Source organism: Aethalodelphis obliquidens, unplaced genomic scaffold (assembly GCF_003676395.1).
Source record: "Aethalodelphis obliquidens isolate GAN/ISIS:26980383/991018 unplaced genomic scaffold, ASM367639v1 scaffold88, whole genome shotgun sequence".
Lineage (NCBI taxonomy): Eukaryota > Metazoa > Chordata > Mammalia > Artiodactyla > Delphinidae > Aethalodelphis > Aethalodelphis obliquidens.
Window position 1 is genome coordinate 3,077,137 of NW_020838032.1, and position 72,089 is coordinate 3,149,225.

Consider the following 72,089-nt stretch of genomic DNA (forward strand, 5'->3'; position numbering starts at 1 on the left):
CCTTTGCCCAGCACACTGACAATCAAAGAACACCTTAGAAGTTCTGAATGCCAAGACATTATATCAAATAATTTTCATAGGGGACTGTTTTTAAAAGTGACACTTCAAGAGTACACTTCAAGGTGGGTCATGGTGTGCCCTGTACAATCAGAGAACATTTTTAACTCAAGTATATAAGGTAACATATCTCATCCCCCAATTTATCCCTACTGATCTGTACATAAAATGCAAGGGCAAGCACAGAGATTATAAAGCTGAACATTGGCTCAGTGAGTGAATGGTATGTTCTTGTTCTCAAATATTTCACTGCTATAATAAGTAAGGCAGCACAGTGGAGCTAGCTGGATGGGGTTCGTGCCAGGTTAGAAATCAGATGCCTTCGATTGTCCATGCACACCAGTGTTTCTGACACCCAAAATGTGGCCGAGGAGGGGTCCCCTTGTTCAGGCCAGCTTATGACATTCTAATGCAATCTAGAGCCTGCCTTTATCCCCATCCTCCAGAACCTGGGAACCGTGCAGGCACCACATTGAACTCATCTCGCAGAATGGTGCAGAGGGGGCTATAAAATCTTCAAGCACAAGAAAGTCGTCTTTCTTGAACTTCGAGTTCTGAATGTGCACTGCAAGCTCTGCTAACAAGGGGGACTAAGCCAGCCCAACACTTCAGGGATCTTTCCAGAAAGTTTCAGCCTTCCCCATAGTCCCTGGGGGAATCTTTTCTGCTACTTCTCATCTCCTGAGCAATTTAAGAACAACATACTCATTTGATTTGTAAGGTGAGGGCCTGGTGAAACTGTGAATGAAGTGTCTTGAGGGGAAGAAGATAATGTTTTCCAAGTGCCTTGACTAATATGTTCAGACTTGGTTCAGACGGGTCTGTGTAATTTGTTTGCTCCCATCATGGAGTCACAAAGGCGTCTCTGTCTTGCCGGGAGCACAGAGGGAGGAGAGGGACAGGAGGAGAGCCCATGTGAAGAGCACACCATGCTGTTTTCTCAGGACAGATGCTGTCTACTGGGAGAGAAGAAGCCATTGTGTTGGGTCTGTCTGCTGTGTGGATGGCACATGCGTGTACCCGCAGCCCAGGCCAGGGCACACAGATGCAATCCCAGTGTACTGTTGGGTTTTGCTTTTTCTGGCGGGGGGGGGGCGAAAAGAATGTTAATATTTTGTGACCACTGAGACAGATGTCCTACCTTTACTCAGTTCACCCTAAAGGGTTAAAAAAATCCCTTCATTCCTTCTTTGTTCTCTGACCTATTTAAGACTTAGAACAGTAGAACCATCTACCTCCCTAGGGCAGGGAGAAGCTGCTTTCTTCTCAGACTTCAGATTTTAGCCTAAATGTCACTTTCTGAAAGACTCCTTCTCTGATCCCCAAGAAGTTAAGCCCCTTCCCTGACCCCCATGTGAATTTCAGTTGCAGCTTTTCCTGTGTCACAGATAAGGGGAGCCTAGTGTCAGGCTGGCGAACACAGATCCTGGAGGTGAGTTGCCTGGGCTGAAATTCCAGCTCTCCCATGGTCTGTGAAACTTTGAGAAATTTACTGCATTGTTTTATGCTTTAATTTTTTCATACATAGAATGAGGGTATTAACTGCTTCTCCCTCATGGGGAAATTACAATGATTATATAGGTTAAACAGACATAAAGAGCTTAGTGCCTCACACAGGGAGGCCCTATATATATGTTCATATTACTATTCATATATTTGCTTACTTATTTATGGTTTCTCTTCCCCCCAAACTAAGCTTCCATTAGGGCACAGGTTATATATACATATAATTTTGTTTTCATGTTGAATGAAAGGGAAGACAGGATATCAATCTTCTATTATAGAAAGATACAGTATTAAATTAGAATCCCTGCCTCACACCATTTACAAAGATCAAGGATTAAAGACCTCCATGAGAAAAGTATAACAATCGTTATAAAATTTTGGAGACTATCATTATGACCTTGGGGTTAAGGAAGGGTTCCTTAAACAATAAAAAAGTACTTATCATAAAAGAAATGATAAATGCATTAAAATTCTGTGTAATAAAAATCATCAGAAGCATAATGAAAAAAATTGCATTCTTAGAAAAATATTTGCAACCACATAGCTGATAGAGAATAAGTATTTGATGTATAAAGGAAACCTAAATGGTTAACAAACAGAAGAAGTTTAGCATCATTAGTTATTAGAGAAATACAAATTAATATCCCAATAAATAACATTTCACATCCATCAATTGGCAAGACTTAAAATCTCTGACAATACCAAATGTTGGAAGTATATGGAGAAGTGGGGTTCCTATGCCCTATTAATGGGAACATAAAATTTTACAAGTATTTTGGAAAATGATTGGGAAATGATGAGCACTGAGATAATCAGAGTGGCTTCCCTCTGGAGAGGGTGAGAGGAGATGGGACTGGCAAAAGTCGTACACTGTAAACTTCAAATATATTTGAAATATACGTTTAAATATTTAAAAATAAATATGACATAATATTAAGATTTACTAAACTGAGCCATTGGGGATGGCAATTCATTGTATTATTTTCAATTCTCATTTCTGTATGTGAAATACCTTTGTTATTTAAACAGCTAAAATAACTAAATATGAAGGCCTCAGAGATCATCTGGTGCAGTGGTCTCCAAACTCTGGTGCACATTCAGGCACTGCAGGGCTGATAGATCACAGATCATGGGGACACACCCCAGAGTCTCCGATGCAGCAGATGTGGGGCGGGGACTTGGAATCTGCATTCCTAACAAGCTCCCAGTAAGTGCTGATGCTGCTTGTCCACTTTGAGAACCACTGATCTAGCCCAGCTCTTTCATTCTGGAGATAAGGACCACATGACCAGAAAAGAGGAGTCATTTCATTTTTTTCCCTCCAAAAAATACTTGTAGGGTGCCTGCTGTGTGCCAGGCACAGCTCCAGTACTGGTGATCGAGATCTTAGCAAGATAGACACGCCCTCTGCTGTCCTAGAGATTTTGCTCAGTTGGGGGGAAGGGAGGAGGGTGTGAACAAAAACTAAACAAGATAATTTCAGACAGTGGCAAGTTCTAAGAAGAAAACCAAACAGGGTAATGTCAAAGGGAGAGTTGAAAGGGCAGGGGCATTATTAAATTGGCTCAAGGTCTCTTTGAGGAGGTGACATTTAAGCTGAGATGGAAGGATGAGAAAGAAGATCTGGGGAAGTGAGCTCCAGGCAGAGGAGAGAGAAAGTTCAAAGCTTGGGGCAAGAAAGAAATAATGAAACCCCAGGGACTAGAAAACATATGAAAAGAAGTTTAACATCTTTGGTTATTAGAGAAATAACTAATGGCTGATTAGTAACTAACAAACTAACAACTATTAAAGAATAGTCACTCTTTTTAGATCATAGCAACCAAAAGGCAGACAGTGGGATGTGAAGTCAGAGAGGTAGGTGGGGACCAAGGAAAGGAGTACGAATTTCCTCCTTCATGGAGGCCCTGGGTGTTCTGACATCCAGGATTATAGGTTTGCCTCTCAATCCCTGGTGCCAGGTTCCTCCCACCAGCCCACACTGCATGGTACAAAACACAAATTAAACGCAGCCCAAACGAAACACAGCAACCCCATCTCCAACCTCAATGTTAGTGCATTGTCCTCCTTGTGATCTGATCAAGTAAATCCAATACATTTTTAAGGACAACCCCTTCCACGTCTAAAACATTTAAAGGAGAGTGTGACAACAATGGTCAGAGATATTAAACTGCAAATAAAATGTATGTTTCTCTTGTGTAAAGGTGTCTTTTTTCTCCTGAGAGCTAAGGTAACAGATTGCATCTATTACTAGTGAAAAATAATAGATTTATAATGACTCAGTCTTCTACAGACCATCAAAATGTCAAATGTGAATTTTATTGAAAAATTTTTACTTACCTTCTTAATTCATTTAGTCATGTGTGTATCAATCCTCTACTTTCCTTAACATTTGCATCTCTTTAACTGGCAAATATGTGTCACACTCAGTTCCTCCTTTTTGACTGGGATATGGTCCATACCACAGTCTTAGACAATGAAATATTTTTAAATAGTTATCAATGTCATCTTTCATGAACAAATTTCACTTTGGTTTCTCAGTATTTTTATTTTGCAGCTGATATTTTTGGCCCAAGGAAGATACTCAAAAAGTGCTTAATGTCTATATCAATGGTTGAATCTGTTTCAGAGTTTATATTATTATTAAATGTTCTTATTAAAAATTAATTTATTCAGTTGATACATGTTTACTGTTCATCTACTACATCTCAAAGCTCTTGGGATACAGCAAAAACAAACAAATAAAACCATTGTTATCATGGAGCCCACTTTGTAACTGAGGTAATATAATAAATAAATCAATCTATCATATCAGGTGATGGTGAGTGTGAAGGGAGACTAAAACAGCGTAAGTAGACAGAAAAAGAAGGAGGTGCATGGGGCTATTTTCAATAGAACAGAGAGGAAAGTTCTTGAATAATTTGACATTTGAGCAAGGCTCTGAATAAAGTTAGATGGACAGATATCTGGGAGAAGCAAGGACAAATGTCCTGAGGTGAGAACGCAAGTGGCTGGAGGTGAGTGGATGAGGGGGGAGCCACAGGGGACTAGATAGAGAAGTGGTAAGGGGGCCAGATCAGATAGGGTTGCATAGTCTATGGTGAAAACTTTGGATTTTATTCTGAGACAGATAGAGCTCCTGGTAGATTTTGGTTAAAGCAATAATAGGTCCAACTTAGATCTTTAAAAAAAAAAATCATTCTATATATTTATAAAATTTATTTTTTAATTGAAGTATAGTTGATGTGCAATATTATATGTTACAGGTGTGCAGTATAGTGCTTCACAATTTTTAAAGGTTATACTTGATTTATAGTTATTATAAAATATTGGCTATATTCCTTGTGTTGTACAATATATCCTTGTAGCTTATTTCATACATAATAGTTTATACCTCTTAATACCCTACCCCTATATTGTCCCTACCCCCTCTGTCTCCCCACTGGTAACCACTAGCTTGTTCTCTATATCTGTGAGTCTGCTTCTTTTTTGATTATATTTACTAGTTTATTGTATTTTTTAGATTCTACATGTGAGTGATAACATACAGTATTTGTCCTTCCCTGTCTGACTTATTTCAGTTAGCATAGTACCCTCCAAGTCCATTTATGTTGCTGCAAATAGCAAAATTTCCTTCTTTTTTATGGCTGAGTACTATTCCATTGTATATTTATATTTGTAGCACATCTTCTTTATCCAAGTGGTTGGAGGTGTGTGAATGAGGGGAGAGCCACAGGGGACCAGACAGAGAAGTAGTAGGTGGGCCAGATCAGGTAGGGTTGTGTAATCTATGGTGAAAATTTTGGATTTTATTCTGAGACAGATAAAGCTCCTGGTAGATTTTGGTTAAAGCAATAATAGGTCCAACTTAGATTTGTTTTTGTTTTTAAAAAGCATTCTATATATCCATCTATTGATGGATACGTAAGTTGCTTCCATATCTTGGCAATTGTAATTAATGCTGCTATGAACATTGGGGTGCATGTATCTTTTCAAATTAGTGTTTTTGTTTTTGGGTCTATCCCAGGAGTGGAATTGATGCAGCCACTGTGGAAAATGGAAACTTCTCAAAAAAATAAAAATAGAACTACCATATGGTCCAACTTAGATCTTAAAAGCACTCTCATTGTTGTGTTAAAACAGACACACACATTGAAAGGGAAGCAAAAGGATAGAATCAGGGAGAACATTAGAAGGTTGTTGCAGTAATCTTGGCAAAAAGTGACGGAAGCAGAAGCAGAAGAAGGGGGCTGAGAGGTGGCCATATTCTGGATACATTCTAAAAACAGAGCCATGAGCATTTGATAATATATTGGAGGAAGGATCTGAGAGAAAGGAGTCAAGGAAAGAAGATGTCAAGGATTTGGGCTTCAACAACTGGCAAGATGGAGTTTTCATTTACCTAGATGAGGAACGTGGGGAAAAAGCAAGTTTGGCTGGGTAATCAAGAGCTGGATATATATCCAAGAAGGTAGGAAGATAAGTCTGGAGTTCAGGAGAAAGACTCAGGCTACAGACAGACATTTGGGAGCCATCAGGGTATAAATGGTATTTACTAGAAGAGATTATATGGGGGTGTGTATAGATAAGAGAGGCAATTTGAGGACTGGACTCTGGAGCACTCCAAAATTCAGAGATTAGGGGAATGAGAAGAATTCATTAAAGATATAAGAAGAAGGAGGCAGTGATGTAAGAAGAAAACTAGACATAAATGGTGCTCTGGAAGCCAAGTGAAAAAAAATCCTTCAAGAAAAAGAGCATGATCAACTGGCATAAATTCTGTAGACAGAACAAGAAAGAAGACTAAGAAATAACATTGGATTGGATTGACAGGAATTTTAATGGAGTGGGTAGAGACAAAAACCTGATAGGAAGATGTTCAAGAGAGAATCAGAAGAGATACTATGGGGACAATGAATTTAGAAAATTCTTTGGAGAATTTTTGCTGCAACAGGGTAGAGAAATGTGGCTAGTAGTGAGTGGGGAAGGTGATGTCAAGGGAGGATTACACCTGCTCACTGGAATAATCAAAGTGATCAAAACAGAAATGGACTCTTGAGAGAGAAGGGCACAGTTGCAGGAGTGAAGCCCTTGATGACTTTGGAGAGGATGGAATCCAGTGTCTGAGGGAGGAGTGACCTATGGAAGGTATAGGGACCTCACTCATAGGAACAGGAGGGGGGTGAGGTATACGGGTCCAGATGCAGGCAGTTTGGTAGATTTGGAGGTGGGAACTTTTAGGGTTTCTCTTATTACTGATTCTATTTTTTCTTGAAGTAAGAAGGTCTTTACTTGAGAGAAAGGAATGAGGAATACATTTTAGTGTTTAAGGATAGAAAGGGAATTATGAAATAGTAGACTTGAAGATTGATAGTGAGAATTGATCAGGGAAATGTGTAGCATTTCTGGCCCATTGAGGTTTGGTTAAGAATTTAGATCAAGACCAGACAGTAAGCACAAAGTGTTTGGATTTAATCAGGTTGTGGCTAACGGAAGGGGAGATGGGGAAATGGAGTGATGGATAGTGCAAGGGACTGCTTATAGTTATAGAGTATGGGATCCAAGTCAGGTCTGGAGGCAGAAGAGGACCTGAGGAGGTGAGAAGCAGTGAAAAGATAGGGGAGAGGAGCTTAGAGGTCCCAGGGGTCAAAGGGTTATTGAGCTTGGGCACTAGAGATAATGATCTGAAAAGATAGGAGCTGGTGGTCATAAGGTAGAGTATTTGAAATTGAGACGGTAGAGGGGGCTGCTTACTGGTGATGATAAAGTCTAGAGTGGAATGGATCATTTGAGGTGGGTGGATAAGGTGAGGGTGAAGGGCAAGCTCACAGGTGGTGGGGAGGAGGAGGGAGAATTAAGAAATGAAATTATTGAAAATGTGGATATTAAAATCCTCAAGAATCATATTAGAAGTAGCAGTGAAGAGAATGACAGTAAAACAAGGAAAAACTAAACTCTTCAAGAAACGAGGGAGAGTTATTAGGGGGTCTGAGGATGTAGCATAGTCTTATGGCCTGAAGTTCAAAGGAGCTGAGATGGTGGTGGGGAATGAGTATGGAAGGAGGATAAATGGCCCAGGAAAGACAACAAGGAACAAGGAAGACACTGATCTCACCCCCTCCCCCGCTCCCAGAGGCAAGTGGAGGATGGAGGGGCAGGGAATTTAAAAATAAGTAAGTAAATAAATGTCACTCCTCAAGAAGGTCGTGAGGGAAGCAGTATCTTCAGAGGAGAGCCAGGTGTCTGTTATGTACAGTCGATTCCCATTTTTCATGGTAGTGATGTTCTATAAAGTTGTTGTGAACATTGAATTAGCAAGTACCATTGCTCCTAGGAAAAATATAAGCTCCTGGCCACAAGATTTTCATCAACTGCTCAATACACAACTGTGTTTTCTGTGTATTTCTGTTTAAAGACACCTTATTTAATATATATTGTTGATTCATTCACATTAAAGTCGTGGCCAACAACTCTAACTCATGCCTGAGCAAAGCTTATCTAATGCACATATTTTCTCTATAAGACATGTCACAGCCTCCTTGCTCTTAGGAGCACCAGACAGCACTTCAGTACTATGCTGGGGCCATTTTAAACAGTAGACTCACTAACACAGACCATAAAAATGTGAAAGAAAGTGGCACTAAATAGATCATGTTTATAGTATGAGAGCTGAAACACAAAGGCAGGGTGTTGCCTTGTTTGATTTTACCTGGAAATGTGTCAGGTGAATCAAACTTTTCGCCACTATGCACGTGTTCACAAATAACTGTGAAAACATTGTGTATATTGATTTGGGGGTTACCAATAAATTTTAGCATGTAGGCAAATTCGCAAATATGTTATCTGTGAATAATGAGGATGGACCATAGGTGAAAGGAGGTTCAGAGAAGAGTTTGAGTCATAGAAGATTTTGCTGATGGCCTTGAATTTCAGCAGACCCAGTAGAGGTGCTTGTAGGCTGTCAAAGGGATATGAGATATGGTCAGGTTAGGGGACATACAGAACTTCGTGTGGATGAGAAGACTGGTTGTGAGTGATGACTTGAGATCCTTGGGCTTTTTGACACACCTGAGACAAATAGAATTGCAGAAGGCAATGGTCTTTGGGAGTGGGATTATTTTGATGAGACTTTTGCTGTTGACATAACAAATCTTGCCCCCTTTCCATCTTTGTTTAACACAGTGCCACTTCTTCCTTTTTCCCTTCTTCTGCATCCTTTCTTCTTCCTCATCCTTCCTTCTCCTTGGTTTAACAACAGCCTTCTCAGAATTTCTAGAGGGATCAAAAAGAGAAGGATGGTACCCAGAGATTAAGAACTTCAGGGAGTGATGACCCACTCTGTGGGTTATGCCCATGTGCCCTTGGGCTGCCACAAGGCTCCTAAGGGAGTCTGTGGTCTGCTACTACTGGTACAGCTGGAGCCACAAGAATAGCATATACCTTCCTCCCACCTTCTCATCACCCATGAGCCTCCCATTGGTAGAACATGAATTGGAACCCTGGTGGCAAAGGGATCTTAAAAATGTAGTTTCTGGCCCTGGAATACAGAGCGAACAGAGAAAGACAGGAGTGGTGATGAATACCAACAGATAATACTTGGTGTACTCTCGACTTCTCTGTTTCTCTCATATACTCCATAACCACACACATTAGGGAAACCCTGAAAGTATTACTTCAAAGTATGAGTAGAATAAGATCATTTCTTACTACTTCCTCTTACTAGTGTTCTGTTCTGAACCTGCATTTTCCTGCATGTGGATTATTGTAATAGCTTCCTAACTCCTCTTATCCCATTTCCATTTGCCCCCTACAGTCTATCCGTAATGCAATGGCCAGAGCGAAACTTTTAAACATAAATTAGATCACATCCTTTCTCTTCTGGAAGAAATCCCATTTTATTTAGAATAAAAGCCAAAGATCTTACCAGCACTATCTGAACCACCCTTGGCTCTGACCCCACTGTCCCTGTCATTTCCTGTGGTCTGGCCATACTGGCTTCCTTGCCGTTCCTCGAACTCTCTAGTCCACTCCCACCTCAGGGCCTCGCATTGGCCATTCTCCACTTGAAACTATATTTCCTGGGGTATTCACACAGGAAGCTCCCTCCATCCTCAGGTCTTTGCTTCACCTTCTCAGGGAAGCTTACTCTGACTACCCTATTTAATATTGTAACTCATTCTTACCACCTCTTAGCCTAGCAGGACCTTTGGTCCTTTCCCAAAAGTTCGTAAGACATTTGATCTACACCAAAATATCCTGGACATTTGGTTCTTTTCAAAATGCCCACAAGACATTTCGTCCATGCCAAAAGGTTCCTGATATTTGGTCTTGTCCAAAACAGTTTGGCATGGACCAAATATGCTCATGGACATTTTGGATAGGACCAAATATCAAGGACCTTTTGGCATGGACCAAATGTCTCATGGATGTCTTGGACAGGACCAAATTCCTGCTAACCCCTCTTAGTACTTATGATCTCTCTTCCCTTGTTCCACTTTTGCTTTTTTTTTTTTTTCTACAACACTTAAATCTTTTAACATACTCTGTAATTTACTAATGTATTATATTTATTGTGTATTGCTAATCTACCCCCACTAGCCTATAACATCCGTGGGGGCAGAGATTTTTATTTATTTTGTACACTGATCTATCTCAAGCATCTAAACTAGTGACTGCCACATAGTGAGTGCTCAATGAATATTTGTTGAATGAATACATGAATAGTTGCTAGAATGGGACAATAATCCCTTCTGGAGATATGGAAATCAAATGGCCTATACATTTCAGAAATCTTTGTTCCTATTCTAGTGTTGTACAAATGAAACTTAAAACCTTCTAGTAGGGACCTCTGCGAGGAGCAGTATTGACTGGGATTGGCATGTGGGAAATACCTGAGTTGACAGAAATGTTTTCTATCTTGATATGGGTGATATTTGGAAGAAAATTCTTTCAGTTGTACACTTAAGATCTGTGTATTTTAATGTATTTAATACTTCAATAAAAGAAAACAAAATCCATGTGAAATTGAGGAATGCTAGGAAGACTTACCTATGAAGAATTCTCACTTTGATACTATGGGAGACAGACACTGGAGACTTTCTAAACCCCTGCGTGGAGGAAGATTAAAAAATTCTTGATCACAGCATATCTTCTTTTTACTGGCTTTGGCATTTAAGATCTGATTGTATTTTTTTCTTTTTCTCCCAATCCCAAGTAAAACTAATGATCTTTCAAGTCGTTGAGTAAGCCCTTATATTTTGTTTTGGAGTGGTTGACTTTGGCTCAATGAGATATGTGCATGTCTGCGTGTATATGTGTATGTGTACAGGAGCATCTATACTTACTCATGTAGTATGGAGAGCAAGCCAGTTGTTTTATGTTATTGTCATTTCCCTGGCTTTAAAATAAATGAGTTTATTTAGATTTCTAGAAGTGAAACTGCTTCTGTGACATCTTTTGGCTGTTTGGGGTCCTTTGGGATTTGAGCTTTTTACAAAATTTCCCCTGTATGTGAAAACTGCAGGGAAGAGGAGAGCATGAACAGTTTAAAAGCAGGAAACACAGCTAAAAGCTAGATTTTAAACTCATTTCCATCTATTTATGGAAGACCTTTAAGTCCATCAGCCTTATTTGGGAAATTTCCTAGACTGAAAAAAATTTCTGCTTTTTCCATTTTCTTTTAACTCATTCAATGTAAAAGTAAAATAAAATCTACCGCCAACACATTCTTTTCATTGATCAACGCTGTAGCCCAAATCTCCAGAAAAGCTTTTCATTCTTGATCAGTTTTCTCATCAGTAGAATCAGATGCAGTAAGAGCTGGGAAAGCAACCTCAGAGTGACAAATGATCAAGCAGTGACTTGGTAATTCTTCTTAAACCCTGTTTAGCGCCTAGTTGTTAAGGCAGAGAAGAGAGGCTAGAGGCAGGAATCAATTTTTCAGTTGAATATAGTATGTGCTTGGAATACTCTTTAATTATAAATAGTATAATTTAATTGTAACTATAGTGATGTAAGTTAGATTTCCCTTTCTGGAGGAAAAATCATGTGCTGTTTTCTTCGTCTGCTTTTGAGAATACTGTGTTAGTCAAATAGGGAGCAATGTGTGTGGGAAAACTTGGATGTGCCTCTCACCCACCATTCTGCCTTAATCTCCTCTGAGCTTGACTGCATGCCTCTTTGGTCCATTTAGGAATAAAAATAAACTCTACTTCTCTCTTGATAATTCATGATAGTCTTCCCGGAGTCTTGATTAGAGAGGGAGCAGCAAGATGACGAATTATTTCCTTCATGTGGTAACTGAAGGGAAACAAAGTCCACACCATCACCCGCCTTCCTGGGTCTGTTCTCAGCCCATGTATCTATGGGCTGAGCACAGGGAACTGGCTCTGAAAGAGAGGCTGATGCCTGTTTTCCATGGTCTCGCCCCTCAAGAAAAGAGGGAGGAAAAAAAGGAAAACCAGAATCTTATTATCCAAAGGCTATTCTTTCTTCACTCAGTCTGCTTCATTTTGACGCACTTCACTTACCCTCACTAATTTTTGCTTGTTGAGCTCACTTATTTAAAATAAAAATACCTTCACAGAAATGGTTCAGTGCCATAGAGGTAGTGAAAGGGCCTGCACTTCTCCCAGATGCTTCCAGAAAATTTTTGCCTGGAAGGCGGTAAACATTCACAGCCTTCCTGGGGTCCAGGGGCCAGTTGATCCTGGGTAGTGAATTACTGCCCAGGTTCCATGGAAGGAACAGTCATGTGGGCAGAGATGCTTAGACTGCTGACATTTTAAAGGCTTTTGTGAAAGGAAAATGATTTGCAAGTGTTTGGCAAACAAAAGCTCTGTGTAGCTCTGTGCCACTTTCAAAGTCAACTTTAAACTCCTAAAACTTCTATGTTTATGAGAACACAAAACTTTTATGCAGCCTGATGCTTACAAAGAGCTCCACGGCACTCTGTGTTCAAAGGTTGAGCCTAAAGACTGAGAATCGGGGTTTTATATTCTGTAGCCATGAACCTTGGCTGGAGCCCAGAGAACTGGGGATAAATCCAGAGGAAAGCAGACAGAGTCTCTTAAAGATGAATTTACTTGGTTTCACTCTTTCGGTTGCCTTTGGGCTGGTGCCTGTGCACACACTTTTGCAGTGGCGGCGGGGGGGCGGGGAGGGGATCAGTGAGTGGATGGCTCCGGCATGTGCTCCCCTGGAACAAGCAGACTGACGGAACAGGTGGCCCTTTTAAGTAGGTTCAGGCCCAAAGTGAATGGGCCTGATCAATTATTCAACATAAAATGATGGAAATAAACTAAACAGAAAGATCGCTCAGGTCTCCGTGCCTGTGGGAATCCTGGTAGTGATTGCAAGACTTTAACCAGAGCACCCCGCCGTCCTCGGCAGCCAGAGTCCTGGGTTAGAGCTGAAGAATCTGCTAGAAACTCACACCAATACATCACAGGTAAGTTAGATAATTGGGAAATTTAAAAAAAAAAAACTGATTTCATAGACTGATAATGTAAATTAAAAATATTTAGAAAACCAGTTCTTTCATTTTAGAAAGGAGGGCACTGGGTCAGTTACTAAAGCTTTCCTATCTTCTGGGGACAGAGCTGAGAACAGCACTCAGGTCCCCCGGACTCTTGTTGGAGGACTCTGCCCCCATCAATCATTTGATCCAAACATCACACACAGACCTGCAAAGAGACTTCCTAATACCCAGAAACTAGCATCCCTGATGAAAAGAAATATGTCCTTGTCCACTTTCCCTTCACCTTGACCTTCAGGCTGTCTTTGTAACCTCTTTCCTCCTTCAAATATTTCTTTAAAATTGGGAGGTTGTAGGGGGTAGAGAGGCAAAGAGAAAAGAACATTTTAGAGCTGGAAGGGAGGGTCTAGAACATCGCATTTGTTTCCTGGCCTCCTTTATCGATGAGCAAAAAAGAGGAATGCTTCTAGAAGGAGCTTTCAAATGTAGTTTCTGATTCAGTTAAGATCTGGGGTGGGGCCTGAGAGTCTGCATTTCTACCAAGCTCCTGGGTGATTCTGATCCACAAGAGCACACTTTTGAGTCTTAAGGGAGTGGACCAAGTGGCCAGCTTCAGGTTGCATAACTAGTTAGTGGTTACTCCAGTGACTGTGGTGAATCTCAAGTGATTTCAGATGGTTCAGACCCATGCAACTTTAAGCATGCTTCTTAAACTCTGAGTTATATTTTTCTCATCTATAAAAATTACAGTTTCATGGGATTTGTGACTCTTGTGTCTAGCCAGTGAGGATAACAGAGTCTTCATAGAGGCCTATATTCACAGTATATGGGAAAAATATAGAATTGGAAGCCCAGAGGCCCTGGGTGACCCAGCTTTGTGACCAAAGGAAACACTTCAGGCACTTCAGGCCTGAGTTGCCTTCCCTGAAATGAGAGGGAGATGGCCTGGGTCATCTTTAAGATTGCTTCTTTTTTAAGACAGCTTTTTTCTGGGCACACATGAAAATACAGTAAGAGTAACACTTGCCACGTGCCAGGCCCTAGTTTAAAAGCTTTGCATATAGTAACTCATTTCGTCTTTACTACAACCCTGTGTTATCATCCCTACTTGACAGATGAAGAAGCTGAGTTCTGGAGAGGTTCAAGGTCATGCAATTATAAGTGGAAGAACCAGGTAACATGGCTTCAGTCCGTGCTGTCAATGACCCAGTGAATAGCGATGGTTCAACTATAAGGAGGTTCTAGTTATAGATCTCCTTCATGTGTGTTATTTGAACCAAGTAGCCATATTGCGACTTGCCATAATCACCATCATTACCCCCATCTTACAGGTGAGAAAACCAAGATTCACATAAGTAGCAAATGGAGAAGCCAGGATTTAAATGGAGTCTATCAGAGTCTATCCTTTGCAAAAGATGTGCAAAGCAGTGCCTCAAACCTGCAGCTCTAACTATGAACACCAAACTCTTTGAGACGTGGGAAAGCTTGGTCTCCTCAGCTGATGAGCCTGGCAGAGATGGAGTCCACCAAGTATTTCTAACAGTTGGAGGCTTGTATGAAAAATTAAACATAAATTGATTGTCTAAATGGATTTATTGTCCACTAAACTTGCTATAGGCACTTGTTAAATGTATTAATATAGATGCAGCTACTTTTGGGTTTCCTATACAGGCAATACCATTTATAAATAATAAAATGTTTGGATTTTTATTTCCAGAAAAAGAGATCCCTTCTAGTTCTAACATTCCACCACTTGGAACATAATGTTCCTAGTTTAAATAAGTATAGTGATGTGGAGTTGCGGTGTCTTTGTTTCTGCCGTATATCAATGGTCCATTTAATGCCAAGTTCTTGAACAGAAACAGAGCCCCATAATTATGCATATTTCTATGGGAAAATTTGTCCAGCTTCCTTGTTTCACTCAAGGACATATTCTTCCAAGACATAAGGGGTGAGGGGGAAAGTGATGGAATCTGTAGGCTTTTAACATTCCCATGGCTGGGAGTATTCTGAAGTTATACTTTTTTGTTCTATCACCAAAGTTGAGTATCCTAATTTGGGGACATAACCCCATGAGATCACCACTGGTCCCTTAACTGCCCATTATCCCAGTGATGATATGCAGACACTGCACAGTGACTGCTACGTTGGGGCTGCAGCACGTGGGCTTGTCACGGTGAGGACTCTCACAATTAACTTGTTTTTTCAAAAAAGGAAAAAAAGGGCTTCCCTGGTGGCGCAGTGGTTGAGAGTCCGCCTGCTGATGTAGGGGACACGGGTTCGTGCCCCGGTCTGGGAAGATCCCACATGCCACGGAGCGGCTGGACCCGTGAGCCATGGCCGCTGAGCCTGCGTGTGCAGAGACTGTGCTCCGCAACGGGAGAGGCCACAACAGTGAGAGGCCCGCGTACCGCCAAAAAAAAAAAAAAAAAAATTTGGACATCGACAGTTACCTGCTTGGTAGAGAATTATGTAACCATCCAAGAATGGTCGGATGTCCCTTTCAGAAAAATGCCCCCTGAGACCTTTCTTAATGACATTTTACATGTGCATGACCGATAGCATCTTTACAAACGATGTATTTCAGCTCATCTCATTTTGTCCTCACAGGAACTGGGAGAAGCAGGTGTCCCCTCCCTTCTGTAGAGGAGGAATTAAGGCTCCCAGCAACCAGGAGTCACTTGCAGTGTGACCCCATCAGGACTGCAGTTCAGGCCCCTGGTTTCCTGTCCAGGCCTTTCTTCACTCGACCAAGGCCATGACTCTAACATCCTACAAATGTCCTGTGAAAACGTCCACATGAAATATATGCTCTTTTCTAAGTCTGTTTACTTCTGACCCTGTGGAAAGGTTTGAGAGACATTAGTAACTTATTTTTGTATTTTCTCAAGTCCCTGTGAAGGAATGACTGTATCTGTAGTGCTTCTTTTCTGGGCCCTGGAAGGAATCCAAAGCTGTCTCTGTGTTTTCCATTTGGCACATTTTCAAGAATCTCTTGCTGTTTCCTGGAGGTGGTCCTGCAGAACTCTATAGAGCGCCCCCTGACAGGTTGACCGAGGCAGGAATGCAGGCATCACGAAGCCTCGAAATAGAAAAGACTGGTGGGACGTGCAGGTGCACCCTGCTCTGTGCAACTCACTCTAAAGACAGGGGAAGGGCCCCTGAGAGAGGGACCACTTTTCAACAGCAGATAACTACCTGTTGCTTTGTCATGGAACTTTTATTTGTTTATTTGTTTTGAAACTTTTTTTTAAAAAAATGAAGTATAGTTGACTTAATTGTGTTACTTTCAGGTGTACAGCACAGTGATTCATATATATATACATATATATATATATACACACACACATATATATATATATATTCCTTTTGTCATGGAACTTTTAAATAGTGAATGAATCTAGTGAAATTTTTAAAATACAATTCGACTTATGGAGAGGAATTCACCTTGACTTTCTTGAAATAGTCATAGGTCACAGGTTTGAAAAGCAACACTAAGAAGAAACAGGGAGACTTTCAAAAGAAGGTTGATGGTGAGTAAGCCTCTGTATGACAGAGTCTGAGCTGCCCCACATGCCCAAAAGCTCACAGTACTTCAAAGATCCAGCCAGAAAAGACCAAGGAGAGGATAGGAGTCCCAGCTTCGCTGAAGCTTCAGAAACATCTACATTTACAAAGGGGTTTGCAGTAGAGGCTGCTGCCCATGTTCTTTCTGAAACAGGCCCAGAAAGTGAAACTTTAAAAGGCAATTAATGGGTGAGTTTTAAATATACTGAGGATAGAGGACTCCCCTGGTGGCGCAGTGGTTGAGAGTCCGCCTGCCGATGCAGGGGACGCGGGTTCATGCCCCGGTCCGGGAGGATCCCACGTGCCGCGGAGCGGCTGGGCCCGTGAGCCATGGCAACCACTGTTACCTTAATTTTAAAAAGCAACTGCAGTCCTCATAATCCTCTCAAGTTTAAGTCAATCAAAGTGAAAAAGAAAAGGCCTTGCCTGGGCATTTCTACTTAGAAGAGCCTAAGTTTGAATCAATGCTTATGTATGAAGCTTGTTCCTAATAATTTGAGCACATGCTTGGTCCTTCCCTTGTTTTCCCTCTTTCCTTTGCTTCAGATGTTGACAACCTTTTTTGAAAGGCATTGGAAGACCTTGTTGTTGAAGGATTCCTGTGGGCAATCCCAGAACTTTGGAGCTGGAAGGGAATCTAGCAACCACTCAATGCCTTTCACAAATGAGGAAAACCAAGAGCCGGGACTTTGAACCCATGTGTGCACTGCACAGGTGCTGGGCAGACAGAGCTCAGTCTCCCAGGTGCTGGGGTCCTCTTAGCCGCCCCTCCCCTTTCTTCTGCCCTCAGGAAGAACATGGTCTTCAGAATCCCTCTATATAAAAGTGAGCCCCTATGGAGAGCACTTAGCCAGTTCCAAATTCAGAAGTCTAGGTAACAAGGCAGTTCCCTTCCATGTGTCTTTTCCATGAAGCACAATGGTACCTGCATTACTTTCCTGTCACTGTCCTAACAAATTACCACAAACTGGGTGGCTTAAGACAACAGTTTATTCTCTCACAATTGGAAAGGCCAGAAGTCCAAAATCAAGGTGTCAGTAGAGTTGCACTCCCTCCAAAGGCTCTGAAAAGGAATATTTTCTTGCTTCTTCCACTTCTGATGGTTCCAGGAGTTCGCTGGCTTGTGGTTGCATAAATCCAGTCTGCCTCCATGGTCACATGGCCTTCTCCTTGATGACTCTGCCTTCTCCTTTTCTTTCCCTTACAGGAACGTCTGTCATTGGATTTAAGGCCAACTCATCTCACCCAAGATGATTTTCTCATCTCAAGATCTTTAACTGAATTACATCAGCAAAGATCCTTTTTCCAAATATGGTCACATTCACAGGTTCCTGGGTTAAGACATGGGAATATCTTTTTGGGGGCCACCATTCAACCTGCTATAGTATTCATGTAAATAGACTCTCAGAAATAGCCCTAAATCCCCAGCGTAAGTACTATAAATTCTATATTTGTGTTTCCCAGGGTAAGTTTCTTACACCTAGTTTTGAAGAGTTATTTTCTAAAATGAGTTTCATGGTGAGATGATTTTGATAATTTCGTATAGCAAAGTTAAGCGGTAGCAGCTTTTTTTTGGTTTTGCTTGTTTGTTTCTTTACAATTGGAATTTCTCAGAACCTTTAAGAAGCTGATGGACATTATGGCTTTTCAGAACTGGGATAATGATGCATGGTATTTCCCAGGTGAGTATGTTTTGTCTGGGTTTTCCAGAAAACAAGGATTAAGACAAGGCTTAAGTGCAAGCTTTCCACTGGGGATTATTTTCCAGGGAGGCAGAGTGAAGGGCAGGGCACAACACAGACAGATGGAGAGCAGTGCCAGGTGGGTCCTAGATCTGGCCACCTCTGAGGCTGTTAGTGGCCTGACCTCATGAGACAGCTCAAATTGCTGGAGGAAATGTATCTGGGGTCTTTCTACTAGGGAAGAGAGGGGGCAGCAGTAATCCACTGGCTTCCACCACCATTAGTCAAAGTGCCCCTTCACCACCCACGCAGGCTCTGCACGTCTAAGTGCCTAGCAGGTCCTCACCACATCCCCTGTTTTTGTGTAATTGCAGCATCGGCACCTGCAGGAAGTGGGTCAGAGCCTGCACAGAAGCGATCACACCATAGTCACTGGCTTGTGATCAGCTGAGGCTGAGAGAATCTGAAGCCGTGCTTGAGAGGTGTCTGTTATGTTCCTGGACCCGTTAGTGGGAAGACATCCCAGGAAACAAGTGCTTCATGGAAGGCTCTTTGAGAAACCAATTTCAGTGTTAAATTGCTCTGATACGTTATTTCATTAACGAACTTGCTTTAATGCTACTTATGCTTCCTGGTATCACCACACACTCCCTCAGTTCTGTATTTGGGGATCACTGTCAATCATCTAGTCTGACAAAATACATTACCATGCCTTTTAAAATTTTAAGTCAGGAGAGAGTTCATTCTTGAAAGAACTGTTTATACATACTGGAAAGCACATTCCTGGAGCTGATTTAATTTTAACTTTATTTGTATTCATATCTGCTGACAGTAAGCTGTGAAAACTGGAAGATTTCTTAGGGTATGGACTACTTCCATTTTTGCTCATTCAGCCAATGTGGTAAATATCATCTTACCAAAAGAGAAGGGAAAAAGAATACACAGCAGTTTCTTATCTAGCTCAATGGGAGGGAAAAAGAGAAAAGAAGCAGCAAAAGCAAGATCATTGCCTGGTGCAAATTTTGGGACAGTTACATTACACAAAAGGATTGGAAAATGGAAATGTGTTCCTTTGAAATGACTGTAATCTGCTGAATGTTGAGGCTGAGAGGAAAGTAATGAAGGAGAACAAGGCAGGCGAGAGTATTAATTTTCTCTGATGATGGAGGCTATATAGTCACCTTTACAGGAAAAGATCCAGACATTGTGGAGGAGCTGATTTTCAAGAGACCCACTCTGCTTGCTGGAGTCCATTTTATGGATGGTTGGTTGGCATGAAGGAGCTGTGAATCACAGGGAGCCTGTGTCCTCTCCACAACAGCACCCAGGAAGCACAGGATCCAAACAGAGCCAGTAAAGTGAGAGTTAACAGGAAACCCTGAGATGGCAACATCAGTTCAATCTGGTTTTGGTGTTGCCATCAATGAAACAAGCTGGAATCATGAGCGTAGAGAAGGGAGGAGGCGTAATGGGCTGGTGGAGGGTGGGACAAAATTGTGTTGGCCCAAGTGTGGAAAAAACCCTGTTCTTTTTAAGACTCCTGAAATGGTCTTTTGGAAGCAGCATGGTAAACGGAAAAGAACCTAGACTTTTCAGCCAGTTGACTTAAAAATGAATTTCTGGATCATTTGCTTGTGAGCTGTGTAGCCTTGGGATAGTCATTGAGCTTTTATGCCTCAGTTTTCTAATCTGTAAAATGGAGAGAATAATACTATGTCATTTAGTGGCAAATAATAGAACACCCTACTCAATGTAGTTTAAACAATACAAGCGTACTTCCAGGCAAGAAGGTTCTGGGCACTCCTCCAAACATATAGCACAATAATGGATAAGGAAAAGGTATAGTTGAGGCTCAAAAGCCACATAAATATATCTAAAGACCACAAGTGGAAAAATAGTACAAGGTGCTTCAGGCCCAGAAGAAGGCAGTATTTGCTGGGAGTTTGGCCTGGGCAGCATTACTACATGGGGAAAAAAAAGAAAAGAAAGAAAAGGAAAGGAAGTATAGGCCAGATCAATTGGATCAATGCTTGACACTAGGACCTGGGTGGGACTCAAGGCTACCAATCTATAAGACTAGAGGAAAAAGAAACGGTAAAAGTTTAGCCTCTTGACCAGGATATGAGTCAATCCATCCTCACTTGGTAACTAAACCCATGATATGGAAACAGGGCATGGAACTAGGGCCTCAGAGGGTTAGGGAGAGAAAGTATAGAAGTCATAAAATTGTATGACTCTAACAATATAGCCTCAAAATACAAAAAGCAAAAACTGATATAAGGAAAATTTGACTAATCCCCCAAAACCCACTGGGATATTTTAATGTATATAAAATATGATGATTGGTTGAACAGACTTCAAGTTGACAGGAATATAGAAAGTATGGATAGGACAATAAAAAGAATATATGTTATTTTCAATTACACATAGGGTATTTATAAAAATTTACTATGTATAGGCCGCAAAGGAATTGTCTGCAAATTTCAAACAGCAATATCATATGAATAATGGTGTTCCAATTCAATACAATTAAAGTAGAAATTAACGAAAAAAAGAGAATAAAAACAGACACATATATATTGGGAAACTTAGAAATGTACTGCCAAATAATTCATGGGTATATTAGCTTCTTATGACTGCTGTAACCAATTACCACAAACCCGGGGGCATAACCCAATAGAAATATATTTTCTCACAGTTCTGGAGACCGGAATCTTGAAATTAGTATCACTGGGCTGAAATCAAAGTATTGTTAGGGCTGTGTTCCCTCTGGAAGCTCCAGGGGAGAACTTGTTCCTTGAATCTTCCAGTTTCCGGTGGCTCTGGACGTTCCAAGGCTTTTGGTTACATCATTCTACTTTGTGGTCACATTGCCTCCTCCTCTTCTGACCTTGGGGAATCTCTCTCTGCCTCTATCTTGTAAGGATACATGTGATGGTATTTAGGGGCCACCTGGATGTCCAGGATAATGTCTCCATCTCAAGATCCTTAACTTAGTCACATCTGCATTCTTTTTTTTGATCATATATCATTCACAGGTTCCAGGGATTATGATATGAATGTCTTTTGGGGGCCATCACTTAGTCTACCACATGGGTGAAAGAGAAAAATTACAGTGAGAATTGTGAATGACAATACAAGTCATGTAGATCAAGACTTGTGGAATACAGCAAAAATCATACCTAGAGGCAAATTTATAGCCTTAAATGTGATTTTTTTTTTAAAGAACATTTAAAATAAACAACTTTATTTAACTCAACAAGTTGAATCAGGAATCAAAATACTTCCCTTCAAAAGCAACAGGCCCAGACAAGATTTTGGAAATTTCAAGAAGCAAACATTCCCCATCTTATACAGATCTTTTCAGAGTCTAGACCTAAAAAGGTAGGCCACCCACATAGTTTTATCAGGCTAATAGAACTTTGATATGGAAACTAGACAGAACAGTACAAGGAAAAATAATTATAGGCCAATCTCACTTATAATCATGAATGCAAAAATCCCAGATAAAATACAGCAAATTGAATTTAATAGTTATTAAAAATATACAATGACAATGTTAGGTTAATCCCAGGAATTATAAGGCTGGTCAATACTAGAAAATCTCTTAATGCAATACATACCATTAACAGATTAAAGGAGGAAAATTATATAATTATCTCAGTAGATGCCTCAAAAGCATAAAGTATAAATTCTTCCTCATTCATGATTAAAAAATTAAAAGCATTTAGCAAAGAAAGACTGGAAAGAAGCCTCTGTAACCTGATGATTGGTGCCCATCAAACACCAACAGCAAACATCATCTATATTAATGGGATTTTAGAAGTTTCCCACCTCAGACTGAGGAGAAACTTGCCTGCCCTCACTGTTACTTCTTTGGCATGTCCAGGTTTGGGTGGCTTATGCTAGTTTGTCATTTGCCCTTAGAGTGTTTAGATATGCAAGTGCAGGTGGTAAAAGTATCAAAGCATGGCCTATAGTAGGCTTCTCTTCCTCCATTGTCATAGAGTCCCAGCCAGGCATTCGGTAGCCCAGTTAACTCATATTTCTTCACATTGTGCGATACGCTGTATGTTCATGTGACTAAGTTCTCTGCAGTGAAACACTAGGAAGGGATGTGTAGTACATATGGGTCTGCATCTTAAGACATGGGTGTGCCCCTTCCAAACTCTCTGCCCCTTCCCAATGGCTGGAACTTGGAAGTGGCAGTGACCTAGCTTCAGCCTTACAGGTGATGACAGGTAATGATGGAGTAATAGGAAGGAAGGAGCTATGTTCCCTGATAGACCTTGTGGAACAGAACTGACCCTCCCACGTGGAATGCTTACATTGGGGCTAAGTGATAAAGAAATGACAGTATATATTCTTGAAACCGCTGAAGCTTTGTGTCTTTTTGTTACAGCAGCTTGGCCTTACAACCAACAACCAACAATATGGGAATAATATTAAACACCACATCTGGATGGCAGTTAAGGACTTTGGGTCACATGGTGCTATAGACCTTCAACAGCATCTTTAACATTTGGTTTCTTTAAAAAATGCAGAAGAGGGCTTCCCTGGTGGCGCACTGGTTGAGAGTCCGCCTGCCGATGTAGGGGACACGGGTTCGTGCCCCGGTCTGGGAAGATCCCACGTGCCGCGGAGCGGCTGGGCCCGTGAGCCATGGCCGCTGAGCCTGCGCGTCGGGAGCCTGTGCTGTGCAACGGGAGAGGCCACAGCAGTGAGAGGCCCCGTACCGCAAAAAAAAAAAAAAAAATTCAGAAGAAAATACGTCAGTTTTAAGATGCTGGATTGTAGATCTTCTGACATTTGTTATATAATTTTCTATCCTTTTCTGAAGGTTTGATATACGCAATAATAAAATTGAAAGAAGAAAGCGATCAAGGGAATTTATTGCCTACAAGTATCTCCTGACTTTAAGATAATCTCAGTTCCATCACTCAGTAATGTAACCAGGAATTGCTTTATCTTCAACTTTGGTCTGCCTTCCTCTGGATTTTGGCTTCTTCTAAAATGCCCCTCCTGGACCCAAAATAACTACTAGCATCTTCTCGAATTCATGCTGCCTCATTCATTACAAACAGAAAAGACCATCTTTACCCCCAAGTAGATAAGACATCAAACTTTCATCAAACATTTGTTAAGATTTTATTCTTTGCCAAGTACTAGTGACACAGAAATGACTCAGACATAGTTGCTTAAGTGGAAAAGTTCAAAATCATAATCTGGACATCCAAAAATATTTATGCTTCTTTCTGCATAAAGATTGCCTTTTAAAATGCTCATACTCTTCAATTTGTGACATGCTCAGCAACTGACATAGACTTGGTCCCCATTCTACCTTACCTAGGCTCTTATGTCCATGAACATGAGATGTTTACACTTTCTTTAGTCATTCTCTCTGCTTTGAAAATCATTTCATTTCTTCTCCACTAGGCCAAGTTCTACTGTGTCTTCAAAGCCCTCCAGTACATCTTTCTAGGGAGCATCAAGAAATAAGATCCATAAGCAAGTAAGTTTCTGGGGTGACTTCTCCCCAGCTACAATGTCATTGCTTAAGAGTTAGACTTGGTGGATATTACCTTCAAGCAAGTTCATTGTTCCCTCCTTTGTGTTCCTATAGCACTCTCTTTATATCATCAGTATGCTACTTAGATGCATGTACACAACTAACTATAACACGGCATGATTTCTCTTACACTGGGCTTATCCTTTCTTGAGGATAAGGACTCTTGAATATTCACCTTTAAGTTTTGGTCTTCTGGATCCTAACAGACACTTGTGGGAGAGAGTGCTGATTGCCTACTCAATATTAGTTCTCTTTTTCTTCCTCAATAATAGACTTGTGTTGAATATGTCATTAGGCTTAGTTAAAAAAAAATGTGTCCCATTCTTCCTTCCACGTAAAAGTGGTCAATGTACAAGTAGATATTTTTAGATAGGACTTCCAGGACAAATTTTTTTTTTTTTTTTTTTTTGCGGTACGCGGGCCTCTCACCGTTGTGGCCTCTCCCGCCGCAGAGCACAGGCTCCGGACGCGCAGGCTCAGCGGCCATGGCTCACGCGCCCAGCCGCTTCGCGGCATGTGGGATCTTCCCGGACCAGGGCACGAACCCGAGTCCCCTGTATCGGCAGGTGGACTCTCAACCACTGCGCCACCAGGGAAGCCCCAGGAAAAATTTTTAAAAGGGGCTCACTCACCTGGGAGGCAAGCACCCTTCTCCCCTTTCCCCTTTCGTCTTTCCGTTCAGAATTTGAATGCGATGGTTGAAGCACCAGCAGCCATCTTGTGATCATGAGTCAACCTTGAAGACATAAGCCATGTATTAAGGGTAGTGAGCAGAAATATAAAAAGTGCAGAAAGATAGAATAACCATGTAACCACAATTGTATTGCTGGATCATCTACCCCTGGACTTTCTTATGTGAAAGAAAAACACATCTCCATCATTTTTAAGCCACTGTCACTTTAGGTTTATATTACTAGTAGCTGAACGTTATCCTAACTGTTATAATGCTTGATAAATGTTTACAATTAAAGTAATGAAGCATAATTTTCAGAAACTTATTCAACACAGGCAGCCTACACCAAAGGTAGCAAATCACTGGGTTGCAGGCTGAATCCAGAAACAAGTCAGGTTTATTTTTTTTAAGTTGCATTAATGGCCAACATCAGAAAGCTGAGCAATTTCATATAAACATTTGGATTTCTTCTTATTTAAAATTTAGAAGGTTTCGCAACATGGGGTCCACATTCCTGCCTGGCATGAATCGCTGAATGATGGCTGGCCCTTGGAATGTGGCCAAGGGTCTTTATTTCAGCTGCATCTCAGCCCACCTAGCTCTTCTCACCTAAGGGAGCTGCCTAGCCCCTATAGGCAATTAAATGGGTGACTCCAGATCTTAGCTAATGTCAAGTCCCAAGTTGGATTTTCAGCCTCTGATCGAAAGCATACTGTATCATTAGGTATCTACCTTACTTTCCTAAACACAGCCTATGTGAAGCCTGGCAGTGGGCACTCCTCCAGGTGAAGGGCCAGTATTATATTTGGTAAAATGCTTTTTATTGCTCACTTTGGTTAGTTCAGTGCAATGCTAGTTGTGAACCAGAATCCCCCAGGAAAAAAATTTTTTTGAAATGCAGCTCCCAAGCCCCACCAGAGAATTTCTGAACCAAAATTCCCTGGGATGGGCCTAAGAATCTAAGAGATCAACGGACTTGTGGACTAGGGTGTGGCAACAATGGGTCCACCTGGTGCTCAGTTGACCTCCTCAGTGTATCACAACCACCGGCACCAAAGCCTCATGACTGAGAGACAGGGCCATTGGGGCCATTCTTGAATGATCTATCATTCATCTCTCCCTATCTGTCTCTCTATCTATCTATCTACCTACATCTATCTATCTACCTATCTATCAAGTTCTTTCTTATAGAAGAAAAATAAAGAGGAAGAGGAGAAGTGGAAAATAAAAGGGAAAGAGGAAGGTGAAAATAGAAGGAGAAAGGAGAAGAAGCAATCAGCAGAAGGTAATCAACCAGATGAGAAGGAGACACTAAACCAGGTCACAGAAGAGCTGTCAGAGGCCCCTTTGTTAGTTATGGCAAGAGGAAGAAAAAAGCACAGGGACCACAAGCAGCCATCCCCAAACAGCTGAAGCCCTCTGAAGTTGGCAGAGGCACCTCGCAAGGTCCTTTCCACAGGTGTTTGTTGAGTGACTAATGTAGGTGATGGGATAGATCAGTGAACAACCTGAGCCACTCTGTTCATGTCTTGCTTAGCTCCCCAGAGACAGACTGACGATAATCTCACCAGCAAGTAGACTTGTGATGCTCAATGGGGTTAAACTTACTCTCTAAGAAACTGAGATCAGATCGATGTTAACTATATAGAATCTAAGAAAAATGATCCCTTCATTGCACTGCAGTCTAAACTGCCTGATGATGCTTCGGAGGGTAGAGAGTTCTTTGTGCTTAAATGTCAGCTTTTAGGCAAAACCAGGTATGTTGTAGACAGATGAAAGTATTGGATGCAGGATTGGGCTAGATGATTTTGTCAAGACTGCCAACCAAAACTGCCAAGACTGCCAAAACTCGGTCATCTCTTATTTTCAGCCTCCCCTTTTGCAATATCCTATTTCTTCACAGAACTCTCCAGAATCAATGAGAGTTGACTCCATGGTGTAAGAGACTGGGTGGTAAGTAAAAGATTTTCCAAATAGTCTTGCAATGGAGTAACCAAAGTGAACTATTAGGTAAGTGATCACCTCTCTCCATGCATTACTCATCATTGTCTAGGTCTTTGGATTAAAAACCATATTTTAAGAGATGTGTATTTAAGACATAGAGGCACTGGAAGAAAGGGTATGGAGTGTGTGAATACTCAATACAATAACTATTTGAACGCCCAGATGCTTAAAGCAAGATGATAGTTACATCTGAGCCATCGAGCACATTGCTACAGTGATCACAAGAGAAACAGAGAGTCAGAGAGGGTAGAAGCTCCATTTAAGGTCAAAAGTGGCAAAGAGAGCATATTTTAGGATGAAAAACAAATATCCAGTCTTCTGTGCATCTTTGCACGACTTACTATTTCAGCAACAGTGGGAAACTTTTAAACCACTTATGTGGGGATCTTCAGTCAGTAATGAACTTTATGTTCACAAGGGAAATCTCTTTTCCCAACCTAATGTTTTATGGCCTAAGTCATGATAACTCACTTTTCCCCTAGCAATGTTAGTTTCAAAAGTGTATGGGATTCTGTGTTTCCCTAAAATGTGGGACCTCCACAAAATCCAGGCTTTTCCATTTCTCCTTAACAATCTGACGTGAAAACTAAATGCATAAGAAGTTTGACCTTGTACAAGGGCAATCTCTTTTGAGTTACGGATGAGGAAAAAAACAAATCTGAAACACAAGGAAGGATGCAAGGAAACGCAAGGAAAAAATTTTCCTCTGAACATTTTCATTTTTCAAAGTGCTGAAATCCCCAAACTGTTTAATGATTTATCAGCAAGCTTTCTCCCCAACAAAAATTTCTCTTCTAGCTTGAAACTAAATATGAAGAATTAAAGGAGATCACCCTCTCTCCGTTTCTCTCTTAGAGTGTGTGTGTGTGTGTGTGTGTGTGTGTGTGTGTGTGTGTGTGTGTGTACTTGAGATGATGCAAGAATTCTGCCATCAAAGACAGGTCAATGACACTCCTCTTAAGACTAAGTGCCATTACTTTGGAGACTAGTCTTGCCATTCTAGTAAGACATGCACCCGAGTTCAGCACTTCACCTGAACAAAGGATGATCCATCTGCCTTGGGCTCAGTCCAAACTCTCCAACAGTGACAAAGGCCCGCTTGAGTCCTTGCGTCTTCATGGTTGTATTGAATTTCTCCACACAAGAGACAGGTAGTACAAATCACAGAAGAAAGGATCCCTATGTGAGCTCAGAATTTTTCTTTATTTCACAGTTAATGGGAAGCCAAAGCCCCAGGACACATAGTTCAATGTAGCCAGAGAGAATTTTTTTTCCTGTTCCTTCAGGGAGCAAGACAATGCCTGTAATTTCAATAAATCACTCATTTTCTCGTTTCAAAGGGGAAACTGACTTTAATGTTTTATGTATTTCAGGTCTCCCAGCAAAAGCTGGACCTGGGAAAAAAGGAACCTATTTTGGGAGGCTCCCATGAACTCTATGGGGTCACAAACCCGCTTTAGGAAATGATTGTTCCCTGGATAGTAGCCAAAGGCATGGCTCCTAAAGTGTCCAACAGCTTTCAAGGGTGGGAACCCGAGAGAGGATGATCTGAGAGAACTGAATGACATGCATTTGGGGAAACTGAGTCACGTGGGGGTCAGAGCATGTGATGTAGCAGCCAGGGGAACAGAATGCATTTCTGGGACAGAATTTGAACGTTAGGTGCTTGATTTCTACAGGCAAGATCTCTACTCAGTTTCACATAATAAGAAAGGAGCAGTGTGTTAAGTACTTTGTTGGTATGTATTCTTTACTTACCTAAGGCACTGTAGTTTAGATTTCAATTCATAAAATTAAAAAGAAATGTTTATGCGATGTCAAAATCTTTCAGAGGATTTCTTCTATTATGGAAGCTGGTTTCCTAGGATGAAAAAATGCCAACTCTGAGGAGCTCTGGGAACTTTTGCAGTGTGTGCCTCAGGCCCTGACAGTGCAGAGTGGGGCATGACACAGAGAGAAAGGCGTGTGCATGTCCTTTATAAGGAGTAAAGGTGACCTTCAGGAGTTCTGACATCTTGTTTTAATCACTGCCTAACTGTCACTCTCTTTCTTCTTTCTTCCCTTGTGCTTGTACCCAATTTTCATTTCACTTAAAATAAAAATTAGAAATATGATGACCAGTATGATCAATAGTCCTAAGGAATTAAAGTTCCCTGGGAACAGCCATCAACTGTTGACTACCTGCAGTTGGTATATAAATACCCCAGCTCCCCTGTCCCTCAGGTGGTGGTTCTACATGGGCTCCTAGAGTTTTCCCAGCAGGATTAAGATCCAGAGACACCCAGCGGAAGCTGATTTAACAGCATACTCTCTGTGCTTCCCTTCCTTGTGTCAGTCCCCTGCTCCCTTCCTAGTGTATCTTGTTTTCACCTCCCAAACAAACTGCACTTGAATTTTTATCTCAGCATCATCTTCTGGAGGGACCCAGAGTAAAACACATATATTCTGGGCACTGAAATGTCAACACATACCATCAGGTAATGGCCGTTCCACCTAGGGTTCCCCTGTCCAACAATGCCTGATGCAGTTCTGCATCATCTTCACAAGGACCTGAGTTACGTGGATTGCCTGAGTACAAGCTGATGCAGAGTTTGCAATGATAGCTATCACCATTTTACTAGAGTTTATCTTCAGCATAAACATGTAAACAAGAAAATGATTCTGTGGGGCAAGGAGATCAAAATGAGAGCTTCTTTTCATGAGAGGGCCAGGGAGCTAAGAGAACCAGCTTTGCACCTGTCTGGCGCATGTGTGGATTCTTCTTCCTCTCCCTTGTCCTGGTCAGCCCTGCTCTTCTGAGTATCTCTCATGTTCTCACCCTGCTCTGGGTTTTCATTGCCTGTTTCAGGATCTGCAACAGTCCTCATCACTCCCCATGGCCGTTCTTGGTGTTACCAGCTGCAGTGGCCCACAGCCCACTGGATGGGCAACACACTAATATATTTAATACTATTCATTGATGCTATTTATGAAGACCGTGGAGCCATGTTTTTCAAGGATTATTTTTAATCCTCACAGTACCTTGTGAAGTTGTGACTTGCATGCTCTCCCACTCCCCCCTCCTTCCAGGGCCATCTCTGGGAAGGTGGGTTTCTTGCAGAGGACAAAGGAGAGTCACTGAACCATTGCTCAAAAACATTTGAGGCACATGATGAAGGAGCCAGGAGGACATCTACCCCTTAGAGGCAGAGACTAACTTACCAATTGCCAATGTCATTCAGACCACCCTCACAGGAAGTGCAACAGAGAAGGTAACCAGGGGTATGACCAGAGACAAAAAGCAATTGTATCTTTTCAGAAAAGGTTGTGGTTATTTCAGGGATGACAATCAACCAGTGATCACTGACGATAACGATAATTACCAATTTCTAAATATCCACTTTGTGCCAAGAACTACACCAGATATTCTGATGTTGTCTCTAACCCATGCCTCCCCAACACCAACCCTAAAAGAAGGATATTTCCTCCCTCCCTCCCACCTCTATCTCTTCCAGTTTCTCTCTCTTTCTCCCTCTCCTTTCTTTCTTTCTTCTTTCCTCCTGTCCTCCTTCCTTTCTTTCTGTTCCTTTCTTCTTTCTTTGTTTCTTTCACAGCTGAGACTACCAAGACTCTAGGAGGCTGGGTTATTCGATCAAGGTCACAGCTTCACCATAACAGAGCTGTGACTTGAGCCCAGGTGTGTCTGATTCCAAAACCCATATCCTCCCATGTATTCCTTGGAAGATATAAAGCTTCTAAAAATAGGCACAGATGTCTGGAAAATGCTTTTAAGAAGATGGACATCCAAGCATAGGCCTTTCTAAGATAGAAAGTTAGAGAAATTCTTAAATTCTTAAATTCTTAATATGTTTCAGGGGAGGAAAACACATAAACAAAACAAAGCAGAATACCCAGAAGGAAAACCCACTGGAAGGTATTTCAAAACCACAGTGCCCATTACACTTATTTTTTCCACAATCTTCCCTCTTCCTCTTGAATTTAAGGAGCACGTCTGTGTTTTTCACCACTCTCCCCGGCACAATGCCTAGCTTCAAGCAGGCACTCAATGAATGTTTGTTGAAAGAATGAAAATCAGTGTGAAATACCAGTATGGTCTCGGGTCTTGAAGAAAGTGTACGATTAGGAGAAAAAGGTAAATGAACAGGGCAGAGCTTCCTGCCTTCAATGAGAAAGGACTGAGCACCAACGATGCACCAGACATTGCTGCTTGGGTTCAGTCAGACACAGTGAAGAATCAGGAATGTTTTCTGCCCTGAGTTGCTCAAACATTGGTGGGATAGGCAATGTAATGGGTCACAGTTGTTTTGTTTTGTTTTTTTTAACTTGCCCAAATCCTGACATAGAGATAAGATGTTATAATGTTGTAATAAAAATAATGAGATGGGTACTTTCAGGTACTGGATTTTGTGAGCGAGAGTAGAAATTCTATCAGTTACCTGGGAAATTCAGAGAGGACATCTCCTCCCTAGTCACACTGAAGGTGAGGAAAGCCATGGATGGTGTTGTCTTCAGCATCCACATGTCAGGAACTCACGTGGCATGTAGTTTTCTTCACCTGTAAAGTTCTACCTAATAGCTGGGCTTGCATCAATTTGCAAGGTAGCTATAAAGTTATCGAAGTGCTGTGCACATTCAGAAACATTGCAAAAGGCAATATACAATTTTTTCAGTATTGGGTAATGAGTGGTGATAATTCTCATTGGAAATTTTTGATTTTTTCAGAGACTTAAAGTTGAAATTAGTGAAATCAAGTAGTTTTGCTTTGATGCTCTGCTCACTCTATACAAAAATGGACATTCTGTTGGGGAAGAAATAAGTGGCATAACTAGAAATATCTTCTGCTTGACCAAATTTTATACCTCGTGGGAACTGCTACAACAGCTTCCAATCTGACAGAAAACTTGGATTCTAAATGCTTTCTCTGCTTGAAGATACAGCGACAAATGGAAATCACACAAAACTTAGGCCTCAGAATATAAAAAAGAATCTGTAGACCAGTGACGCTCTGTATAGTAGCTACTACTCACCTGTGGCTACTGAGTACCTGAAGCGCGTCCAGCCCAAACTGAGATGTACTGTAGGTGCAAAACACACCATGCATTTCAAAGACGTAATTCTGCCAAAAAGGCAAAATATCTCATTACTAACTTTCAATATTTATTACATGTTAAAATAATAATATTTTGATTATATTGGGTTCAATAAATATATCACTAAATTAATTTTACCTGTTTTTCCTTTTTAAAATATGGCTACTAGAAAATTTAAAGTTACATATGTAGCTTTGCACCATTATCTATTTTTTTGCGCTACTTTAGACTGTAATGTTTGGAACACTCTCTTTTCTTTTTTTTTTTTTTAACAGGAATTGGGAAAGTTGTCTGTTAAGAGCAACTGACCTGCTTTAAAAGAAAATCATAATCACGTGGGACTAGAAAAGACACAATTCCGTTCTCTTCTGTTTTGTTTGGTAAGAGAAAGATATCTGAAACGTCACGCTCAACTGATTTCTTTTTTTTGTAGTACGTGGGCCTCTCACTGTTGTGGCCTCTCCCGTTGCGGAGCACAGGCTCCGGACGCGCAGGCTCAGCGGCCATGGCTCACGGGCCCAGCCACTCCGCGGCATGTGGGATCCTCCCGGACCGGGGCACGAACCCGTGTCCCCTGCACCGGCAGGCGGACTCTCAACCACTATGCCACCAGGGAAGCCCTCAACTGATTTTAAAATTAAAAACAGGGAGCATAAATATCTTTTCCAAAAAATTGAATAAAGACTCAAAATCTACTTCAATTCATGCAATGGCTGATTAAGGGAAGAGAGAGAAGGAGAGAGACAGGAAGGGTGATGAGGCGGCAGGCTGTGGAGGAGGAAGAGCCTGGTCTTCCCTCTGAGTATTCTATACTCATATTTCCAAAAAAACTTGAAGGAGAAAAGATATGCATATGAGACAAACAAATATCTTCTCGTCCCATAAGTCAATTGTCCATGCTAATTATGGTTATTCAGATGAATTACCCCAAATGACATACACTGGGAGAACCAAAGTCTACACAGGCTTTGCCCTGTGTTGTGCTTTTACTTCCAGGAATAACAGAAGCCTCGTCCTTTGATCACAGTGGATTCCTCCAGTCTGGACACAGAGTGGCTGGGTCCATTCACCTTTCCCGCAGCACAGCAGGTTTGATCTGAGAGCCTCTCTAGCTCCAGGGACTCCCCCAGAGACAGGCACAATAGAAATGTACTGCCAGCCCACCCCTCCTCGTTGCCTCTGCCCAGGGAAGAGGACTTAAGGACTTGTCAGGTTTCAGTTCCTTCTGCCAGGGAAGCCCCTGGCACCCAGCCTTGGGAAGAGGTCTCCTTAGACTCGAGGGCGCTCACACATGAGCTCAGAGCGAAAGAGGGAAGGCAGGGGTCTCCGGCTTCAGGCTTTCTTCTCCATCTGCAGGCCCAGCAGTGGGGTCAGGGGCGATGCTGAGAGCTGGGCAGTTGCTGCCCGCTCTCTCTTGGTGTCCCCTTTGCCGGAGATTGCCAGCCCGTGGCCCTATTGCTACAGTGTCCAAAAGCAATTGATAAAAGCTCTGGTCAGAAGTCCTGGGCAATGGTTTCCACTACAGAGGCGAGGAAGTGAATTATAAGACATCCGCTTAATTTCAACACTGTTATTGCTGCTGTATATAAACAATGTTTTAATTTTTTGTATCCTACAAGCAAACTAAAACAAACAACCACTCAAACAAATAAACAAGGAAATCGTTGACTTTTGAGAGGAAATTGATCCACGTGGTTTTACTTTGGTTCAAACTTCACTTTCCACAGATGAGAAATCTGCTGCAGTAGCCAAGGTGTGAGTGACTCTCCCAAGCCACGTGGCTAGCTGGAATGTTCTTCCTGCTGCTCCTTTCAGCCCTCAGTGCTCCCCACTTGCTCATAGGCACTCCAAGGTAGTTTTGGCAGGGTGGGAAGGGAGGGAAATTCTGGAAACCCAGGTCCTATCTGTGAACACCCTTAGCTTTCTGATCTGCAGGTACCAGCAAGGTTCATTCTACCCTGGAGGTGAACTCATATCTGGCCCTTCCAGGCCAACCTAACTCACCGTGATCGATCTGTTTACACTTCCTTTTCTAAGTGTATTAACTGCTGCCCACAGCATGCTAAATATTTGCTGTGTTGGGTGCTACTGAAGTAACCTGTGAATGATTCCTGATTCCTTTACCATATGAGGTAGATGCATAAGCCACTTGAATTTGTTCGCAAACCTGTGTATGTCAGTTGTCCTTATTATTTTAACTGTCTGATTTAATTAGATATTACCAAATAAGTGAAAGATGAATTTAGCAAGAGAATTTTCTCAATGAAAATTAAGTTAAATTCTTTGAATAGTTATAGGAGAACTATAAAGCTTAAAGGAAAAAAATCTTAAAAATCTAGAGAGATTCTGTGTGTTGATCGTGTCATTGGCTTTAAGATTTTGCTCCCTTTAAAAAGAAATTAATACTGGAAAGGATAGAATACATATTATTGCTATGGCTCATGTATGGAAGACAATGTAGAATTCCAATCAGATGTCCCCAGCTCAAAGAATAATCCTTGGTTCCTGTATCAAATGTTGGCAAATAAATGTAAATGTATATGTTTTGAGTTAGATTATGCAAAGCATGTATCACTTTTTAGTGAGTCTCCGTAATACCTGACTTTTCTGATTGACCTACCATGTATCTGTCATGTCACAAAGATGAGAAGTAGACTCCACTGTAGAAATTAGGAAGCGAGAAGGACACATATGTATTTCAAAGGATGAAAAGTTAAGATTTTTGTGCCTTCTATATGACTAAAGCAACCATTTTCATTGCCAGAAACCTTAAGAAAGTACTTTCCCAGACTTACTTTACCTTAGGCTTTTTAAGAACTAATAATAGAGAGTAAGTTTTGTTCCACATATTAAGTGCTTGTTGTCTTGTTTCTTTTTCTCTAAGACTAACCTAAGTGCTTGTAACATATAAAATCTCTACTAACTGCCTGAACAACCCTTCTGCTATAGAAGCCAATAAAGTTTTCTTTCTTCTCATTTATTTCCTGGTGATCTTATTCTAGGATGCTTGACAAAAAAGTAGTAAATAATAGTAATAATCAGCTGATCAAATGATGCTTGAAGACAGTTTGGAGCCAGTGGCCAACATCTTGTTATCACTTAATCGAAGTTCGAATCCTGGGCCAGAGTTGCCTCATCTCTCTTTACAGAGATACTCCACTCGTAGCAAAGTAATAATCCTCACTCAGACAAAACTAGACCCCTTCAGCCCGTTAGCAAGATGCTGTACTTAAAAAAAAGTCCGACATCCCCCTAAATGTAATTTAGAGCTTTACTGAAGTCTCTCAAACTCAGTAGAATATGAAACTTCTCTCCTGTCTTCTCAAAGCCCTATTCATCACAACAGGGAAATTGCCCATGTGACCCCTTCTCCCTTCTCACCACTCCCAATCAAGGATCAACACTCAACCCAGACTTCTCAGGTTCTCTTCTCCACCCCTTTTACTAGCTCTGAGTAAGAATCCATCATTTTCTAGTCATCTAGTAATTTTCTACCCTTTCCATTGTAAATCAAGCAAGTACAGGTACATGCCTTTCATCACCATCTCCCCAAACTAATACACCCAATTCAATGATCTGCAAAACAAGGTTCAGGAATAGACATTATTCTTCTTAAGTGCAGAAAAGTGGGAGAGGCTTTTAGTCCCTGTGGTATTTGGGCTTGAGTTCTGGATCATTTACATGACGAGCACTGAATCTGACACGTGTTAAACTCCTGCCTCTTAACCCTTGACAACAGTCAAACTAAGCTTCTCTGCTTGTGTGATCTTGAGCATGTCCCAGAAGCACCCTGAATATGAAGTTCCTCAGCCTTACATACAGAAAACGACAACTCCTCACAGGCTGTAATGATTAAACAAGATACTCATTTGCAGAGGGCTTTACACTGTAAAATCACTTTCTTACATCGTGAATCCATAGAATGGCAGATAGAAGACTCCCGAAGAGGAATTATGACTCATTGAAAGTGATGATCTGAAGTGTTCTCTGAAAAGGTGGGCTCATAGAATTGCATAAAACTTCCCTAGTTGAAGATGATAATTCAGTCTGAACTATTTTTCAAATGTTAAAGAATAAAAAAATTTTAAACATAAAATCCTGACTCATATAAAATTAAAAAGAATGCATGGCTAAAATTTTTATGTAACTATTAATTAAGGAGGGAACAAGTAAGATGGTACAACCAGATTAAAGGAAAAGGTGACAATAGAATCCTACCTCAAGAAACAATAAACATCTCAAATAAACAACATAAACTTATGCCTAAAGCAATTAGAGAAAGAACAAAAAAACCCCAAAGTTAGCAGAAGCAAAGAAATCATAAAGATCAGATCAGAAATAAGTAAAAAAGAAATGAAGGAAACAATACAAAGATCAATAAAACTAAAAGCTTGTTCTTTGAGAAGATAAACAAAATTGATAAGCCATTAGCCAGACTCATCAAGAAAAAAAGGGAGAAGACACAAATCAATAGAATTAGAAATGAAAAAGAAGTAACAACTGACACTGCAGAAATACAAAGGGTCATGAGAGATTACTATAAGCAACTATATGCCAATAAAATGGACAACCTGGAAGGAATGGACAAATTCTTAGAAAAGCACAACCTTCTGAGACTAAACCAGGAAGAAATAGAAAATATAAAGATACCAATCTCAAGCACTGAAATTCAAACTGTGATTAAAAATCTTCCAACAAACAAAAGCCCGGGACCAGATGGCTTCACAGGCGAATTCTATCACACATTTAGAGAAGAGATAACACCTATCCTTCTCAAGCTCTTCCAAAATATAGCAGAGGGAGGAACACTCCCAAACTCATTTTACGAGGCCACCATCACCCTGATACCAAAACCAGACAAGGATGTCACAAAGAAAGAAAATGACAGGCCAATATCCCTGATGAACATACATGCAAAAATCCTCAACAAAATACAAGCAAACAGAATCCAACAGCGCATTAAAAGGATAATACACCATGATCAAGTGGAGTTTATCTGAGGAATGCAAGGGTTCTTCAATATATGCAAATCAATCAATGTGATAAACCATATTAACAAACTGAAGGAGAAAAAACATATGATCATCTCAAGATGCAGAAAAAGCTTTTGACAAAATTCAACACCCATTTATGATAAAAACTCTCCAGAAAGTAGGCATAGAGGGAACTTACCTCAACATAATAAAGGTCATATATAACAAACCCACAGCCAGCATCATTCTAAATGGTGAAAAACTGAAACCATTTCCTCTAAGCTCACGAACAATAAAAAGTTGTCCTCTCTCACCACTATTATTCCACGTAGTTTTGGAAGTTTTAGCCATAGCAATCAGAGAAGAAAAAGAAATAAAAGGAATCCAAATGGGAAAAGAAGAAGTAAAGCTGTCACTGTTTGCAGGTGACATGATACTATACATAGAGAATCCTAAAGATGCTACCAGAAAACTATTAGAGCTAATCAATGAATTTGGTAAAGTAGCAGGATACAAAATTAATGCACAGAAATCTCTTGCATACACTAATGATGAAAATCTGAAAGAGAAATTAAGGAAACACTCCCATTTACCATTGCAACAAAAAGAATAAAATACTTAGGAATAAACCTACCTAAGGAGAAAAAGACCTATATGCAGAAAACTATAAGACACTAATGAAAAAAATTAAAGATGATACAAACAGATGGAGAGATATACCATATTCTTGGATTGGAAGAATCAACATGGTGGAAATGACTATACTACCCAGAGCAATCTACAGATTCAATACAATCCCTATAAAACTACCAATGACATTTTTCACAGAACTAAAACAAAACATTTCACAATTTGTATGGAAACAAAAAGACCCCCAAATAGCCAAAGCAATCTTGAGAAAGAAAAACGGAGCTGGAGGAATCAGGCTCCCTGACTTCAGACTATACTACAAAGCTACAGTAATCAAGACAGTATGGTACTGGCACAAAAACACAAATATATATCAATGGAACAGGATAGAAAGCCCGTAGATAAACCCACACACATACGGTCACCTTATTTTTGATAAAGGAGGCAAGAATATACAATGGAGAAAAGACAGCCTCTTCAATAAGTGGTTCTGGGAAAACTGGACAGCTACATGTAAAAGAATGAAATTAGAACACTTCCTAACACCATATACACTCAAAATAGATTAAAGACCTAAATGTAAGGCCAGACAGTATAAAACTCTTAGAGGAAAACACAGGAAAAACACTCTATGACATAAATCACATCAAGATCTTTTTTGACCCACCTCCTAGAGAAATGGAAATAAAACCAAAAATAAACAAATGGGACCTAATGAAACTTAAAAGCTTTTGCACAACAAAGGAAAACATAAACAAGATGAAAAGACAACCCTCAGAATGGGAGAAAATATTTTCAAATGAAGTAACTGACAAAGGATTAATCTCCAAAATTTACAAGCAGCTCATGCAGCTCAACATCAAAAAACAAACAACCCAATCCAAAAATGGGCAGAAGACCTAAATAGACATTTCTCCAAAGAAGATGTACAGATTGCCAAGAAACACATGAAAGGATGCTCAATATCACTAATCATTAGAGAAATGCAAATCAAAACTACATTGAGGTATCACCTCACACTGGTCAGAATGGCCATCATAAAAACCTATAAACAATAAATGCTGGAGAGGGTGTGGAGAAAAGGGAACCCTCTTGCACTGTTAGTGGGAATGTAAATTGATACAGCCACTATGGAGAACAGTATGGAGGTTCCTTAAAAACTAAAATTAGAACTACCATATGACCCAGCAATCCCACTACTGGACATATACCCTGAGAAAACCATAGTTCTAAAAGACACATGTACCACAATGTTCATTGCAGCTCTATTTACAATAGCCAGGACATGGAAGCAACCTAAGTGTCTATCGACAGATGAATGGATAAAGAAGATGTGGCGCATATATACAGTGTAATATTACTTAGCCATAAAACAAAACGAAATTGAACTATTTGTAGTGAGGTGGATGGACCTAGAGTCTGTCATACAGAGTGAAGTAAGTCAGAAAGAGAAAAACAAATACTGTAAATTAACACATATATATGGAATTAAAAAAAAATTCGTTCTGATGAACCTAGAGGCAGGACAGGAATAGAGACGCAGATGTAGAGAATGGGCTTGAGGACATGGGAGTGGGAAGGTTAAGCTGGGACGAAGTGAGAGAGTGGCATGGACATATATACACTATCAAATTTGAAATAGATAGCTAGTGGGAAAAAGCCGCATAGCACAGGGAGATCAGCTTGGTGCTTTGTGTCTACATGGAGGGGTAGGATAGGGTGGGAGGGAGGGAGGGAGATGCAAAAGGGAGGAGATATTGGGGATATAGGTATATGTATAGCTGATTCATTTTGTTATAAAGCAGAAACTAACACACCATTATAAAGCAATTATATTCCAATAAAGATGTTAAAAAACAAAAATTCTAAAAGGTGGACAAATGGCATTGTTAAAGTAATGAAACACAAGGCCATTAGACTAAGGTGTCTCTACTGCCTCAGCAACCTACATAAACAAACTGGACCCTAAGCCAGAGTCAATTCCTAGAAATCCTCAAAGTTAAGAAATTGAAACTTAAGAAATCCAATCACAAATAGCCTTTATTTGGGCTTTCCCAAATAAGGCAACAACTTAAGCTATAGCCAATCCAATGATTTTCCTTGCTTTGCTTCCGAGTCTTCTCCATAAAAGTCTTTCCCGTAGCTCCTGCTGATAAGTGCCTCTAACAACTTTTGTTTGGAAGCACTGTTTGCTCATATAAACTCTTGTAAATTTTAACGTGCCCCAGTTCATCTTTTAATAATTCATCAGTGGTCAGGAATGATCAAAATAAATCTGCATCATAGTTGCAAAAGTGGCTTCTTGGTGGAAAAATGGGGAGATAAATCAATTGTGCATCCACTAGACACCATACTAGTTCTCATTATTTGCTGATTTAGTATTTGCATACTCACCTACTTAATAAAATGCATGAGTTAGAAAGCTTCATTCAGACATGAGTTATAATGCTGTGGGCCATGAATTAAATGTTAACATAGCTCCAAAACAATAAAAGACATAGATAACCCAGAAGGGTTACCTAGATAGAATACCCAGTGATTTTTTTTTGCTCTTTCAAAATCTTTCACGATTTTTTCCTGACATAGGAAAAATCCGTTGCTTCAGTTGTTTCAATTAAGCAAGATTAACAGTGGTTGTCAGACTAAGAAATAAGTTCTTTTAACATTTCCACTTATCTACTAAGACCTAATTCTCTAACATTTAAAAATAATGTGACCCCATGCATTGTAATGCCATTTATATATGTCATATGAGATGCATGGAGTCAATGCAGGTGAAGGTGAAGTAAGGTACGAGGTGGACATAGAAGTTATCTCTTTCAACCCTGGAACTTCTCGAGGAAGCAAATAAGATGACGGCTATTTTGCAGAAGAGGAAACATAAATGCTAATAAGTTAAATAATACTAAAGAGGACACAAAATGGATAAATGGCTTGGATCAAGTTCTTCTAGATCCAAAACCAGAGCTCTTTCTACCCCCAAACACCCTCTATGTTTTATCAAGTGTTTGGAAACCACTTGTTTCACCTTTTCCCCTGCGTTGCTGTTGAAGCCTGGAAAGTTGATTTATAATCTCAGTTTATTATCTCAATGTCTTTACAAAGCTGTATTTATTTGTTGATTTATTTTCCTACAGTCTTAACTTTGTTTTCTTCCCCCTCAAAAGCACAAGCAAAGGAAAGGAGCATTGCTGGACTTGGCTCTGAGAAGGAAAACAAGCTACAAGTCTAAAGAATCTAAGAGGTACTTAGAGAAGCAGAAGCTGAGAGTCTCAGAGCATGAGAAATTCTCATAAATCATGTGTGGTTAGATTTTTTTAACTGTGTCTGCGTTTCCTATCTATAACTATCTCAGTCATCTCAAGAAGCCAAAGGAAGAAACAGCTTACATAACTGTCAATTCTTTTGACTTTTGGATTAGTGCCAGTGTTCAGTAGCTGAAACAATTACTCAGAAGTTACAACACCAATATTTCAGTCTCTCAGCTCTCAATTTTTAGAATATCTGTCTGTGTGCTCATCAAAACTGTTCTTAAGTCTCTATAGTACTACCTGGTTAGATAGATGGATAGATAGATAGATAGATAGATAGGTAGGACAAATACAAACCTACCTACATAGATACATAAGCACATAGTTGCACAGATAATAATGCCAAATGGATCCTGAAGTTGGTCTGACCCTCATTTACATGATATACATCATATTAGAGGACTTGTTATTGCTGTGGGTATAATCAATAGATCCAAATTTTCATATATAAGTAATATACAAATAGGCCAGTTTTAATTCATCTCCATACGCACATGGCAAGAAAATGAACCAAAGTGACTGAGTACTCAAGGCAGCAGAAAATCACTCATTCCATAAAGGAAACCATGGAAGGTTTCTATATGCATATTCTCTTGTATATTTGAATTATTCTGTATTTGGTGTCATAAAGAAAAATCAAAGGCAGCTGAGAATACACTGACAGGTTATAACGTTGTGTGGGGGCTTTTTACTTAGTTAAGCTGGTTCTGGGTTAGATAGAGTTGGCCACAATGTACATTTCTGCGTGATTTGGAAGGTGGCAGTGAAGGGAGGGCCATTACACCCACAAGGTCACTGCAAGGGGCCAAGGGCAGCTCCACATGTGTATGCGGATCTGCTTGCCCCCCACAGTGTCAAGAGGCCACAGCTGGGCCTCAGATGCCTCAGCTCCTGCCCATCTCCTCCACCCCGACTCTGTGGCCTGGGCCAGGTGCACATGTGGTTTGGCGATGAAGGCTGCCAGCTTCTTCCTGCAAGTTACCCACATTGCTGATGTTGGAGGTGGGGAGAGAGCTGCAGGCTGGAGTTTGTCCTCATGGATTCCAGTTTGCCCTTGGTCTTCTGCACTTGACACCCAGCTTTACTTTTCCAACTTCAAGCCCTGCTGACCTGCAGCCCTTTGAGGACCAACTGAGACACAGAGCAATATCCTCTTAAAGACTCCTTGACCAGCTCCCACCTGGTGGGAGGGGCCTGACCCTTAATTCATATCACTCATGGTGGCTCTGCTTCCCCAACTGCACCCAGACGGATCCACCTGGTTTAATAGCAAGAACGACTTTAAGTCAGGAGATTGGATTCTCACGCTGGCTTAACAGCTGCCTAGCTGTGTGCTTGACACATCACCTGACTTCTCTGTAACTCTCGTTTGTTAGATCAGATGAATATTAGTGGCAGCTCCAGCTCAAGGTTTGAGGCAGTTAGTGAAACACTACCACAATATTTACAACTTACCGAGACATTATATTCAGAGTTTTACACTTCGTAAAAAGCCAGGAGATTGTTTTAGTCACATGAGACCATCTAAGATTCCTTTTTAAAACTGACTTCGTTTGCTGGTATTGGAGTACTAGCCTTTTGTCATAATGTTTTAAAATATTCATCAAGATGAGACAAGTGCAAATGATAGCGTGTCATATGACTAATTACAAAAATTCCCAGTGCATAAGTGTCTGTAAAATGGCTAAGAATATTTGCTGTCATAAGAGTTGGGTTGTCCTGAATACCTGTAAATGTCTGACTTGCAGGAATCCTGAAACTGAGATGCAGAACACATATATGCTGAATTAATGAGTGTGAGGTGGGCAAGAGAATGACCATGAGTCATTGGATAGCCCTCCTTTCTTTGCCCTGCACCTTTTTGGTAGTTTCCCAGGATATCTGTCTTATCAGAGCCATTGGGAACAATTATTTCCCAGGAGCTCTTTCATTTTTATGCATCAAATAGCAAAGATGAAACACAAAGTTGGAGTAAAAAGCAGATTGAAATGATTGCAGGATGGAATAGGGGCCTTCTGACAACTCCTTTCAATAGGATGACAATAGGGTGAATTCTAGCAAAAGTCCCCTCCATCTCTTAGTGAAAGGCAGCATAGTGAAAACATGGTGGTGAGAGACTGGATTCCTCACCACTATCTCTGTACCATGATACATCATCAAAGAAACAACAATGATGTCGATAAGAGCTACTGCAGTAATACCATCTTGCATTTCCAAGGGACCCATATCTGAGTTGCTTTTGTGCTCTTTCTCCCCCCACCCTCCCATTTAATGACACAGATGTCTACAATCCAAACACACCTGTGTTTAGAAACATAAGGTTCATTATGAGAACAGAGCACTGATCTCCTCTAGACCGTTCCTCTGTCATGAACAATGGCCACATACATAACTGCAGAGCCAGCAGACCCAAAATTAACCTCCTCGATGGCAGATGCATTCTTGGACTTCAAAATTCTACACCAGTAGGAGCAAATTATAGGCTTAAGGGATTTATTTCTTATTACATGAGGAATGCATGCACACTGATTCTTTTCCACGAGTGATAGATCAACAATGGCTTTCATTTAAAACACAAATATCTTATTTAACAGAGAGGATGAAGAAGGGGACAGGGAACAGGGTGTTTAGGTGACTCTCCAAAGGGTTGGAGGAGTCTAGGAATCACCTCTTAGGGGTTTATTACAAAGCAAGAATGAAATATTTTTACTTCCTAAGTACTTAGTTCAAGAGTTAGGCAAATATGTTTCGGGGCATCTAATTTGTAGCAGGCACTGGGGCCATTCTTGAGGAACTTTTAGTCTGGGGAAGAAGAATAGTTTCCTCAACCACTTCTCTTGTCTCTCTCTGCCATCCTTAACATAGCTTGCAACATCAGTCATTAGGGTGGCCTTTTGTGTTACCAGAAAATGTGGCTAATTTTGGTGGAACAGTTTCCAACACAATCTCTTGGCAAGACACAGAGGGCTCGGAAGCTACTCGTGGGTCATGGTGAGTGAGTCGTAAGGTATATATTCCAGGTCACCTGGGTTCAGTGTGTTTCCTCATCAATTCAACGGTAGTTGAGTGCCTACTAGATAGATGGGCTTGCTTATATTCCAGGAAGGCAGGCAGACAGCCCACAAATAAATAAAGTAGAAAATAGTAATAGTTATAAGTATTGGGAAGCAAATATAACAAGGAGATGTGACCAGATGAATGGCAGGACATTTTAGCTACAATGGTCTAGGAAGTCTTCTTTGGGGAAGTAACACGTAGACTAAAAACTGAATGGCAAAAAGAATCCAGTAGTATTAAGATCTCAGGGGAGTTCCTCCAGGTAGAGGGAATTGAGAGTTCAAAGGCCCTAAGAGGAGAAGCCATTAGGTCTGTTGATGACACAGAAGGAGAGGTAGTGTGGCTGGGATGGGAGCTGGTGTTGGAGAGATAAAATAGTTGTGTAGGGTCTAGTAAGCCTGATATGGAATTGTAATTTTAACTTATTTCTGTGTTTCTTGAACTTTTGTGCATAAAATTCACCTGGAGTGCTTGTTAAAACACAGATTGCTGGGATCCATAACAAGAGATTCTTTAGTGCATCTGAGGTGGGGACTGAGAGTCTGCATTTCTCCAAGCTCCCAGATGATTCAAATGTTGCCTGCCCACTTACCATACTTAAAAAAAAACTTTATTGATATATAATTCTCATACCATACAAGTTACCCAATTATAGTGCAGAATTCATTCTTAGTATATTGACAAATATGTGCAAACCACAGTCAATTTTAGAACATTTTCATGAACACAAAGGGAAACCTTGCATTCTTCAACTACTACTTCCCTCTTCTCCCCACATCATCCACCCCTCCCCAGCTCTATGTAATCACTAATGTACTTTCTGCACCTATAGATTTGCCTATTCTGGACATTTTATATAAATGGAATCATATAATATGTGGTCTTTTGTGACTGGCTTCTTTCACTTAGCATAAAGTCTTCAAGATTTATCCATGTTGTAGCATATGTCAGAGCTTCTTTCCTTTTTATGGCCAAATAATATTCCACTGCATGGATATACTCCATTTTTCTTATCTTTTTGTCTGTTTATGGATATTTGGGTTGTTTCCACTTCCACTGACCATATATGGGTTGACACCAATCTAGAAGCAATTGGAAGCCACTCACACCAATTTACGTATTTAAAAGACCACTCTGCTTGCTGTACGGAAAATGGGCTGCAAAAAGAAAGGAGTGGCAACAAGGATGACGGTTGGGAGGCTACTGCCTTGAAGGCAAGAGAAATTGGTGACCTAAATTAGGAGTGGTAATATTAAAGATGGAGAGAAGTGGATGGGTTAAGAATACATATAGGAGGCAGAATCAACAGGATTTATTGATGGTTGGAATATAATGGAGTGAGGGCAAGAGAAAAATCAATAGAGTGCCTGGATTTGGAACTTGAGCCACTGGGAAAATCATGATGCTGTTAACTGAAATGAGAGAACTGTTTTCAGAGATTTCTGGGATTCCACTGTTGCTGTGGGCATTAGGAAGGTGTTTGTCCAAAGAAATATCTCCCAGCAATAGAGAAAATTTTTGTTGAACGTCTACTAATTCTATTATTTCTTACTACACCACCAGACCAATTGTGAATGTTGCTGTAATTTGTGTTTGCTGTGTTATTTGAGAATATTTGTTTTTGCTACAGAAAATAAATGGGATGGATGTATGAGCTAGCAACTTATGAGGAATATACGGAATTCATAAGATGTGTTAAATACAGATTAGGTGGTAACCTGGGAGACACGTTATATGTAGACAAAATGAGAAGAGCGTATGTATAGTAAATAAAGATAGAAAGGAAGAAAGGACTAACAGACACCAAATATTCATGAGATATATGAGGCTTTGAATATTTACGATGTACTAAATATCCATGAGGCACACAGGCACTCAATATTCATGAGGTCTTGCATCAGCCACCCATTAGTGACATTTGTCATGGTCCCACATTCCTGTCCCCAAGAAAGATAGATAAAGTCCAAAGATGTTTATCAAGCTAACCGACAAGCTATAGCTTGCATCTCTCCAACAGGTCAACCGAATATTGTTGGCTCTAGGCCCCTTCCATTCATTGGGCCCCCTCACTGAACCCTTAACTCTGGTCTTCATAACTTGGCTGTCATGGGAAGGCTGATGCAGCAAAGAGGAAGAGAGAGACAGGATGTAAAAACATTGCATAACAGAAGATTCTGGGAATGTGGTCGTTCCACCCTTACCAAAAGTATGTTAAATTCTTACCCCATCTCTGGCTTCTGGCTATATATTTTAAATTGACTTTAAAAATTTTATGATTCAAGGATGTTAATTTGGTCTGTCAACCTTTTCCTTATGTGATCACCAGAACAGCTGCCTGGTAATCTATTTGAAGATTACCATTGCATCCAGGTAATTCCCCATGGGAAGTTACAAACTGTCAGGTATCAGAGCCCAAGAGAGGAAGAAGATACTGTCCCAGGGATCCAGGGATTAGCATGGCATGGATATTCTTTTCAGTGTATCAATCTTATTAGTTGGACACCAGTGCTAACTTTAAAACTAAAGATTTCCTATTATTTCTCCCATATTAACCCAGCAATGCCCTTTTGTGTGAGGCCAGCTAATCTGAAATCAGATGCATATGTAATATTCAACTGCATTAATTATCACATAAAACACATCCGTAAATCATCTACACCAGGGGTCCCCAACCCCCAGGCCGCCGACCAGTACCAGTCCACACAGCAGGAGGTGAGTGGCAGGCGAGTGAGCGAAGCTTCATCTGCCGCTCCCCATGGCTCCCCATCGTTTGCATTATCACCTGAACCATCACTCGCATTACCGTCTGAACCATACTCCCCCCACCCTCCGCCCCCATCCGTGGAAAAATTGTGTTCCACGAAACTGGTCCCTGGTGCCAAAAAGGTTGGGGACTGCTGATCTACACAAAGTAGCTACAACTTCAACAGCTCTAATGTGAAGTGTTTAGCACAACTGTGACAACTTACAGTAAATGCTGAATTCAAGAAACAAAACCAAACCCAGTTGAAAAATTGAAAAAGAAATGTCCAAGGATGACATCTTCCTTACTAAAGCCTGAAATCCCAGAAGAGGAGAATGGCCTGAAGCATTAGGGCTGACCAGAACCAGAACCTGAACCATGGCCAGCCTTCCCTCTCCCTCCCACCACCCTTTAAATTCTTCTTGTGGAATGTATGGATAAAATTTTACAAAGTACAAGATTTAACCTTATTTTACATGCCCACAGAAAGCTGTAGAAACTCCAAACAAAAATGTGTTCATTACAATAGATAAATATTAGTGAGCTGGTTGGAAAATAGTTCAGTAAAGGAAAGGAAGAAGTCAGAGAATGCAAGAAAGAAAAAAGAGAACGTTATCCTAGAGACAAGAAGCTCTTGGCATTTAAAATAAAATTTTCCATTTGAAATCCTTCTCTCCCACAGTGGAATTTCAGAGCTCTCTAACACTTCTGAGCAGAACCCAGGTTGGAAGGTGAGGAAAGGGAAAATTTTTCCATTCCAAGTTCCCACCTTTCAAATCTATTTCCATTTCTTCATTTGGCACAGTCGATATTGGATCTGCATCTTGGTTCCACGTCCATCTGGGAGAACCATTTGGCTGAAAGAGGAGGATTAGCAAATGCTTCCCAGATTAGTTGTGTCATATTACATTATATAGGCATTTTGTCCACATTTTTCAGAAAAATAAAAAGAGACCAGTAAAATAAAGACAAGTACTTATAACAGTGGTCACACTGACTTTCACTGAAGAATAAGTTTCTATGTGCTTTTACACATCATCTTATTATTCCATCCTCACCACAGCTCTGTTTGAAAGATAAAGTGAGATTATGTGTCTTGTCAGGAGTCATTTCTGAGTGATGCTTGAACCATGCTTTTATCCTAGAGAAGAGTTCATCTTGCATGCTCATGTCTTTCTCCATGGTCTGCTGAACTTTGTGAGCTAGGTACACTGATGTCATCTGACACTGTGCAGAGACGGCCAACAGTACACCCACCTTACGCCATTCAGGGACCACAGTGCCACCACATATGAGTCTCAGCATTGAGAATGAATGATGCTACTGTGTGGAGACAACATAGCTGTCCTGGGCTTCAGTTGAGAAGGGAGGAAAACAGAGTCTTCTTCTTGAGTGAGACATTAGGTTCCTGACCATAAACTAGGGTGAGTGGTAATGTTAAAGACAGAGAGAAGTGGCCATGCCACACGGCACAGAAAATCTCATTTGGATAAATGATTAATTTCACCCATGAGAGAGACGAGAGATTTGGGAGTTTGATGCCTGTGCATATTTGGGTGGAATGGGACTCTACAGTGATAAATGAACAATTACCAAACTAGTAATGAAAAATGCAGCCTTAAATAGATAACTAATGAGAACCTACTGTATAGCACAGGGAACTCTACTTGGTGCTCTGTGGTGACCTAAATGGGAAGGAAATCCAAAAAAGAGGGGATATATGTATACGCATGGCTGATTCACTTTGATGTACAGCAGAAACTGACACAGAAGGGTAAAGCAACTATACTCTAATGAAAGAAAGAAAGAAAGAAAGAAAGAAAGAAAGAAAGAAAGGAAGGAAGGAAGAAAGAAAGAAAGAAAGAAAGGAAGGAAGGAAGGAAGGAAGGAAGGAAGAGAGAGAGAGAAAGAAAGGAAGGAAGGAAGGAAGGAAGGAAGGAAGGAAGGAAGGAAGAAGGAAGGAAGGAAGGAAAGAAGGAAGGAAGGGAGAGAGAGAAAGAAAGAAAGAGAAAGAAAGAAAGGAAAGAAAGAAAGAAAGAAAGAGAAAGAAAGAAAGAAAGAAAAAGAAAGAAAGAAAGAAGAAAGAAGGAAAATGCAGGCTTCTTTAGTAGCTTGTTGTATTGCTGAATTGGGGTGGGGGAAACTGGTGCTGATGGAAGTATGTTTCTCATTCAAATGCATATACCTTCCTCTCTCCTTTCGCAGTTTCTGCACAGTCCCCTGGGAACTGAACTTGGCACAGTGGCTTGGGCTGCCTGCTCATCCCACACCAAGGGTGCTGTCAGCACTCTGAAGATAGCCTGATAATCGTATTTGTTTTGGCCTCTCAGCCGCAAGGGCAGATAGTCATCATGCTGATTGGAAGGGATGTGTTGTGACAGGGGAAGGGCATGAGCCAGAGCTAGCCAGAAAAGAACACTCGGTGTTTCCATACAAAATAACTATTTCTAGAAACGTTCAAGGAACCACTAGAAACTTTCTAGAGGTTTCTAGAAAGAAATGAGGTGGCACTATGAGGACCAGAAGTCATCTCAAATTCACGGTGCAGTATGACCAAGTTTGGGTGGAGGCCAATGAGAATATGACCTGGTGGGCACAGCCCTGAGGCAGGGTGGCTTCAGATCCCATCACCTTGGAAACTTGATCCCATCTGTTTCTGTGGTTCATCTGGCCAGTTTGGCTTTGGCATCCAACCAGAAACTCCTCTTGTAAGGAGCTACAGGGAAACATTTGCAGAGGGCTCACTGTGCTTCTCAGATGACCCTGGAGTTCCTGGATCTGGTTTAGGTCTTTCCTTAGAATTCAGTGTCTTCCAAGAGAAAGGGTGGGCTGGGATCGCACAGGGTCACTTCTTCTGGTCTTGGCAGTTCAACTTTTCTGCATTCCCAAGGAGTTCCTCACTGGATGAATTACTTCCTCTTACGTGATACAAATCAGAGAATATTTGGTGGGCGCCTATTTGGCACCCCGTTCTATGGGGGATGGGCACCAGGAGATAAGAATCCTCAAGGATCTCACCACCTAATCATGAATTTAAAATTAATTGGATTGGGGTTCCCATGCTGATAATCATTCTGTGATATGGGAATGTCTCTGGACAACTTAATAGGACTAATAAATGTGTATGCTGTAATTTCTACCAATACTTTTGTTTTATAGCTTAGTCCATAAGCTTACATGTTTTAGCTTCTTAGAGGCATACCAAATTACCATAAACTGGGTGGCTTAAAACAATAGAAATGTATTCTCTTACAGTTCTGGAGGCCAGAAGACTGAAATTAAGATGTTAGCAAGACTACACTTCCTCCAGAGCTCAGGGAGAGCTTTTATTCCTTGACTTCTAGCTTCTGGATGTTGCTGGCATTCCTTGGCTTGTGGCTGCATCACTTCAGTCTCTGCCTCTGTGGTCACATAGCCTTCATCCCCTTCTTTGGATGTCTCATTCTCTGTGTGTTTGTCTTATGAGGACACGTGATTGCGTTTAGGGCCCACCTGGATAATCACAGACAACCTTCCCTTACCACGATCCTTAACTTCCTCACATCGGCAAAAAAACTTTTTACAAATAAGGTCCCATTCACAATGTCCAATAATTAGGATATGGACCTAGCTTTTTGGGGGCTACCATCCAGCCTACTGCACCTTGTATTGTGTAGCTTTCAAAGAGATTTCACATACATCATCTTATTTGATCATCTTAATAAATTTATGATCCTGGAGCTTGCAAACAGTAATCCAACTTTGATTCCTCCTCCCAGCTTTGATTTCAAGATATAATTTTCACAACTATGGGCTCTCCAGACTTGAGTTTGTCCTAAGTGGTCAGAGACAGCTCCTCTCATGCTGACCTTCATCATCTTCTTCTGCTCCAAGTCAGTAACTAAATACTCAAGCTTGTTCCTTCCAATCTCTCTCCTCTTGTTGCGTATTTGTATAACTGAACAGAATGAGACTAGAAGGCAGAAGCATAGAACACTCAATTTAATGTTTATTTCTCACTTTCCACTGTCAAGCAGACTATGAAGTCTTTTTTTGGCCTCTGACCACTAGTTCTTTTCAAGATCTGTTAGTGGATACGTTAGTTTTCTATAGCTGCCGTAACAAATGATCACACATTTAGTGACAACACAGATTTACCATCTTACAGTTATGTGGGGCAGAATTCTGACATTATCTCAACAGGGTAACATCAAGGTTTTGGCAGGCTACTTTCTTTTCCGAGAGCTCTGGCCGGGGTGGGGGGCAGGGAGCAGAACTCACTGGCTTGCCTTTTCCAGCTTCTAGAGGCTGTCCACAGTCCTCGGCTTGTGTTCCCTCACTCCATCTTCAAAGTCAGCAATGTGGCATCTCTCTGATCCATCTTCTGTTGTCACATCTCTCTCTCTGACCACAGCTAGGAAATATTCTCATATGATTAAATTGGGCTCATCTGGATAAGCCAGAATAAACTCCCATCTGAAAATGTGAACCCTTAAGCACACCTGCAGAGTCCCTTATGCCATACAAGGTAACATATTCACAGGTATCATGGTTAATTTTATGTGTCAACTTGATTGTGCTAAGGGAAACCCAGAAAGCTGATTAAAAAAAAATGATTTGTGGATGTGTCCGTGAGGTTGTTTCTAGAAGAGATTACATTGGAATCAGTACAATGAGTAAAGAAGATCACGCTCCCCAACGTGGGCGGGCAGCCTCCAATCCACTGTGAGCTCATATAGAACAGGAAGGCAGAGAAGGGGCAAATTCTCTCTTCTTGAGCTGGGGCAGCCGTCTTCTGCCCTTGGACATTGGGGTTCCAGGTTCTCAGGCCTTCAGATTCTGACTGACCTATACCACTGGATTTCCTGTTTCTTCAGCATGCAGATGGCAGATTGTAGGATTTCTCATCTTCCCTAATCAATTTTTAAAATACATCTCCTCTTACATAAACAAACAAATAAATAGATAAACAAATACATAAATAAAAACTCTGGAGAGCCTTGTAATACAACAAGTTCCAGGGATTAGGGTGGGGGCATTCACAGCAGATGAGCCTCAGGTCAAGCTGATAGAAAGTGGCAATCTTATTTTTCCAGGCATGGATGCAGCTAACACACCTCAGCATAATACATCTACATAGGGTCCTTCACCTCTATACAATGGGAAAGTGGTCTCAGCTGTGGCTCAGGACAGTCAAGACTGGCATCGGAGAGCCCACGAGAGAGGGGGCAAAGCCACCCAGAGCACTGGCTGTGGCTCATGGCAGTGCTCATTCGTGACCCTTCCTTTTCCTTCTCTTCCCCCCTCCCCTGAGCTAAAAGATGCTGGAAAACATTTACTTGGAAGGTTTGTCTTTTTCTCATCATTACCATAAAACTTGGCATCTCTTATCCTAGCCTGCTTTTATGGATTCCTGCTTATACCCCCAGTCCCCTGCCAGGACTGGGTTTAGCCGATGAGCCCTCAGGTTCTCTTTTTCCATTTTTCACTCTTTCATCATATTAGCCAACAGTGACTCGCTTAAGGGCCATGAAACATTCCTGTAAGAACAGGCCATTGTGTGTTATCAATGGAGGCTTCAGAAACCTCCTGGTCAAGGCTATTTTTTTTTTTTTTTTAAATAGGGAGGAGGGGAGTTTCTGTCTCAATCAGACAATGAGGACATTATCTTTATTTAAGAGAGAAAGATCACAATAAAATCTGAGACATTGCTTACAGTTTCATCCTCATATCAGCCATATGTTGGATACTCGTCTTCTAAAGAGCCCCAAACAATGGGAAAAGGAAGGAAAAATAAAGCGAAGAATAAACCCTACTTCCACAAAGTAGTTTTCACTTAAAATTTGCTTTTTAGCCTGTTTTTCCCTTGACACACACATGCACACAAGAATAAGGCACGTAAGTTCTTGATACAACTAAGTTATCATAATACCTCTATTCTGAAATAAAGCATAAGTACCTTATATTCAAAAGTTATCCTTTGGATTCACGAACACAGTAAGATTTGTAAAATAGATAAGTGGTTTCAGAAATATTCATGCTACTGATCATTTTTGATTGCTAAATTTCTTACTTAATGATATGAGTGAAAAAGTAGATTTCAACATCTCATGAATATCCTCTGGAAAAGTGAGTTTAGTCTACAATTGGGTAAGTGGACTATATTCCTTTCTTCATTCATCTGAACATTTCCACCAGTTGGAAGAACTGTGCTCAGTGTTGGGGATGAAGTGATGATGAGGCCCATCCCTGCTTTGAGGCTTCCATGGTTTATGATGACATAATTAATGACTCACCACTTTGGGCATTCTTACAGCATAACATTGCAAGGGGAAGCCTAAAGGTTTTGTGCAGGTCTGTAGTGGACTGCTGGTTTGTTTGTTTGTCTGTCCAACACCCCCCTCCCTATTCTGGTAATAGCATCTTGATTGTCCTCCAGGGAAATGCTCCTTCCTCGCTCTGCATCTGTGTGGTTTGGGGCAGGGCTCTACCTAACTCAGGGCCCCAAAGATGGATGCATGACCCAGGCTTAGCCAGTCAGAATACCTCATCCTTTCTGGCAACAGTAATGTGTTCAGGAACAAGCACATACCCGATGGATTTAACAGGACAAGAATCACTAACTTTTGTACCAAACATCCCCAAATCTCAGTGTTCGGTTTCTCTCTCACAAAAAACCCAATGCATATGTTCCTGATCAAGTGGCTCTTCAGGATGGCTTCCTCCAAATGGTGACTCAGGAATCCAGGCTCCTTTCAACAATGGCTGTGTCACAACCTGGGACCTCAGAATCCCCTGGGCCCCTGGAACTACGTGCTGAATCCTCTGTACCAGCCAGTCAATGAGTGGAGAGGGAGGTCATGTGGAGATCACTATGCATGACCCAACCGAGATGCAAAATATAGGTTAACTGTATGCCCAGGAGGAAAAGGAAATAATTGGGGGACCACATAGTATTAAATGATTCTGCCACACCCAAGTTAATCACAGCCAAATTCTGGAATTGTTCTTTCTTGACATTACAAGGAAAGGATTTTGAGGGAGGCATAGGTGGAAAGGGGAAAGTTTACTAAAATGATAGAATCATGTCTGGACCTTATGGCCACTGCAAGGGAAGAACTCACCTGAGAAAGAAGTTAAGGTGAAAACAAGAGCTGAGAGATGGAGATGGCCCAGGGCCTTGACAGGTAAGGTCAGCAACATGCCTAAGGCGCAAATATACAGAGACAAAGCCCTGCAAGCAGGCTCTGGCTCTCAGGGCCCTTTAAGAGTGGGGTCAGCACTTACACAACTCAGTTGCCTCAAAACCTGCACCCTAGACACCCAGCATGCCTCCCTCCAGACCCCGCCCTGAAGTAGATAAATTCCTGGCGGTATTATTTGAACCCCTGGATCCATCTAGAACCTGTCCCATACCTTGGAATTTTCAGCCACATAAGCCAGTAAACATACTTTTTACTTAAACCCTTTTAAGTTGTTTTTTGTGTCTTACTACCAAAAGGATTCTGATGAATATGCCTTAATGTCAAAGAGAACCAGTGCAAGGTTTTAAACAGGAGAGTGGCACAGTCAGATTTGTGTCTTCAAAGAGGCCACCGTAGTTGCACAATCTGTCTGCAACACACGCCAGCCGTTCTCTCTGAAAATAGGCAGAGTTATCTCACCTCTAAGTAGATCTTTCTCTAGGTAATTAATGTTCATCTTGCCATCTGAATTCGCATCTGAATGCAAGTGCAAAAGATTTGTCTCAATCAAAATTGCCTTTACATTTGATGCTTTCGAGTTTCCTGCTTTTAGCTCAAAGTCTTTGAAGCTGGTACTGAAAGCAAGGGTTCATCTGTACCTTTTCTAGTACCTCCAGGACCAATAAAAGTTTCAAATCTTATAGCAGAAAAACATACTGGAATTTTAACACCGAGTCTTAGGAAAGTGAGTGAAATGAGTGCTTGCCTTTGGGGATTAAATTTGACGTTGGGAAAGAACCAAAAAGTTTACATACTCTTTGTGCAGCACTGCCAACGTCACTCCCATAGTTGGCCCCAGTGGGGCAGTGGTGAACATTACCCTAAAGTCCAGAAAGTGGAATAGAATCCACTGTCATTGTAAACTATATCCCTAGACACTGACAGTCACTACCGACATTTCTTTCCCTTGCTCTCCTTGGTGTTGGAGTGTGTGTCACGAAAGTGCCAGTGTTTACATAAAGGTAACAACGGTAACAATGGACACAAACAGGACAGTGGGCCTTTGACATAACAATACTGCTGCTCTGGGCAGACAGAGGAGCCAGGTTGGGGGCGGCTAAGGCAGGAGCGAGCAGGCAGTGGTGTTTCGATGAGTCAGTTTTTAATGCAGATCGATTTCTGTTTACTATATGCCCTAGAATATTGTGGTACATGCTGCCTTCTTATTATCAAATACCAAAATTTCTTCCTGTCAGTGGTTTCTTAATTTTCTAGAGATGGAAAGCAGACATTTCCCTGGAAGCTGTTTCTACTGATAAGTATCCCAGATCATCTCAGGAATTCCAATTTATCTTATCTCCCCAGCAATACTGCCAAGGGAAACATCAGACTTCTCATTTAGAGAAGCCAGAAGGTCATTTGAGTTCATATAGGAAATGAACAGTATGTATACACTTTTCCATTTCACCATTAATTTTGGTTGCAGACTGTCTTAGAATATTAACAGGTGATTTCTCCTTCGAACTTTTTCTTTGGTCATGGTGTCTCTCCGTAGATTTGAGGATGGTATTAGGAGGCTTGGGTCTGCTATCCTAGAGAAAATCCCTTATGTGTTCCCGGTCTGACTTGCCCCAGTAGTAAAACAGAAATAAAGCCATTTTCTTGTCAGGATCTCTGAAACACATGGCTACATTGCCTTATAGTTTTATTTTAAAATGAATCTTCTTGAATTCACACCCTTGTATTTTCTACCCTAAAAACTCTCTACAATAGACTTCTCCTTGTCTTAGACTGTTTTATGAAAATTTTATGAAAATTCTAGAGTCAAGCCACCATCCCCTTCTAAGAAGAGTTCCAAGAGGTAGATGCAAAAGCTCTTTGCTTTGCATTACTTTTAATCATTATAATTCATCCGGGGATCCCTGGAAACTCTTTAATGAAGACATAATGAGCAGTTATATGTTTATGGACAATCAAAACATAATTCTATGCTAAACATATGGATCTGTTGTCATTAATCTAGGTATTTACCTCGGTTTATCTCATCTTTACCCAAAATACTATTTTGTGCTAATGGAGTCTACCTGTATTCTAGAATCAGAAAGAATTTCTTCTCTTTCACTTAAGGACTTGGAAGAGGAGACAAGCAAGGATAATGAGCCCATTTTGGAAATGCATCAAGTTGTGTTTGGTCATACAAATCCCTAGCCATTTACAAGGTGATTTGTCAAAGTGTTGTTTACCCCACTTGGAATGGCTTTCCTTTGGATTCTCGAAAGCCCTCTCATCATAAAAGGCAGGATTCCGGGTCCCTGTCATTCATTCATTCATTCATTCACTTGTCAAATATTGATTAAGTTCCTAATATGGGCCAGGTGCTGTTCTAGGCACTTGGAATGCACCGCTGAACAAAAGCAACCAAATTTTCAGCCCTCATGGTGCTGACATTCCTCTCTGCAGCCTTCACTGGTCTCTCTTTCCTCTGAAGTTGCAACACTTATAGCTGAAACACTGAATTTAATCCTTACCCATGTACTCTTATGTGTGGTGCCCTAATTATTTCATGAGCTAGACTTACAGCATTGAGTTAAATGCACAGACCTTTTGGTCAGCCAGACTTGGTCACATCTCACCTGACGGGGCCTTAGCTTGAGCTAAGTCACAAACTCAGCCTCATTTTCCTCATCTGTGCAACGGGGAAAACAAAACCATCAAACCCACAGAATTGCTATGAAGATTGCTGTATGAGATATTCATGCAAAGTACTTAGTCCTGCGTGTAGCACACTGAAACACTTTTATTTTTTCATTTTTATTTATTTATTTTTGGCTGCGTTGGGTCTCTGTTGCTGCTCACCAGCTTTCTCTAGTTGCATCGAGCAGGGGCTACTCTTCGTTGCGGTGCGCGGGCTTCTCACTGCAGTGACTTCTCTTGTTGCGGAGCGCAGGCTCTAGGCGCGCGGGCTTCAGTAGTTGTGGCACGTGAGCTTAGCTGCTCTGTGGCATGTGCGATCTTCCTGGACCAGGGATCGGACCCGTGGCCCCTGCATTGGCAGGCGGATTCTTAACCACTGCGCCACCAGGTAGGTCCCTGAAACACACATTAAAATGTTAGCTATTATTCAGTGTTGAGTATGAAACACTCTACAGATTCAAGTATTCAAGAAATATCTTTAAAACTGCCCTCATCTTCATCACACTGGGCAGAATAGAAAGTCATTTTTAGTCATTGCTGTGACTTCTCTCTCTCTAGATTTCTTAAGAATTTGAGAGACTTCTGTTTGGAATTTGAGGGGAGGGAAGGGTCTCTCATGTCCCATTGGTCACAATCACCATGATACTGTTGCCGTACAGTATGGTAGCTTTCAGCTTTGGGACCACACATAAGGCTCAGAATCTTTGCTAAGGCTGAGATCCCAGTTCCTGGGACCCTTATAGGTCCCTGTTTCCCCAAACTCAACACTTCAACCTGCTTCTTGGTGCGGGGGAAATCTCTGCTTCTCTCTTTTTGCCCTTGAAGATACACCCCTTTCAGTCCTTTGTATCAAGGACACCCAGAAAAATGTCTTCATCAATCCAGCCTTTTACAAAGGCAAGAAGAGATAGACTACTTACTTCCAGAAGCTTCAGTTTCCTGCTCTGCCACAAAACTCCCCTGAGGCAAAGGAACCCCTCTGGAAGCAGGGAGTTGTCTGGAAAGGGGTCTGTAGTGAGAGCAGACTCAAATGAATATCTCAATACATCTCCTGCAACATCGGGTTGTTCTTTGCAGTTGGGGCTGTGTCTTGTGCCTTTTTTGTCATGTCACCTGACAAAAAGCACTGAACATAGGGAACAGATGTGGAATGAGTGAGCTAGGCCCATTCTGTGCATGTCTGAGTCAGATTGAAATGGATGTGACTTAGTTCCAGGACTTTGATCTGTGAGTCACAGGCCCATGGAGTCTCCACCTCACATCACTCCAGATGGCATCCTGTAAAATGCATGTCAGCCTTGGATCTCGTTCCTGGAGTGGGAGACACACTTCGTCTCCCAACAAGGGCCCATCGCCTGGACTCTGAGCCTTTCTCCCCTTTTATGCAAGTGTTGTAAGTAAATAGTACAACTCGTATTTGGTGAGATACCCAGTCTCATCTCCTGATCCTTGGGACACATAATTCCACCCCTGACTGTAACATCATTCCCATCTCTTTCAAACAGTTACTGTTCCTTGTTTCCTTTTAGGTAATTTGCATTTGATAGAAAAGTTGCAGACTTTATCCTAGAGAGTCATCCAAGAACCATCCAAGGAAAAGGAGAAACACATTCAGAAATATTTGCTCAGCGTCAACAGAAAAGGAAAGAATATATTATTACCAACAGATTTCTTCTACAGCGAATTAGAAGGTATGCATCGGTAAGACCTCTTTATGATTTGAAGTGGAAAATTTTGGGGAAAAAATACCCAGAGGGATAAAATTCCTTCTGATTCCCTTTGTAGTTATTAAGAGGACAGACTGTAACAAAACCACGGGGTAAGAACCCCAGCTCCTGCACTCGTTGTCTCTAGGACCTGGGGCAATGCATTTAACCTCCCTGGGCCTTCATTTCCTCGCCTGTCAAATGTGTGTGATGATGCTGTTGCTCTTAGTATGGCAGCAGATGCTGGTGGCCCCCTTAAGCCCCCTGGGCGCCCTCCTCTTGAACACCAATGTCTTCTTACTGCAGCTTACTGAGCCTCTCTGGAAGGGGCTCTTGGACAACTCAGCCACATGTGAGGCAGGCCAGAAGTGCCATGGAGCTAATGGCCCCTGGGAGCAGCTCCTCTAACCAATGAAGGAAGAGATGGGTAGGAAATACTCCAGCTTTCTTGTCCCTGTGGGGAGTCTCTGAGGCGTCTGTTCACCATCCTCTCTCAGAGGCCCCCAACAGAATCAAGCCCAGCTCCCCACAATGGTGACCGCTCATGAATGCACGCACAGTGGCTTCTTTTCCTTCCCAATCTCACTCTCCAACCTGACAAAAACACCTTGGAATCACCTCCCAAACAAACTACTTCCTCTAAATTCTAGTCACAGAGAAATGTAACCTAAGACAACTATGAAGTAATTCATATCATAAAACGCTTAGATCTCTTCCTTACTCAAAGTAAGCACTACGTAATTATTGGTTAAACCAAGAAAACAATAATAAAGTAACTATATGTAAGTTATTTTGCCAGCCTGAGATAATCCAACAATAGGATAACATGTTTTACTGGGTTGGAGTTGGCAGGGAACCCAAGACCGAGGGAAAAATAACGCCTGAGAAAGAGAGCATCTGGTAACATAAGATTCAGTACCATTTTTTGTGTATCTATTATGTATAGAACAAATATTTTCAATAGCAAGGATAAAAGATGAGCCCTCGTATTTTCCCTCCAGGCCCAGAAATTTCCTGACATGTACATTTACACATATTCACAAATATATACATATGTATTTATAGATCTGTACATTCACACTCAACACACACAATCCTACACACTACAGGAACACAAGCATACACATATTTACATGCTTTCTTTGATGAGCAGTGATTGGGAAGGCCATGGCCAAGGGCAGAGTAAGTTTCTGTAATAGGCACGTATTGTGTTGTATTGTACTGTATTGAGCTGTTACGGCACAGCCATAACCATGTGTTAAAATATTGGAATACCTCCATACCAATTGGTCAGTAGCCACTGTCTTTTCTAGTCAACTATTTACAACATTTCATTAGCAGAAAGTGTAGTAGTAAATGTGCAATAAAGTGTTATAATCCCTAGTCCAGAAATAATTGGAACAGACTTGCTAATGTTGTCATGCTAAATTTATCTTTAAATGAACAGTACAATTTTATAAGTGACCAAGCAACTCACCATCAAGAGTGGTGATTTTTGTTACGGGAGAGGCCACAACAGTGAGAGGCCCCCATACCGCAAAAAAAAATAAATAAAAAGAGCAGTGATTTTTGTTAAGCATAAGGTCTGATAACCCTCACCTGGAAATACAGTAATAATAATGAAATAAAATAAAACAAAATAATAAAAACACCTGCAAATTAAATAATAAAAATTTAATTTGAATTTAATTAACATTGAGCAAAACACCATCTATTACATTATTGTTTTTAATGTGAATTTAATTGATTTTGCAGTTTCCTTTGTATTTAACCTGAGAACTTATATCAAGCCTAAAGAGGTAATACCTAGGTTTATGTTCTTATATATTTAAGTGACATTATAATAAAGATGAATTGAGTTGGGGTCCATGGCATTTTTCTCCTTTTACAAAAATTTCGTATCCAGGTCTGGGAACACAGAGCCTGGGGGCTTTAGCACCCAGCAACCCAAGTTTGCATCCTGACCGTGCATCAGACACCAGCTCAGTGTGTCTTGGGCAAGTCAGTTTACTTTCCTGAGCCTTTGTTCCCTCATCTTGAAAACAAAGCTAATCTCTCCCCCACCCCACCCCACCCGAACAGGGAGTTTTTAAAAGATGATGTCAGCAAAGCATCAGCCTCCTTCCAGCTGGGAAAGGGCATTAGTAAATGTAACTTTCCCCGTGTTTTCCCTTTCCTCTTCACTGAGGAGATAGGTCCTTTTCGTCAGCTGTTTGTTTTGTTTTTTGTTTTAACCTGTGAGCGTTAAAAAGCGAGTCAGGTCTTTACCCCGGGAAACTTCAGCTTCCCAGCAGGGCCCCTGCATAATCTTAGGGGGCCCAGCGCAACATGAAAGTGCAGGGCTCTGTTCCAAAGCAGCAAACAGTGCTATGGAAGGTATTAAAATAGAAAACCATTTCCTTTTTTATTTTCTTGGCTTCTATCTGCCATGGTGTTTATTTCCTAGTTAATGGCACGCCCCCTTGGGCACCAGGATGCCCCGAGGTGAGCACAGACCCTCATGAACCCCCAGGGGCCCGCCGTCAGACCGTCGTGTGTGCGTGCGCATGCGCAGCGTACCGGCTGCTGCGTTCCCCCTGCCCATCCTCTGGGCCTTCTGCTGTGGCCACCGTGTGACACCGCAGCTGTCCCCATCCTTGTGCCCAGTTCCCCGCCGGGGGCACTTGTTGGGTGGGAGCTGAAGGAGGCTGGGGAGGACCCAGAGCTCCGGAGAGTGGGGAGGGGAAGACCCAGAGCATGCCTAAAAGAGGCAGTGGGAAGCTCGACCTTGTATGAACAAGCTTTCAAGATCCAGTGCATACTCAGTTGTCACATCAGGCTTCGTTTACAAAACAAAGTGGAAGATTAGATTATTAGGAATTTCAAGATGGCAACGGCAGAGTACTGAACTCTAAGAGCGACACTTCTGAGAGCAGGGCCCTGTTGCCAATGAAGGTGGCCAGTAGGCATGCTTACTGCCGTGGTTATTTCCCTAAGGACTTCACAGAAATCAGAAAATTCATTTCACACATGAAGAGACATGCATCCGAATGGGAGGAAATCGAAGGGTTCCAGAAGGGCCACGGGTGGCAGAAGCTAACTCCTTCCACAGCCCGCCTGCCGCTGCCCCTCCACCACCCCGAAAACATCAGGCACTACGACCAACTGGCTAAACTCAGATCTGAGTAGGTGTGTGTCGAGGGCAGAACTGGCTGGGCCATATCGGACATAGCTCAAGTGGGGTGTGTTTTCCTTCTGTCATGCACAGAGGAGCAGTGTTGCTGTCATGGGAACAGTCACCCTCTTGACAGCCAGGATTTCCCTTGATATGACCCATCCAGGCTGGGCTCCATTGATGCATTTTTGGTTGCTTTGTTTTCTGTTTTGGTTTCTATGCATTCTGTGGCCAAATATAGGATGAGAGATCCAGAACATTCCAAATTTTTCAATTCTGTTTATACATAAACAGAGTCCTAAAAAGAGTCCTAAAAAGAGTCCTAAAAAGAAATCCAACAAAGTTCATGCTATGAACCACCCAAAAAGCCAAACTGAATTTCAGTCCAGAATCTTCCTCCCCCAGAGTGAAGACTTTGTAGCCCCAACACCTAGCGTGGTGCCTGCACAGGGTACACGCCCTGTAAAAATGTTTGTTACGTGAATGGCTGAGGGAATGATACACTGATCTAAGCTTTGGTGTTCCCTGTTGCCGCAGTTTCCTTCCCTTCACAGTAACTAAGGCAAAGTAAGCAAAACAAGTATTATTCCCCAATGCACATATGAGGAAATGGAGGCTCAGGAGGGTTAAGTGCCCAAAGTTATCGGGCTGGAATTAGAATATAGGTTTCCTGAACCCCAATGCAGGGCTTTTGGCTTCTAAAGTAAACATAGCAAAATCCCAGTGTCAACCTGAATGTATGTTGGCTGTGCCGACAGCCCTACTTTTCTTAGCAAGGCACATTTACTGTTATCTTTTAAGTTGTATCTTATAAGTTTTGTCTTATAAGTTACCCCTTTGGTGAGCCAGAGAGAGACAAAACACATTCTGGGGGGGAATCATGTTTCACTAGCTAGAGATGACGGTGAGCTGATGACGGGGATCACTGTCATTATCATCATCAAAAATGCATTTTTGAAGGACATAATTAGCTATGGAATTGTCTCTCCAGTGTCCTTTTGATACAGCTACTAGAGAAGCCCCCATTTCTGAGCAACACGTGCTTACGGAGATGGGGGAGGGCAGAATCACGATTATAGACCCAAGTTCTGGAACTAAACATGCCAAATTCCTGCTCTGCTACTTATTAAGTGGGTGACCTTGGGGGAAATTAATCTCTCTTGGCCTTAGTTTCTCATATGTAAAATTGAGATCGTAAAAATAGAAAACTTGGAGGGTGGTTGTGAGACATTACTGGTAAAGCGCTTAGCAGGTCCCTGGCATGTGGTTAAGAGTATCATGTGTGTTATCTACACTAATGAAGGCAGATGACTGCAGGAAGGAAGGGGAGCATTGCCTTCGGACATGGATTAATCGATGAAATATTCCCCTTGCATATAGGTCTTGGCACATCTGCGTGTGACAGCATGAAAATATTAAATTCCCTTGTCCAGATGGCTAAATAAATAAAGTACATCAACTCAACTGAAATAAAGGTGCAAAGTTCTGTATTTTCAGCCCACCGTTAGTGGCTTCTTTGTGTTTTATAGGACTCAGACATAGGCACTAAGCTTGCCCCTAGATCTCAAGACACAACTTGTGTTGTTTTTTTTTTTTTCTTTCTGCATGTGAAAAAAATCAAACTTGCTTTCTGGCCTTTTGAAAGACAGTTTCAGAAAGTAAAGCTGAGATAGAAAAAAAAAAAAAAAAACCTTATTGTTGCTAAATTCATCCCCAACTGTGACTGGGAATTTCATTGAAAATAAAAGTTCTCAAGATCATTTCTAGCGGAAAATTAATTATTCCAGGTTTATGTTTCCTTAAATGTATGCATGAGACAGAGTCTCTTTCTACAGCTTTGAAATGTACAATTGCCTTGTGATCCTATTTCTCATATCCTACCACAGAAATCTGTTACTCCTTGCTTAGTTTTCCTCCTTCAAGATAAATCATCTGAAAGGCAGGATGAAAGGGGATGGCGGGGCCAGGCCAGCAATATTTAGACAAGTGGAATCCAACCAACACTTTCAGGTCCTCTCCTCCTACAAGTCCAGCTGTAGCTGTAAGTGTGAGCCTAGTATTCCCATAATAATTGCACTTCCATGTAAACAGATCTCAGGAAGGCTTTAGAATGTACACACCAATTTGCTCATTTCTGCTGTGTGGAGAGCAAACAAAGCTATCCAAACCTTTGTTCACATTGCTTTTCTTTAGAGATAAAACCTATTAATGGGTATCTAGGTATAAGGACCCATTTGATTAATGCTAAACCTCCAAATAATAGGAAAAACCGCAGTAGCTGGAGAGAGGACAAAGTAATTTCAAGTATATTTTGTGGTGTACTTATTCAACAGATACTGAGAAACTTCTGTTTTCTAGTGTCCTAGGCTTTGGTCGTGGAGCTCTGAACAAGACAGACATAGTTCCTTCGTTTTAGGATACACAGATTAATGGGGAAGGCAGACAGTAAACAGATCTTTTAGGAAACACATTTTAGGGACATATATGCCAAGATAAGCAAACAAAACAGCAGCTCCTTAATCTTCTTACGGAGGAGGGATGTGCATTGTCCTACCATGAGAACTGGGAATTAAATCTAAGACTCAGTTTCTTCATCAGTAAAATGGGAGTGATTCTACTTCCAGGTTTATGGTGAGGCTCAGATAGTGAGCATTAAGTTTGATTTTCAAATTGGATAATATGAGTCTTTATTGAGTTACTATTTTGTATCAAGCAATACACAGAGAAATTCAACAGAAAATTCCCCATCCAAACTTCACAGGACAGCCCCTGGGAATTGGAAGCAACACCAAATGGAAGAATTTCATACTAAGAACCGGTTCCACATGGACTTGTTGCCTTGCTTGGAATATGAGATGAAAATAAGCGAATTTGGAATTGTCCCAAATAAAATCATGCTGTTAACTTTTTATTCTCACATTCACTAAAACTGATATTCCTTCTTTATTTCGAACTCTCTGTAATTTGCCAAATTATGTTGGAATTAAACCAGTTCTGATGTGCGGATTTCTTTTCTAAGGAAAATGGTGATTCTCTTTGCTTCATACTTGCATGTGTAGGAGTCAACCAAGATTTGAAAAATCAGTTTGAAGCTGACACAGAGAAGCCTTAATTAATGGTTCAGCTTTTAAAGCTTGTGAGTCCCTTTGATGATTGGTGAGTCCCTGCTAATTTTAATTAACTCAGGGGAGAGATACATGAGAATTTAGAATGTGGCTACGGTTAAGAATGGGCCCACGTAAAAAATGACATCGTCTTAACGTATTTTTTACCCTGTGCGTCTGATTCTTGGCCATTACAGTCATAGATATAAACAAGTTTCTGCTGTTCAGCATAAGATTACCAGTTTACTCACCCTTGAACAAATGGTCAGGTGATGCTCCGTCTCATGCAACATCAGCAAAATTTTGATTATGCTACTTGCCTTCCAGGAGAGAAGTGTCAGAGGAGGGAGGAAAAAAAGCTACAATCTTTGAATGGTAATTAAGTTCCTCCATGGTCTCCCCAAGCACTGCCTATCTTTCCACCACTTTTATGTTCTAAAAAAATTACATTATGAACACACACACACACACACACACACACACACGCACACAACGATGTATCAAAGTACTCCACATTTAACATCATAATTACGCATTCATATTTAGAGTATGCCGTTTCCTCCTCCTGAAGCACTTCTCTCCATATTCTCCCTATCTCAGAACTTTATTTTTCAAGTTTCAGCTCAAAAGTCACACCTTGCAAGACCTCCTTGGATCTCCCCAAGTCCGGGTGAAGTTGCTTCAGATTCTCTACTCCCCTGCTCAGAGGGTTTCTGCTTACCAGGGTACTGGGTGTGTGGGGTGGTGGCCACAGATACCCTGCATTCTGGTTCAGACAGAAAATACAGCCACTGCCCATGATCCAGAAGAAGATGGACTGCAGTTAAGGACATGCTGACAAGGCAGAACAGCTTTGATTAGAGGAACCTCACCGAATAATCCACATACTGATTAACTCAGCCTCAGGCAATCAAGAATCCACAGTGTTTCATCCTCTCTGATTGGGCTTATGGCAGCATCTGTCTGTTGCCAAGTCCTGCCATCCTTGTACCAACTCCGGGGCGCGTGCCCCATATTCATTCTTGTTCTCCAGGCCCTAGCATACCTACCATTGATTTTTTAGGGTTCTGGTAGTGAGAATTTGTGCCAGTGATTCCAAAGTTTGCTTGATTTTGAGTCCCACGGCCATAGCCACATCATGTGATGGCTTGCAACCAATCGGGGTAATACCAGCACCCACCTTCTCTTGACCTTGGTAAACACTGACCTGTTCTCTGTCCTTGTAGTTTTGCCTGGTCCAAGTGCTAGATGAGTGAGATCCTACAGTACACAGCCTTTGGCTTCAAAGGCTTTATGTTTGCCTAGCGTAATGTATGTGAGCTTTATGCATGTTGTTGTATATATCGGAAGTTCATTCCTTTTTTTTTTTTTTTTTGCGGTACGCGGGCCTCTCACTGTTGTGGCCTCTCCCGTTGCGGAGCACAGGCTCCGGACGCGCAGGCTCAGCGGCCATGGCTCACAGGCCCAGCCGCTCCGCGGCATGTGGGATCTTGCCAGACCGGGGCACGAACCCGTGTCCCCTACATCAGCAGGCGGACTCTCAACCACTGCGCCACCAGGGAAGTCAGTTCATTCCTTTTCATAAGTATGTTTTCAAGTACAACTCTAGACCATCTCTTAACCTGAATTGTGCCTAGCTGATCTGTAAAAATTGTATTCTTTTTTCTGTCCCCCATGCCTCTCCAAAGTCACATGGCCTTGTACTTTTCACTGCAGTGACCACCGCTCATCCACCATGCTAAGCTCTATGGTTTAATTATATTTTAAAGTGACCCCAGAGCAGGAAAATTGATACCTTTGAATACCTAAGAAGCAAAGGCTTTTAAGAAGATGTTTTCTGCCCTCTTCTAAAAATATTCATGATGCCATCTTGGGTCCAAGGTGTCCTCTGGGATGTGATTTAGAAGGACTTGAACAAGGCTACACATGAAAGTATTTTCTCTAATTATATTTCTTCTCTCTTTCCTTCCTCCTTTCTTTCCTCCCTCCCTCCCTCCCTTTCTTCCCTCCCTCCCTCCTTCCCCGCTCTTTCCTTCCTTCTTTCCTTCCCCCCTTCCTTCCTTTCTCTCCATCTCTCAATTTTTTTTCTCTCTGTTTTTCTCTTTCTCCTGGTAAAAAGTATCTTCCCACCTGGAGCAAATCAAATAGGAAACTGGTTTTTAATTTGGATAGCCTCAGAATTTGTAAACATTTTTTTTCTGGATCATCTGCTGGCAGTCAACAAACACAATTTCCATAGAGTGTATAAAGAGGTGATAATGCTCTGAAGAATAATAAATCAAGAAAGAGGATAGGAAACACCTGGGGAAAGGCAGTCAGTGAGCGTCCCTGCTATACGTCATGCAGATGTCTGTGCAAAGCAGATTCCCAGCGAGGACCAAATCCCTGAGGTAGAAACACACTGATGTATTTCTTTATAATCCACTTTGCTGATTCTTTAAAAGGTAATCTTTTGGAAGTTTCTGACAATAGTAACTGTAAACACTGTTGACCTTGAACAACATGGGTTTGAACTGTGTGGATCCACCACTTATATGCGGCTTTTTTTCAATAGTAAATAGTACAATATTACAAGGTTGATTGACTCCATGGATGTGGAACTGTGGATATGGAGGGCCGACTATAAGTTACACAAGGATTTTCAACTAAGTGGCGGGTTGGTGCCCTTACACCCTGCCAACACCACCCTCCCCCCATGCCCTGTGTTGTTCAAGGATCAACTGTATTAAATGTCTTTTGGATTAAAGAAGAAACTTAACACAGTAGTAATATCAAGGGCCACAGAAAGCCCTGCATTTTATCCTCACTGAGGCATCTGTAATCCCGAGGCTGATGACTGGTCGGTTTCCTTTGACAGCGTCTCTGACCACTAATCACAAGCTCTGATCCCAGCCTCTCAGGCTGCCTGGTGAGATTGCTGACTCTGACCCCACTTTATTTTTAGTTGAACCAAGGTTATAACAGACACACACACACACACACACACACGAGTGAATGACCCACAAACTCTCAAATCAAAAAGTCAACTGGAAAGAATGTCTGTGGATGTGCTGTTGCGAAATAGAATAAATTGTTTTCAGGATTTATGACTACTTTTTAGAAAGACAGTCTATCATGTACTTTCCCTTTTTCCCCATGTTTCATGCTGCTGTCTCTCTGAAATCTCTGTCCAGTGCTCCTGAATTCCCCCACCATCGTTGATATCAGCCAAATGATCTGGAGGGAAGATCTTCAACTGGAGTGTGTAGTTTCACTATCGAGTTACTTTGTGTGAGAGTTTGGGAAGGAATTCCTCAATGGATCCCCTGCTAGTGCCTACCACACTTGAGGTGTTTTTTAAATAAAGCATTCCTGAAAAACTTTACATTCTGTAAAATCATGCGCTTAAAATAAGCGGGCTTATGAATAAGAGGAGGGTGGGAAAGCGCTCAGTGCCGATGCCCTGCATATCTAGAGCCTTAACAAAAGCAATGACTTGAACCCGGGGAAGGCATCATGCATTTTCTTGGCAGCAGATATTAAAAATGAATAAAACCAGTAGACTGAACCTGGCAGCAATCCATTAGATTGGATCACAGCTGCAGGAACTGAGACCAGGCTGGTGGAAGGGGCAGCTGCTAAGGTGAGAGCAAGTGCAACCTGCCCAGAGCCAATAGCATCCTCACAGCAGGGAGCCCGTATCTTGGGGGAGAGTGGGGGAGAGTGGGGGAGGGGCAGGAAAGATGGAATGCAGGAATTTGTGTCAAATTTTGCTAAATCATAGATGAAAGGGCTTGTTCCACAAGTACAGCAGCCAGGTTGAGAGATCTTCCTCCCCTGTGGAAGGTTATAATTCTACTCTTCTTTGCCTCCCATTGTCCAGGAAAATTCGTGTGGGAGCTAACACGAATTTCCTGTTACGCTGGTAGCACTTCCCTGTTTACCATTTGTTTGGTAAACAATTCACATTACAGGAGCCACACCTTGCAGGAAAATACACTATATTTGACCTGTTAGAGATTGGATTCTCTTAAATTAGCAAAAAGGTAAAGGGTGTTGCAGTGGTTACAGAATAAGAATGGTGACTATGATAGGTCCTATTTATTTAGTGCTTTCCGCAGGCCAGGCGCTTTGCTAAATATTTTATAGATATTTTCATATTTAATCATTGCAGCGATCCTATGTCAGAGGAATTTCTATCCCTATTTTACCCATGACAGAGCTGGGTCTAAGAGAAGTGCGATGACTTGATCAATGTCACCTTGCCAGGCATAATGCAAAACTCACAACTCATTTCCAAACCTCATGCTCTTAATCATCTCTTGCTCGATTCTGTGAACTTAGAGCTAAGTCTTAAAATGATTATTAATTAAAAGATGGATTTGATACCAGGAGAAAATTATAAAGTAGACCCCAGGCTACAGAGCTCTTCTCTGGATAATAAAACTGAAACATTTCTTATTTTTTTTAATTTAATGCAAAATTTTTTATTGAAGTATAGTTGATTTACAATGTTGTGTTAGTTTCAGGTTTACAGCATAGTGATTCACATTCTTTTCTCTTATAGGTTATTACAAAATATTGAGTATAGTTCCCTAAAAGCGTAATTTCTGTGCCCCTTTTGCCTCAGGTTTCCATTCTCTGCACACCAAAGAGACAGCTATCCAATCTTAGTGGTACGTGAGCACCATCAAATAAGGTGGGCTTAACACATTGTTCTGTGCTGTATGTTAAATGCACTACAAACAGAACGCCGAGAAGGGCTGTAGGAGTCTTAGGGACCAGAGGGAGAATGTAAGACTAAAATACCAGGTAGATAGGGACAAAGAATTGGAAGGTTTAAAACAGCAAATGATTAGTCTTTGCTCTTGCCCTTTGTCTATTTGGCTTAGTATAACAGAAATTTATTGTCTCACAGATCTGGGAGCCAGAGCTCAGAAATCAAGGCATCAGCAGGGCCTTGCTCTCTCTAAAGACGGTACGGAAATCCTTCCTGGCCTCACCTAGCTTCTGGTATTTTGCTGTCAATCTTTAGTGTTTCCTGGTTTGAAGCTGTATCAAGCCAATCGCTGCCTAGGTCATCACCTGGCATTCTCCCTGTGTGTCTGTCTTCTTATAAGGACACCCGTCATATTGTATTAGGGGCTACTTTTTATGACCTACTGCTCTTGTGACCTCATTTGAACTTAACTAATTGTATCCACAATAACCCTATTTCAAAATCTGGTCACAAGTGGATTTACTGGGGTTTAGGGCTTCAGCTGATCTTTTTTAGGGACACATTTCAACCCATGACATCATTTGATTCATTTTTTTCTAAGCACTGAACATATCGCTTACCTTTCATGGCATGGAATAATGCATCTGAGAAATAGCTCCTTTATTAAATCCTGCATTTATGCCTCCATTACTAGTCCCTGAGTACATTTGACAACTGCTTTTAGAAATGCTTAAAAACGTATATAAATTAACTACAGAAAGAGATATAATTTCAAATCTCAGTTACACGAAGAACCTGAAAATAAACACCAGAGAGGTCCAGAGCTCCAAAAATTAAGAAAAAAATTAGGAAAAAGTTGTCAGTAGCATATGGAATAATAAAAATGCTGCCAATGGAACACTAAGGGGTTAACCTTATTCTCTTCTTTGAACTTATCAGCTGATGCTTCAGAATCAGCTACCCTTACATAACATATTATTCTCATAACTCTTGGCTTCCTTCTGGCATCAAAAATAACAGGAACATAAAAAAAGTGGAAAAAGGAGGAAGAGAGAATTTTGAAGTAGTGGCAGGAAATAACTGTACCATAACAATTAGCTTTATGTACTTAGTAATGTATAACCTGGATTAAAAATGAAAACAAATTTTATAATTTTCTATTATTCCAAATGCTAAATCAATAGAATTGGCTCTAAATCCATTTAAGTCTTTAGAATACCTTGAGAAACTTCTTCAATTATCTTATCAACCAGTCATTCTACACTTACTGTATTTATTTATGTTTTCTCATAGTTTATGGTCTCAACAGTGACATGTATGAGGACCCTGGAAGCTGAAAATAGACACCGAGTGGTTTGTGTCAAGCCATATTATCTAATATGGGTAAAAATTTCAAGAGAGAAATAAAATTTTGAATGAAGAAATAAAATAAAAATAATGATTTTTAAAATCTCACATTAAAATATCCTCATTGTAGTAGCTCAGTGTGATGTTCTATAAAATTTGGGAAATTTATCAACAATCTAGATGTCACAAAGTAAACCAAAAAAAAAGAAAAGAGAAAAAAAATAGAGGTCACAAAGTAGATGAAGCCAAATCAACCCATAATCTCAATTCATCTGTATGTATCTCTATCCATTTCCCACCTCAATCTCTGTATCTATCTTCTTATAGGCAGAAAAATATGGATGTAAACTGTATACATACTCCTATGGATTTCCTTTTTCTATTTGCTTTGTTTTTGCCTTCAATTTTTTACTGTGATTCCCTTTAAACACTTCAATATTTTGTCACCTTTAAAGGAGAAAAAGAATTATGAAAAAAAGAAAGAACCATAAGAATTTGGAGACATGAGGTGTTAGATCCTTAAGGCTGATTCCCTCTGACCCAAGGCTTTCTCTTGTACACTGCTAATTCTTATGTATACTTGTCTGATCTTTTTTATGTTTAATTAATTCACTAACTTTTCTTTTAAGACTAATTAACACAATAATTTACACTTCTTTTCCTAAGATAAGTGAGGGGGTCTGATTTAATGTGCTACTTCCCTCTCAATCAGGGTATAAGCAACAGAAGAAGTCTGATCTAACAATTTTTATAGAGCACATTATAAAATATTCTCCTATTTAATCATTATAGCAACTCCAGGAGCTAGATTTTTTTTTTATCATCTTCATTCTGTAGTTGAGGAAACACTTATACTTTTATTCATTCCTATACGGACTCAACTGTGTAGGAAAAAATTATGTTACACATCATTGGTTGTCTCTTGCAAGACTGTACTTCAAGACCAGCACAATGTGTAGGAAATATAATCAACAGTGAGCATGCGAGCTTCTTAAATTTTTTCTGTACATACTGTAACTCAGAGATGGGAAAGAAAGAGTTCATTACCACATCTTTAGCTTTTTCTTAGTTTTGTAGATGTCAATATGCAAATTTAATCCAGGAAAATCTTCATTTTAATATTTGAATACAAATAGTTATTTTTCCTTATAAGTAATTACATAAAAGGTAAAAATCATAAATTTTAAAAAGGAAAGAGAAAATTTATAATGCCCACAATCTCACTACCAGACAATAGGCAAATGTGTTTGAAAATCTTTAACGTGAGTGTGTGTTTGTGTTAACAATGATAGATTCATTATTGTTATAGAGTATCATTTTCTAAATAATATGCATGTGACTTTTATGTTAATAAATACATATCTACATTATCACTCTCACTAAATGAATATTTTCCCACTGTATGTGTTACATAATTTATTTATCAGTTGTCTACTTTTTAAAATAAAAGATATTTTACATCAGAGCTGGGCATGTGTAACAAATATTGTATGTGAAGGAGAGAAAGGGTAGTTATAAGGATATTTCAAAGGAGAAGATTAAGGAGAAACATCACAGAATTCCAAGTCTAAGATTAGTTTGCATGAAAGACCCAATGATGCAATATTCAAATATGGTTGAAGTTCAAGGTCATGGGGGTCTCTGTGTTGTGGCTGGTGCCATGGGGAAGGTGTCGAGGCATAATTTGCCAAACATCTGTGTTTTCCTTCCATGCTCATCCATGTTTAAAACAATCCAACCTATGGTTTTTAGCTCCAACCAGGAAAAAAGAAACAGGGTGTTTTAGAGGTGACAATATTTTGGTGTTTTTTCAAATACTTGACAAGTAACAAATTTGACTCAGGGCTCGAATATTTACCTTATGAGCAATGCTTGACACCACAT

The 72,089-nt window shown here is 40.9% G+C and overlaps 1 long non-coding RNA gene across 1 annotated transcript; it reads left to right on the forward strand.

Moving 5' to 3' along the window:
* The first annotated feature begins 12,901 nt into the window (after positions 1-12,901).
* Positions 12,902-18,991, forward strand: LOC113613451 (uncharacterized). Its single transcript, XR_003430267.1, has 3 exons — positions 12,902-13,012; positions 17,814-18,288; positions 18,663-18,991. It is a non-coding gene; the product is annotated as an uncharacterized LOC113613451 (long non-coding RNA).
* Positions 18,992-72,089: the final 53,098 nt, after the last annotated feature.